The sequence below is a fragment of the Nicotiana tomentosiformis genome, chromosome 2 (assembly GCF_000390325.3).
Source record: "Nicotiana tomentosiformis chromosome 2, ASM39032v3, whole genome shotgun sequence".
Lineage (NCBI taxonomy): Eukaryota > Viridiplantae > Streptophyta > Magnoliopsida > Solanales > Solanaceae > Nicotiana > Nicotiana tomentosiformis.
In genome coordinates, this window is record NC_090813.1 from 157,937,755 (window position 1) to 158,009,843 (window position 72,089).

The window sequence follows — 72,089 nt, forward strand, 5'->3', positions numbered from 1 at the left end:
CCAAATATCTATCTTAACAACATTAGCGAGCACTTTTTAGTGATAAAGTTACAGTTCCTACAACATATTTAGCCTCAATGGTTTGTTGAGGCAGCTATTCCTATTCCTGTATAAATCACAACATCAAAAGTAACAAACTTTTGCAAAAGAGACTGCTAAATTCTACAGTGTTATACATCAAACAATGCAACATTAGTCAAATGTGAATCACGATACATACGCAGTCACACTCAATCTAGAATTCAAAGAAGTACAAAAATGGCCAGCCAATAATATGCGATTTTTCGCAAGTTTGCCCCATATATATTTTACAGATATATATGTAAAGATTATATAGATAGAAGTGTTAGCCCATATTGTTTCGTAGACATTCTTATGCTAAAATTTGGTTAAAATTTTCACATTTCATGGTTTCTACTTGGTCCTTCATTTACTTTGGATGTTTGTGCTCTTTGGAGCCAGTTGTCGATGCATTTGATTCAAGGTTATTTATAGCTATCTCATCCAATAAACTTCAGTTTAATAAAGATATTCTCTCCTGCAACATGTCATGACAGAATCTTAACCTTTGGTCAAAATATTTGTTAGTGTGGGCAGTCAGTTTATAGCCTTCTTCTAAAGTTGCTAAATTGCTCTACGCAAACAACTAAGGTACTAATGAAAAAAATACAAAATAGAAAGAAAAAGAAAAAAAAAGAGCCTCTTATCTTCACTGAAAGTGTAAAATACGTTCTGGATGACTTTTTTATAATTCATTCACAAGAAAAATGAGACATCAATTACATGATAAAGCATTTGCAATCTTAGAGATAAACACTCGCTTAATCCAACATAAATAATTTAATGCAAGAAACAAAAACCAAAATTGAAACAAGCAGAAAAGAGAAGGGACAAAGACATCGTTAATATTCTTTTCCAAGTATTAGCGTTTCTAATTCAACTTTTTATAACATTGAAGAATTTTGTCAAACACCTAAACAACAAAAGCCTTTGACATTCCTCAATAGAAATACAGATGAATCAAAGAGATGGTAGAAATGATACCCACTAAAAAATATGATCGATGGAAGAAAACACACTGCAAACTTAAGAACAACAGGAGATAGAGAGCAGATGTCTTGGAGATGGCGTTAGAGACACGGGGTGTTACTTCTCCCGCAATTGTTAGATTGAGATGAAAACCCATTGCCACACGTTAAAATTAGAATCCCACGTGTTAAGTTATATAGGGGTCGTTTGGTAGGAGGCTATAGAAAAATTAATGCAAGCATTAGCTCAATGCATTACTAATATCTTATTTGGTATATTTTTTTAACCTGTGTATAATTAATACAAGTATTAATTATACATCATACTTGATATTATACTATGTATAAGTAATGCATAGAAAACCATGGCATTAGTAATACCAAGGCTATTAATGCATGTATTAGTATGGTTAAAGATAAAATTATCCTTAAAATCCCTTAAAGCTTGAGAATATGAAGGGGGACATTTTTGTAAATAACTATTTTTTTAATAATTTTAATACTCCACACCAAACAGTAAATAAAAAATAATATCTATATAACTAATGCTTGCATTACTAACTCATGCATTACTAATTCATGTATTATTAATACATCTTATTTTGCACTATTCTTATACACCCTACTATAGATGAATCAAAGAGATATAGAAATGATATCCACTAAAAAAACATGATGGACGGAAGAAAACACATTGCAAACTTAAGAACTACAGGAGAGAGCACATGTCTTGGAGATGGCGTTAGAGACACAAGGCGTTACTTCTCCCGCAATTGTTAGATTGAGATGAAAAACCCATTGCCACACGTTAAAATTAGAATCCCACGTGTTAAGTTATATAGAGAGGTAGGGATAGACTGAATATCTTTGAAATGACAGAAATACCCTCAGATTAGTTTTTAATTCCAGGAAGCACACATGTTCTGAGGTGCCTGCTATTCCCTATTATTAGCAAGTCGTAAAGTAATTTTGCAGATAGAAATATATAAACCCTGAACCCTAAACTTTGTTCTCTCTCCTCTCCTTCTACAGAGCTGCTCTATAGCAAACTCCACCATCCATCAATGGCGGAGGTGAAAATCTCAGAGATGCGTGACCTAACCCGAATAGAACGCATAGGTGCACACTCCCACATCCGAGGTCTCGGTCTCGACTCATCACTCGAACCCCGCCTCAGTTCCGAAGGCATGGTAGGCCAAACCTCCGCTCGTAAAGCCGCCGGCGTAATAGTCAAAATGGTTCAAGAAGGTAAAATCGCGGGTCGGGCTGTCCTCCTCGCGGGTCAACCCGGTACGGGCAAAACAGCTATTGCAATGGGCATGGCGAAATCATTAGGGCAAGAAACCCCTTTCGCTATGCTAGCAGGAAGCGAACTTTACTCCCTCGAGATGTCGAAAACGGAAGCACTTATGCAGGCATTTCGTAAAGCAATTGGCGTGCGGATAAAAGAAGAGGCTGAAGTTATTGAAGGAGAAGTTGTGGAGGTGCAGATTGATAGGCCAGCTGTGGCTGGGGCGGCGTCAAAGACGGGGAAGTTGACTTTGAAGACTACGGATATGGAGACAGTTTATGACTTGGGAGGGAAAATGATTGAGGCTTTAGGGAAGGAGAAAGTTCAGAGTGGGGATGTTATTGCTATTGATAAGGCTTCTGGGAAGATTACTAAATTAGGGAGGTCGTTTTCGAGGTCCAGGGATTATGATGCTATGGGACCCCAGACTAAGTTTGTACAGTGTCCTGAAGGAGAGCTCCAGAAGAGGAAGGAGATTGTACATTGCGTTACCCTCCACGAAATTGACGTCATAAATAGCAGGTAACTTTTGTAAATTTTGCAGTACTAATTTTTCCATAAAGAAAAGATTTTGATTTGTCTGTGGTTAGGCAAGTTTTATATACTTATTTATATGTATTTGTATAATATTGGCATAAGATGAGTTAAACTAAGTAACTTGGTCAGTGAGGATTCATATAGCCGAGGTGTAGTTGTTGTTATTTGTATGGCTTCTTAATTGCTTGCAACAAGTCTGGTTTCAGGAGCTGTTATTACACTGTATTTGCTACATTATATAGTTGGTGTTGGATTTTTGTTGGACATTGTCCTAGTTTCATTCTTATGAATGCATTTTCTTAGTGTTTCTGAAAGCTGGAAGTTGATAGCAGTGTTTTAAAAGGCGTGGGCGTAAGGCGAGGCTTTTTACATATGTCTCAGCGGGGCGTAAGCCCCGAGGCGTGGGGCGTAAGCCCCGTAGGTATTTAGTTTTTAATATTTTATAAAATAATATAATGACAGTAAATATTTATAAATAGGTAAAATTGCATAAAAATTGAAGAAAACTATATATATGTGTGCTACATCCCCACAAAAAACTAATCAAAACAATCTATTATACGTTACTTACAAGCACAAGTAATTTAAGTCAAAGAATAAAGTTTTTTATATGGAGGAACAAAAAGAATGATTAACATGCAATTTGAACTTTGAATTTGCTGCTATGAAGAAGGAGGCAGGAGGTAGTTCTCTTTGTATTTGTAAAAAAAATTAAATATTCGTTGCTTTTGGGAGATATTAGCAGACTAGCGGACAAGATAAAAAATTGGGAAAACCATAAATTAAGGCTTAAATCAATAAAAAAAGGTTTTTACTTTTAAATTTAATACTTTTGAGTTCCTTTTTAAACCTTTTGAGTAATTACCAAACTGACTTTTGAGAATTTGGGTATTATATGAAGGGTTAATTCAACATATTTTGTTTTAATTTGAAAAAGTCTCTAGGGCTTACTCCTTACTAAAAAAACGTGCCCCAATCTCCCAGGCGTACGCCCCGAACGCCCGGGCGTACGCCCCAAATTGCGGGGCGTACGCCTCTTGAGACTTTCGCCCCACGCCATCGCCCCGGGGCGTTTTCGGTACGCTTCGCCCCGGGACTCGCCCCAGAAACGCCTTTTAAAACAGAGGTTGATAGAAGATATAATCTGTGAAGTATGTTTTCTAGGTTTGCCTGAGGTCAAACAAAATTAACCTTTTTTCTCTTTCTTTAGTCTTATTGATACATGATCCTGTTGTTTCCCGTCCAAGTTGGCACCAAGTTGAGTCCTAGTTTGAGCAAGACCAGGAATGTTTGTTGAGCCTTGAAGTGGCTCAAAGAGAGCTATTTTTGTTCGATTGTACAGCTATATAAATAGTTGATTATAATTCAGGCAAAAGTTTAAAAACTTTGCAGTCTTCTTCAAATTATTCAACTGATATTATAAAATTTAAATCTTGATTCTCCGGGTAGATAACCAGATTCCTTTTAATAGAGGAGCATAATGCAAAGATACAGTCTACAAGCGAAAAGGTGATTTTTCAATTTGCAATGCGATTCCAGCCATTAGTTAAAGGTTTTATCAGCTTAATTTTGCTGCGGGTGGTGGATAGCATGAAATTATTCTTCGATTTTATTACTACTGTTGTTGTTTTACTCTGGTTAGCTTTACTATTTTTTGATGTCAGTACCTTTCTGTTCTACTGTTTTTTAATCACAACTTTTACTCTTGTACTTTTCAAACCTGTTTTGAAAACGCTTTTCATGAGCCGAGGATCTACTGGTAACAACCTCTCTACACTACAAAGGTAGGGGTAAGGTCTGCGTACACCCCATCTTCCCGAGAGCCCACTTGTGGGATCACACTGGGTATGTTCTTGTTGTTGTTTTAGCTTGAGAGATGAAAACTTGCTTAAGTTCTTGTTTCCTTTTATTTTCCTCTTTATTTTTGGTAAATAAAGTCTCACAGTAGGAGGATAATATCAGAATATATCTGTAATTGTCCTTTAACTTTTCAGTGGGACATCCCAAACATGGAACAAGCTACCATGTTCCATGTTTGTAGGTGGAAAATACTCCATCATGAAAGCTTGAAAGGCCAGCTGGATTTCAGTTTCTGCTAGTGAAAAATTCTTAAGAGAACCCGCTGAAAATTTCTACAGTTATCCGTTGATTAATTGATTACAGCTTGCAGGACTTGAAACCTCACAGGTGGAAGTTGGAAAAAGTTAGTAGAAGGCTGAAACAATATCTAGTTTAAAAATAAACTGGTCAAGTTCAGTATTGGCGACTATTTGATTTTAACCTTTCTGAGGTCATCATATTGCCTAAGTTAAGGGTGTTATGTATGACATTAGCTTCGGTGTTGAGCATTTTTCTGAAAGATTATGGGCTTCTATAGCATTTTCGTAGGGAGAACAATTTTGTTTGAAATTGAGTCTTTACGGATTGTACTTTATATCTGAAAGGGTCTCCTATTCCATTTCAGCTGCTGTAGTTTGACTTTAAGCTAATATTAGCCTTGCCACTTCCATGAAGGAAGCCATGACGATTGATGTTCCAGCAAGGCTTTTGTTTGGCCTTGTTATTTTTTGTCTTTTGTTTCTTTTGGGGTGGGGGGTGGGGTGGGTATGGGAGTCGAGATGTGACGGGAGGCCTTTTCGTTGCTGTACTACCTTCTTATTTGTATATATCTGGAAATAGATAAATAGTGTTCTGTCGAAAGGTTTTAGAAGTCAAACTCAATGCTACAGCCTTAATAGTATTGTCCTATCCATCTCCTTTACGTAAATATTGCCTTTTGCTAAGTTAGCTACTTAGATTATCATAAAATACTCTGCTAGTAATGCATGGGGCTATAGTGGGTATTCATTGATAGCTTTTCCTGGTAACCATTCAACAGGAATGGTTTCAAAAACAATATTTATGTTTGTAGTAAAATTTTGCCAAAAGACTGAATGTGGGTGTTGTCTGACTAGGAATTGATATGGCTATCTTTTCCTTGCTAATCCATTCACTCTTGGTGCACTGTCTTGACCTCATAGGCGATGGACTAAATTTCATTTGAAGAACAAACTGATCTTTTTGTATGCTAAAATCATAGACTACTATTAAAAAATCATGATGTTTGTCAATAGACTTGGATTCGTATCTTCCCCCTTCATGTGCCTTTTCTCTGCATTAATTCTAATTGGTGATGCTACTTGCCATCCTCAGTTGCATGCCTTTCCTATTGAGTGTATTTGCAAAACTCATCAGTTTTACTTTCTGAGTTTAGAGTTGCCTCTGAAAACATTTGAAATATTAGAAGAATCTTCTTGTTTCCTACTTTACCAGATTAAAACAAGTTAATCAGCTCATCTCAATTGCAGAACACAGGGATTTTTAGCACTATTTACGGGTGATACTGGTGAGATTCGTGCTGAAGTGAGAGAACAAATAGATACCAAGGTTGCAGAGTGGAGGGAGGAAGGGAAGGCGGAGATTGTGCCTGGTGTCCTCTTCATTGACGAAGTCCATATGCTTGACATTGAGTGTTTCTCTTTCCTAAACCGAGCTCTGGAAAATGACATGGCACCTATATTGGTTGTTGCTACCAATAGAGGCATTACTACAATTCGGGGAACAAACTACAAATCCCCACATGGGATTCCAATTGACTTTCTTGATCGCCTGCTCATCATCTCTACACAGCCTTACAAGGAGGAAGAAATTCGTAAAATTCTGGACATCAGATGCCAAGAGGAGGATGTAGAAATGTCTGAAGATGCAAAAATTTTGTTGACCAAGATCGGGGTGAATACATCTTTGAGATATGCCATCCACCTTATTACTTCTGCAGCTCTGGCTTGCCAGAAGCGGAAAGGGAAGATTGTGGAAGTGGACGATGTTACTCGAGTCTATAATCTGTTTTATGATGTCAAGAGATCCACACAGTACTTGATGGAGTACCAGAGCCAGTACATGTTTAATGAAGTGCCAACAGGAGATGCAGAGGAAGATGATACTACTGCCATGGTCTCCTGAAAGCTTCTTGACTCGGGATTCTAGAGATTGAGATCATTCCTAAATTCAGAGTTAGCTCTGATTTTTGTACAAAACTCATCTAGTTTGCAGGTTTAACAATTATGTCTTACATATTTCTTTCAAGAACCTAGTTTGATTTTCTCATTGCTCCTCTGTGCTGTTTGATTATGATAGTGCTACTTTGTTATGAAATACTTGCCTGTATGGACCATCGTGATTGGTCAGATCTGCAGATGGCACCCCTACTAGCTTCTTTGAGTATCAATTGAAAGGGTTCTGTGAATTACTAGCGTAATTATTCTTTAGTTGTATATCAATTTTAAGCATCTGTTTCACTTCCTTCCAGGATGCTGCCAGTACCGTAAAATGTTCATGAAAAGTGATAGCTCCCGTAGAGATGCAACCCCGTTAGATTTCAGTTTTCTTTTGTTTCTATTTTCATATGGTGGCAGTTTATTTTCCTTCGTTTGGGGGTGATTGTGTTAAGTTCAATTTTCTAGTGATGAACGCTAGAAGGCGGTCTTAATTGAGGTATGATTGACAAAGTTGAAGGAGCAAAGCAAAATGTTATGAGTTATCGAAAGTAAACACAATGGACTAAGTACTTATTAGGCTCGAAAAAAGGAAATTAGTATTTATTTAGAGTATTTTTTTCTCCAACTCCAAAAAAAGTGATTTGTTCTCTTTTTGAAAACGTTGAAATGTCAAATTAAACCTTTTCACATTCCCTAGCTCATTACATGTCCTCCCTGCCTTTCTTTCTTTTTTGGGGGGTGTTTTTTTTTTTTGGGGGGGGGGGGGGGGGGGGGGGGCGGCGCGCTAGGAAACAAGCTCGGTGATTGAAATTCTCCTTTGTGGTCGTAAATGACAAAGATGCGGACTAAATAACGGCAACAACAATTAAGGTCTAGCTAGTCCAAAGTTAGTTCGGTGTTATGTTTTTGGTCATGAAAAGGGAATTATATTAAGTTGATTCTATAATACAGGGAGCTTGGTGCTCACTAGGCACCCTCCAGGGGTTCATTACAACAAAAGGTGGCAGCAGAATTTGCTGAAAGAGAAAGCTGGTATTGCCCGTGGAGGATGTACAGAGGTGGTAGTAGGTGCGTGTGCAAAAACACATGCATTAACTAGTCTACGTACAACCAGTCCCATGTAGTCAACTTGCGATATCTTAGAGATAAAAGTAGGGGGTGCGTCAAAAACTTGTAAGCTGCTGCCAGTAGGCATGGTAGTTCCATGCTTCGCTAAGCTATCAGCAACACAATTTTGCTCCCTGTATGTGTGCACCCAGCTGCTTGAGCAGTGACTTGCTCAATGAGATTACTATATAATGGATTGTGTTGCAAGTAATGTTAGTAACTCTTTGGCGTCAATTTCAGTCAGTAAAGGTGTGGGTTGATATTGTATAAGCTAATTTTAAACCTGTAAGCAACGCAGAAAGTTCTATTTGTATACTATTGGCCATTGCTATTTTAGTTGCAAAACCCAGTACCCACTGACTACTGATCTGCCTTACCCCTGAAAACGCCTCCCATCCCATTGCATTTCCATCTTGGGAGGCAGCTCCATCAGTATTCAATTTATAATGAGTTTCTTCTGGTTCTGGTGGGTGCCACTTAACATATACAGGAATATTTTGCCATTTGGTTGATGCGGCATTTGTAAGATAATAAAATTTCGTAGCTCTAGTGATGTAGTATTCAGGTCCACTGGCAGGCACTTATGTTCGAAGATGTTGTTATTGTTGGAAATAAATCTCCCAAAATAATATTCACCGTAATAAAAGCGGAATAATAACGTAGCACCGAGATACGGTAATTAACAAGAATAAAAAAGTGATAACGACACCCTTTTGAATAAGGGAAAAAATCACTGCCCCGAGACGAACAACTGATATCACTATAGCAAGGAATTTTACGCTTTGTAGGTCAGAGTAAAATACTCCAAAGACCACTACAACACTCAAAAGAAATAACCCTCTTTTGATATTCCCACCTCACTACAATATCGTGCACTCTCTATTTTTCTCACAACCTATTTTTTTATACCCTATCTGTGATGCCTCACTCTTTCTTTCTCACTTTGTTTGTGTGGTGAAATAAAGAAGCCGAAACTCTCCTTTTATAGGAGAAATAGCCTACCTCTTCAACCAATCAAAATGAAATTGGTTAAAAATTTGCAATGCAATTTTTTTTTCTTTCGCCTAATAATTTGACAATGCAAAAGAAAAGATAGCTGCAAATCAAAGGAAAGGAATCTTAATTTATGGGATGGACCCCACAAATCTCTAGTAATACATAGCTGCCATAGAGAGAAAGGAATAGAAGTTCTTATGGGAATGTTATTTGGAAGTAGTCAAAAATTTAGCGGACAACCATGGTAGGTTGTCAAGATGTTGAGAAGCAAAGTTGTTGATGAGGTTGGTAAGCTGCAGTTAGGCCTAGAACTGTTGCGCATTTGGAGGTTGGTCATGAGAGCACAGCCAAATAAACTGAGCTATTTTTGGGGGAATACACAATATTTGACTTCTAGGATAAGGAGTGAGGGAGTCGTAACTGGACTTAACTGAAAATTAACCATTATTTGTGAGTGTCCAGATGAGTCTGTCATAGTTAGTGGACAATTATGGCAGATATATGCCATGAATGTGTTGTGTGATATGATCGGGCAGACAGAAGGACAAAACTATGAAGCTGCCAGGAGGCATTTGCGCAAAAAAAAAAGAAAACAAAAGGAGATAGTCTGCTGCTCTTCATGCTCTAATAATGGCCTGTGGATGCCAGAAGTTTATATGGAAACCATTTGCAATTCTCCATTTATACCCCAAGTGACAATAGGACCAACCTTTAACAACATTTTTCCAATAAAAAGAGGCTGAAGGGGACTGGGGTTTTATACAAAAATATTTTGAGAGTAGGATATTTGCCCAGAGAGTTTTGGGGTTTGTGGAAGAGTCTCCCAGCAAGACTAGCCAATAAAGCTTGATTTTTGGTATGGAGCTTTTGGATACCTAGCCACCTTGGCCCCTTGGCAATTAACAGTGGCCCAGTTGAGTAGATGGATTTTTTTCTCTTAGAGGTGGTAGAGCACCAAAGATTTATTTTTTATTTTTTTTGATAGCGAATTCATTTGAGAAATACACATTTAGGAACAATGGTGTACGTCGAATTTTTTCATAAACGGTGTCACGATTTTAAACAGTAATCAAATAATAATTCACTGTGACAAAATATTAAATAATATAATTTGAATTATTTTTGTATAACATAACTCAAGTATATTACAAGATATGAATTTTAATTTTTTGAACTTTATTCAACATAACCTCATTACAAATAATACTAAATACTTTTTTATATATAGAACACCAAGTAATCGTACAAAAATTTATTATTTACTCAATTCTGTAAATTATTCTTAATCAATTTCAATGCTGAAGAATAAGATAAAGGGAAAAAAACCGAACAACTTATAATAAAGTCAAATAATTTATTGTTCCATAAAATATGCAAATGTGACTATTGATCCATTGATTTAGTATGATATTAATGCTTAAGAGGTCAATGGTTCAAACCTCAACATATTTTTTATTTCTAGATGAGGCACAAAATATTTAAAACAAAAATTAAGCCATAATTCGAACTTGTGACATTTCATAAAAATTAAAGCGACAGTCCAGTTGAGCTACAGAACTGCACTTGTCAAGTGGTGTCACTTTAATAAACTTATTCTAATTTTTTCTGTTGGATTTTAATTATATATACTTATTTAGTAAAATTTTTCGATCAATCCGCCCCTGTTTAAGAATACTGATGTATTGCATGACAAGATTCTGCCCGTACATATGATCAACCAATTAATCCTTAGAAAGTTCAAATGGATTGGAGTTGCGCTATGCACTGCCAGTGAGAAATGTCTAAAGCAGCACATCCAGGGTAGGAAGCACAAATTGAAGGAACAAGAAGAAAGGAAATATGAAATGACGGCAAAAAAAAGCTAAATTTGCTTCAAAGTTAGAAAAATTATTTATTTAAGAGTTTGAACCAGTTAAAATCTATGAAGGGATTTTAAGCTTGTGTAGCTTAAAGAAGGTGAATGAGAAATGGAGGGAAAATAAAATATTTGAGTTTCCCTTGGGAAAGGGACATTGTCCCATATCGGAGAAAGAAAAGGCTTTTGATGGGTATATATATAATTGCTCTTCTTCTAACTCTTAAAGAGTTAAGAAAAAGGCAAGCTTCGCGCCGTCGTCGTCGTCGCTCCCTCGGTTCGGCTTCGGCTTCGGTCAACGATTGATTGATTAATCTTTTTGGACAAAATTCCTTTCAATTATTTAATAAATTAACTAAATAATTAACGAAAAATTCAATCCGGAATAACCCATGACCCGCAACCCGGTTTAGTCACGCCCATTTTCTTTCCCGGATTATTTTCCAACGGCCATGGCTGTTTCTTAAAGGTTGCAAACCTTTTCAGAAACATTGCCAGCAACTCTATAAATAGAATTTGAATCCCAGAATCTTTCCTTACGAAATTTTCTGAGCTTCTTCTTCTTCTTCTTCTGCACAATATTTTCCAGTGTGTTTTACGACCATTGAGTGGTTCGCAGTTCATTAGAGTTTTTGGTACAAATACACTGGTGAGTTAAATCATTCTATCCTGGGAGGATATATTCCAGCACCTCGGGTACTTGAGGGGAATAATTTTCTTAAGGACACACTGTGTATTCAGTGGGCTCGATTTATTCCTATACTATTTTTTTTTGTTTTCCAGAATCTATTTCGTTAAACAAGTATTACTAATTTTCTGTTTTGTTTTTTCAGAAAGTTTAATTGTTTATTACAGCAATACAAAATAATAACAATCTTAAGAATTTTTTTTTTATATTCTGTATTTTGTTTGTGGAGATTAAAACCTGTGTGGTTTTCTACTCCTTCTGAATTTTACTATTCTGATTTGAAGATATAAAAACTTCATCAGAGTATTGAAATTCGTAAAACGATTTGAAGAACATAAAAACTTCATCGTTTTTCTGTAAAACAGTATATAAAAACTTCGGTTTTATTTATTATACATACTATTTTTTTTGTTAATAACAGTATTGTGTACTGTTCTGATTTTGCCATTAATTGAACTCTTCTGTTGTTTACAGTGAGAAATGGCAATTGATAACGGAAATTCTTCTGCGACTATTACGGCAACGACGATAGCCTCGTCAAGCCGGACTGTTGTTCCACCGGCAGAGAAATCGGAGAAATTTTTCGGAGCCAACTTCAAAGGATGGCAGCAAAGGGTGTTATTTTGGCTTACCACACTTGGTATGCAGAAATTCACTAGGGAAGAACTTCCAGTGCCTGCTGCGGACATGCCGGACAACGAGAAATTCATGATTGTTGAGGCGTGAAAGCAGACAGATTTTCTTTGCAAAGGCTATATCTTAAGCGCTTTAGAGGATGACTTGTACAATGTGTACAGTGCGATGAATACTTCAAAAGAATTATGGGACGCACTTGAGAAGAAGTACAAGACTGAAGATGCATGCTTGAAGAAGTTCGTGGTTGCCAAGTTTCTAGACTATAAAATGATAGACAATAAAACTGTTGGAACCCAAGTTCAGGAGCTTCAACTTATTTTTCATGACCTTATTGCTGAAGGTATGGTCGTGAATGAAGCATTTCAAGTGGCTGCAATAATTAAAAAATTGCCTCCTTCGTGGAGAGATTTCAAGAACTATCTTAAGCATAAGCGCAAAGAAATAAAGTTGGAAGATCTTGTGATTCGTCTCAAGATTGAGGAAGACAACAAAACAGCCGAGAAGAAGTCTCGTGGAAATTCAACGATCATGGGAGTTAATATCGTTGAGGAGACTGCTCCAAAAAGTAAGAAGAGAAAGAGGTCTTCTGGACAAACTAAGGAGCAAAACAAAAAGAAATTCAAGAGCAGCTGCTACAATTGTGGAAAAACCGGTCACAAAGCCCCTGATTGTCGTCTCCCGAAAAAGTATAAGAAGAAGGGACATGCCAACATAGTGGAGAAGAATTATGACATTGATAATCTGTGTGCAATATTTTCGGAATGCAACCTAGTTGGAAATCCGAAGGAGTGGTGGATTGACTCTGGAGCCACTCGACATGTTTGTGCTGTCAAGGAAGTATTTGCGACTTACTCTACTGCTGGTCTCGAAGAAGAGCTTTCCATGGAAAATACTGCAACAGCCAAGATTGAAGGTTATGGGAAGATATTCTTGAAGATGACTTCCGGCAAGGTGTTAACGATCAACAACATTTTTCATGTTCCTACTATTAGGAAGAATTTAGTTTCTACTTCTTTGCTTGTTAAGAACAGATTCAAATGTGTATTTGTTTCTGATAAAGTTGTTATAAGCAAGAATGAAATGTATGTTGGAAAGGGCTACCTCACAGAGGGCCTCTTCAAACTAAATATAATGGTTGTTGACAGTATGAATAAAATTACAGCTTCTTCTTATTTATTGGAGTCAAATGATTTATGGCATATTCGTTTAGGACATGTCAATTACAAAACCTTGCGGAAGTTAATTAATTTAGAAGTGTTGCCTAAATTCGAGTGTAATAAATCAAAATATCAAATATGTGTTGAGTCTAAGTTTGTAAAACATCCTTATAAGTCTATTGAAAGGAATTCAAATCCTTTAGACTTAATTCATACTGACATTTGTGATATGAAGTCGACACCATCTCGAGGTGGGAAAAAGTATTTTATTACTTTTATTGACGACTGCACTCGATATTGTTATGTTTATTTGCTTAATAGTAAGGATGAAGCAATTGAAGCATTTAAGCAATACAAGAATGAAGTGGAGAATCAATTGAATAAAAAGATCAAAATGATTAGAAGTGATAGGGGTGGAGAATATGAATTTTCATTTGCAGAAATATGTTCGGAATATGGAATTATCCATCAAACTACTGCACCTTACACACCTCAATCCAATGGAATTGCGGAAAGGAAAAATCGGACATTAAAGGAAATGATGAATTTTTTATTAATAAGTTCCGGATTACCGCAGAGTTTATGGGACGAAGCTATCCTTACAGCTAACCGAATACTCAACAGAGTACCCCACAGCAAAACACAATCTATTCCATATGAAAAATGAAAAGAAAGAAAACCCAACTTGAAATATTTCAAAGTGTGGGGGTGTCTAGCAAAGGTACAAGTTCCTTTACCTAAAAGGGTTAAAATCGGACCAAAAACTGTTGATTGCGTTTTCATTGGATATGCTACAAACAGTAAAGCATGTCGGTTTTTGGTTCATAAATCTGATAATCCCGAAATTCACGTTAATACGGTAATGAAATCAGATAATGTTGAATTCTTTGAAAGCATCTATCCGTATAAAACTGAATGTGAGCCGGGAAGAACCAAAGGAAAATACTCCAAGTATAGAAGATCCAAGGCGTAGCAAACGTCAAAGAACATCTACTTCCTTTGGACCGGATTTTGTGACATTCTTGCTTGAAAATGAGCCTCAAACTTTTAAAGCAGCTATGTCATCTTCTGATTCATCGTTTTGGAAAGAGGCAGTCAATAGTGAGATTCAATCAATTTTGGATAACCATACATGGGAATTGGTAGATCTTCCTCCAGGAAATAAGCCTTTAGGTTCGAAATGGATCTTTAAACGGAAAGTGAAAGCTGATGGCACTGTTGACAAATATAAGGCAAGACTTGTTGTCAAAGGTTATAGACATAAATAAGGCCTTGATTACTTTGACACTTACTCGCAAGTAACTAGGATAACATCAATTAGGGTGTTAGTGGCACTAGTGGCCGTGTATGGTCTTGAAATCCATCAAATGGATGTTAAAACAGCTTTCTTAAATGGAGAATTAGAGGAAGAGATTTACATGGAACAACCTGAGGGTTTTGTGGTAACTGGTAAAGAAAAGAAAGTGTGCAAACTTGTTAAGTCACTTTATGGACTTAAACAAGCATCCAAATAATGGCATGCCAAATTTGACCAAACAATGTTGGCAAGTGGGTTTAAAATCAACTAGTGCGACAAATGTGTTTACATTAAAAACACTCCAGGTCATGAAGTCATTGTTTGTTTATATGTTGATGACATATTGATAATGAGCAAAAACATGGCAGATATAAATGCTACTAAGCGCATGTTGGCTAGCAAATTCGATATGAAAGACTTAGGAGTTGCTGATATGATCTTAGGAATCAGAATTCACAAGACTCCACAAGGTCTAGCATTATCACAGTCTCACTACATTGAAAAGGTACTTGACAAGTTCAAGTATTTGGAGTTCAAAATTGCCAAGACTCCAATTGACTTGAGTTATGCACTTCAAAAGAATGAATGTGAAAGTGACTCACAATTGGATTATGCAAGAGTATTGGGAAGTTTGATGTATATCATGAATTGTACACTACCAGATATAGCATGTGCTATTAGTAAACTGAGTCGGTTTAGAAGTAATCCCAATCACATACATTGGATGGCAATGAAACGAGTTTTGGGGTATCTCAAACATACCCAAAATTACGCTTTGCATTATAACAAATATCCCTCAGTGATCGAGGGATATAGTGATGCAAATTGGATCACTGGATCATCTGAAGTTAAATCCACGAGTGGATATGTTTTCACAATTGGGGGTGGAACAGTGTCTTGGAAATCATCCAAACAAACGTGCATCGCCCGTTCTACAATGGAATCTGAATTCATAGCTTTAGATAAGGCCGGTGAAGAAGCTGAATGGCTCCGGAATTTCTTGGAAGATATTCCATTTTGGCCCAAACCTTTGGCACCTATTTGTATACATTGTGATAGTCAAGCGGCCATGACGGTAACTCTACCTAGCAGACTGGAGATCCCACGAGCTAGGTTCAAAGAGATCAAACAAAGTTATGAATGACGGTTCAACATTGTCAAATAACTCAACCCATTCTCGTGATGAAGACAATGTTCAGAAATCGAGGTAAAGCATTAAGGCTTTTTGATGAGTCAACAAAGCTTAAAGGTTTTTTAATGATTTGCTAAGTCTGGCAGGATATGACCAGATAGTGTGTCTATAGGATTACACGTTTAGAAATCACCTATGTGAGTATGAAGTGTAAGCCGCTTCAAGGGGAATGAAAGTAAAGGACCATTCTCTAAGCACTCATGAAACCAGGCGGTGTTCATGGCTGAAACGAACACAACCGTGAGAACCATAGATGGTTAAGGATTGATTGTGTGACTTATGTTGTCTAGGTATACAACAAAGCTCGACGGTTCAAAGATATCAAATCTACCGATTGACCGAGTATATCCGATATAAGTTCACTACGGAAAGTTCAAAGGAAAACCTACTTATCCAGATGCAATTAATTCTTGCATGTAAAACACACACGCATCCGTGCATTCCTTTATTTTATAGCCATTCCCCATTCATGTGGGGGATTGTTGAGATTTTAAGCTTGTGTAGCTTAAAGAAGGTGAATGAGAAATGGAGGGAAAATGAAATATTTGAGTTTCCCTTGGGAAAGGGACATTGTCCCATATCGGAGAAAGAAAAGGCTTTTGATGGGTATATATATAATTGCTCTTCTTCTAGGTCTTAAAGAGTTAAGAAAAAGGCAAGTCTCGCGCCGTCGTCGTCGTCGCTCCCTCGGCTCGGCTTCGGCTTCGGATTCAGATTCGGATTCGGATTTGGTCAAAGATCGCTTGATTGATTAATCTTTTTGGACAAAATTCCTTTCAATTATTTAATAAATTAATTAAATAATTAAATTAACGAAAAATTCAATCCGGAATAACCATGACCCGCGACCCGGTTCGGTCAGGCCCGTTTTCTTTCCCACACCCCTTTTCCAACAGCCATGGACATTGCCAGCAACTCTATAAATAGAGTTTGAATCCTAGAATCTTTCCTTACGAAATTTTCTGAGCTTCTTCTTCTTCTTCTTCTTCTGCACAATATATTTTAGTGTGTTTTACGACCATTGAGTGGTTCGCAGTTCATCAGAGTTTTTGGTTCCAATACACTGGTGAGTTAAATCGTTCTATCCTGGGAGGATATATTCCAGCACCTCGGGTACTTGAGGGGAATAATTTTCTTAAGGACACAGTGTGTATTCAGTGGGCTCGATTTATTCCTATAATGTTTTTTTTGTTTTTTAGAATCTATTTCGTTAAACAAGTATTACTAACTTTCTGTTTTGTTTTTTCAGAAAGTTTAATTGTTTAGTACAGCAATACAGAATAATAACAAAGTTTGTGGAACTAAGAGGTCTCAATTTGCCAATCAAAAGACCAATTAAATGTTGCACTTGGAAAAAGCCCCGAGTCTGAATGGATAAAGCTAAATACGGATAGATAGATCTATAAACTGAAAAAATGCTGGTCTTGGCGGTTTGATTCGCGATGATGAAGGTGTTCCTATATGTGCTTGCATCTCTAAGGTTCCATGTGATGATATCTTCTCGGTTGAGTTATACTAGCTATATGGAGAGGTCTTACATCTCTGAATATGGGGATCAAAATGATATGGGTAGAATCAGACTCAATTAGTGCGGTGAAAGCCATTAAAAAAGAGCAGCCATTTAGTCAGAAGGCTAGTAGCTGTCTCAAACACATCTGGAGAATCTTGACGAAGTTTCAGAAGTACCAAATTACTCATTTGTGGCGTGAAACAAACCGAGCAGCTGATTATTTATCAAAGATGGATATATCAGGAAGTGACATTGTTATACGGCCTACAGATTTTCCTAGTTCCCTTTGCAAATTTATTGCAGAAAATGCTCAGGGTAGCTGGTAACTTAGACGGTAAGCCCATCAAATGTGGCTGGAGAAAACCATATCTAGGACAGGATTTACAAGTACAAGGAAGCTGTTATATCAGCTGTTGTTGCTAACAGAAGACTACCACCTGGAAAGTTGCAGGCTTGTAGTATATTATAAGTTAAATGTTTTCTTTTGAAACATCGGTGGTATGAGAGCCAATTTATACGGTCCTCCACTAATCCACTAGGTATCTGCTAATTGTGCCCACTGAGGTTTAGGCACATTATAAAGTAGGTAATCTCTAACTCTGAAGTAGGGTTGGAAGGTCCCAGTTGCAAATTTGTTGTCTAATGCATCTTACTCTTGTGATGTGCTTCTTGTAAATAAGTTTCTAATCAAATTTGTCATTGATAGGCTTTGGAAATTTAAATTTAACACATGATCTGAGTTGCAGCCAAAACGAAGTGGATGTTCAAGTACACTTGGATTATGAAACCATTAAACACAAAATTTAAAACAATTCAAATCCATCTAATTTACGTAATACAATATCTATTTCGTCCATATTATTAGGAACTTAATAAGAAATCTACTACAGTACTATAAAAAACTTCCAGGAGCAATATCTCTTGCTTGTGCTCTTATTATTTTGAAAGGTTCTCTTATCCATTCCTGTCAAATCGTGTGAACAACAAAAGAAAATTGTTATTTTATGCATTACTTTAATTTGATTATCTTACCATAAAGAATAATAAGGATGAATGCAACAGCAATCTACAAGGTTACCATAAAACAGCTAAAGAAATATGGTGGCTGGATAGATAATGGATATTGTCTTTAAGCCAGAATCAGTTAATATATCTCGTTTCGACATATGATGTTATCTTCGTCACTACAAGAAAATCGTAAATTTTCGACGGAAAAAAATTATCCGAAATTTCCGACGGAATCCGTCGGAATTTTCAAAAAAATATCAATTATATATTTTTAAAATTTTTTCGATCATATTTCCGACCAAATCGATCTCAATTTTTGGCGCAAAAGCCAGTTTGACTTCAATTCCGACCGATTCGGTCGGTAGTTCTTTTTTTTTTTTTTTTTTAAAAATTAAAATTAAAATGACAATTCCGACCGAATCGGTCGGAATTATTTTTTAAAACCCTACCCGACCACCGTTCCCTAAAAACAGAAACATTTCTTTTCTTCCTCCTTCTCTCATCCTCCTCCTCTCTCTCTCTCGTCCTTCTTTACCATACTCCTCGTTATAGGTAATGTATTTTCGCTCTCTCTCGTTTCCTCCTCCCTTCTCCCTCTCCTTCCTCCTCCCTTTTTCCCTTAATTTTTTAACTTTTTTTTCCCCGTTTTCAGCAGTGGTTCCGCGGCAGCAGAGACACATTTCTTCTCCGGTATTTTTTCCGTCGAGGCAAGTACTTCGTTGACATATATATCTTGTTTTCATTGTTAAATTTGTAGTAATTTTAGTTGTTATAGGCTTATTAGATTTTTTATATATGAACATCCTAGCTAGTTGAATTAGGTATGGTTGAAATTTTAGGAATTTTAGTTTTTGAATGATATTTAATATAAAACAAAAAGAGAGAAGAATATCTGCTGTTCCTATAGAAATTTTGTTTTGCGAAATTCTTTTGTCACCATTATTATGTAAATTAGATTGCCCAATTTGTCCAAAAAATCAATGTCATAAATAGTCACTCAACTTTGGGTTAAACAAGAATATATTAAGAAATCCTAAATCTAATTTTAGCGATTGATTAACTTATGTTCGAAATAAAAAAGGTGACATGTTGGCGTAAAGTAATTGAGAAAACAACGATAGGAAAGAAAGAAAATAAAATTTCACTTTCACTTCCAACGGTAATTAAGCTAAAGGGATGGAGGACTATGATATACTGGAATAGAAGAAAGAAGATTGTTAAGAATCTGAAGAATTCAAAGACTGTAATTCAAAATCGTGGGTTATTAATCTAGAAATAAATAAAAAGTTCTACATGCCTTATTGGATTGATATATTAACTTTATAGTTTATTGATTTTAATTATATTAACTAGTTATAGTTTAAAGCTTTGGTGTAAAGCTTCCTGTACTAGGTTCATTATTGATTGTTAGTTTTATTATTAGAATGATATTAAATTTAAATTTTTTCAATTTCAACATTAAGATTAATTTGTAAATTTGAGAAATCATTAGTTAATTTGGATTATATGAACATTTAAGAAGCTATTCAAATTTAATTATTATAGTTAAAGACTTATATTATTTAGAATAGGGATTAATGTGAGATTTCGAGTGTTAAAAAATATTAATTTAAAAAATAAAATATATCAATTAAAGTGCTTTGACACAATGATACGTATATATCTAAAAGGAACCTTTGAAAGAGTATAACTTTGTAACCAGTTTAAATAAATCAAATTATTTTAAATATCTCATTTCTAGATTTTTATTTGTGTAGATGGAATTTGTGCATCGTAGATGGATGTATAATATGAATCATCGAGGGATGAATTTATTGAAAGGGGTTGCTGAATTTATTGATAAGGCTCAAACACTTGATGATTTTCTTATTGGAGGAAGGATTAGGTGCCCTTGTGTAAAATGTAAGTGTGTTAAGTTATTGAAAACAGACGAAGTTAAAGTTCATCTCTACAAGAAAGAGTTTGTAGAAAATTATTATATATGGACTGTTCACGGAGAGAATCATGCTAGTTTAGATGATGTATACTTTCATAATTCTTTTGGTGGTGAGGGTAGCCCCATTGCGGAGCATAATGTTGAAAATTCTCGATACAATAAAATGATGAGGGATGCTTCTAGGATGTTTCTTGGGATTCAATCCGAACCAAATGATGAGGCTAAGAGTTTCTATGAATAGTTAGAGGAAGCTAGTCATCCATTGTATAAAGGCTCGGTGCATTCCAAGTTGTCTGTTGCGGTTAGATTGCTAAGTATTAAATCAGATAGTTCTATTTCCCAAGCGGGCATGGATTCTATTATTGGGCTTATGAATGAACTTAATCCAAGTAACATTGACTTACCAAAAGATTTCTACACTGCTAAGAAATTGGTTTCTAAGTTGGGTCTTTCATCAGAGAGAATTAATTATTGTGAGAAAGGTTGCATGTTATTCTATAAGGATGAAGCATCTCTAGAGAACTGTAAATTTTATAATCAGCCTCGTTTTAAGGAAGTCATAAATGCCAATACAAAAAAGAAAGTTCTAGTTAAAGCGATGTATTACTTACCTGTTATACCTAGGTAAAAGAGGTTGTATGCACCAATGAGCTCTGCTCCTCATATGAGATGGCACTATGAGGTAAAAATACATGGTTCGACTGCCACTATAGATTCTTGCCAATGAATCATGAATTTAGGCAAAATACAAGTGCATTTATGAAGAACCGAACTGATTTTGAGGAACCACCGACCTGCTTGTGTTCAGAAGAAATTTGGAACATGGTAAGGGATCTTCCTAAAGTAACAGAGTCTCCACCATCTAAGATACCAGGTTATGGTGTCACACATAACTGGACTAAATAGAGCAGATTTTGGGAGTTACCTTATTGAAAGCATAATCATCTTCGGCATAATCTGGACGTCATGCATATTGAGAAGAATTATTTTGACAACTTGTTTAATACTGTTATGGATGTTACTAACAAGACCAAAGATAACTTGAAGGCCAGTATGGACTTAAAAGAATATTGTAGGCGAAGTGAGTTGTATCTGACATACTTTAACAGCAAAATTCAGAAGCCCAAAGCCAGTTACACGTTCACCTTGGATGAGAGAAGAGAGATTTGTAGTTGGGTTAACAATTTGAGGATGCCTGATGGGTACGCATCAAATTTATCTAGGTGTGTTGACATGAAAGAAGGGAAGTTGGCGTCAATGAAAAGCCACGATTGTCATATTTTCATGGAAGCGTTGATGCCTATTGCATTCAATGCATTGCCTGATCGAATATGGAAACCGATTACAGAGATAAATTACTTTTTCAAGGATTTGTGTTCTAGCACATTGAGGGTGGAGAACCTAATTTATATGGAGAGTAACATTATCTTAACTTTAAACAAGCTGGCTGATGTTGGGCATATTTCGATATGTGTTGATGTTACTTTACCCATGTTTTACCCGCTTTTTAATGCTATTTGATCTTTAAAATGCCCAACATGGTTTAATTATTGGTTTTATGACAAATTGAGTTGTGTGTGATGATTTAGGGTGTTTGGAGTGTAAAAATATGAAGAAAATGTGCTCTAGGTAGAGGAAGAGGGGTTGGATGCGTCGCATCCAATCTAGAAAAAAAATCAGATTTCATGCACCCTTAGCAGTGAAGTCGGCCCATAGCATCCGCCTTAGCATCCGCACCTGGGCAAAGCTGAGATGGAGGAACATCCACCCTAGCATGCGAAGCTGAGAAGTGGAGGACGAGGTGGATGCGATGCATCTACCCTAGCATCAATCCCTGAAGCTGATTTGGATTAGAAATAGGAGAACTTTGGCCCACGACTTTGGTACACAATATATAAGCCAAAAACGCCTCTTTTAGGTCATCTAACATATTGGGAAGGGGGAAAAAGCCACGACAAAGCTGGGGAACCACGGGATTCATCTTGAGTTCTTATTTTTCCTTCTTTTATTGATTCTTATGCACTCTTGTGAATTATTTGTTGATTGCATGAACATGAGTGGCTAAGAACCCTATTATTCTAGGGTCATGGGCGATACATGAATGTTGATGTTTGAAGTTTAATTTGACAAAATTGATTTTATCATATTGGGTTATTTATCTAATTCTGTTTTTAATTAATTTGCTGAGTAGCTAATAGTGAATTACTATCTACGAATCTAGAGTTGAACTCGAAAGTGGGAATTCTAGATTGCATATAGAATTAAATAGAGCAAGTTCTTGAACCTGGACATCGGGGAACGAATTCGCAATTAGGATAGAAATATACCTAATTGTCTTGCTCGGTTGAGCTACATGAAGTGTAAATGTATTCTTGTTAATCTTAATTCCATAGACATATAGGCATTAAGTTAGCTTGAATAGGCGAGTAAGAACTCGGCAGATTCTTATGAGTAATATCAATCCTGTCAATCAACAATCCAGATAAATCAATTAGTTATTTTAAGCTAAGAATGCAACATGATTGCTAGATAACCCGTGACCCTAGAATATTATCTCCTATTGATTGTTATTCGAAATCATTTAAGTGTTGTGGTTGTTCTTTAGTATTCCATTACTTGATAGTTTTTAGGTAGTAAATTAGAAAATTATCTATTTTGTGAGAAATTGCTTGAATGGATAAGTTATTTGAGTTTGAGTTAGTCAAAAGTTAATCATAAGTCTTCGTGGGAACGATACTCTACTCATTACTATATTACTTGACGACCACGTATACTTGCGTGAGTGTGTTTGATCGCAACAAGTTTTTGGCGCCGTTGCCGGGGACCTAGAAATTAGCTACTTTACTGAGTTAAGCTTTTATTACTTATTTGTTCAAGTTTTAATTTTCAGTTTGCCTTGTTTGTGTTAACGAAGGATCTTCTCTTGAATGCGGAGGAGTAGAAGTGCAAACAACCTCCTTCCTTTTGATCCAGCAATTGAACGAACACTTCATAGCATGAGGAGGGAAGTCAAAGCTAGAACGAGAATAGAAAGAGAGTTGGACATCGTAGTTCAACCGCAGCCAATAGAGATGGCAGGTAATGAGGAGCGTCCGGTGATAGAAGCCGCAAGGCCCAATCTTGCTAATATGACTCAGGCTATCGTGAAGCCTGATATCACGGGGCATTTTGAACTCAAAAAGTACATGGTACAACTGATTCAGTCCACAGGGCAATATGTGGGTCTATCTCATGAAGACCCGCAGAGGCACATTCAGAACTTCTTGGAAATTACGGACACTTACAATTATCCGAACGTTTCTAAGGACTATGTCAGGCTAACACTATTTCCCTTTTCATTGTTGGGGGAAGCTAAGGAATGGTTGCAAAAGGATCCCGCGAACTCAATCCACACTTGGGATGATTTAGCAAGGAAATTCCTAATCAAGTTTTTCCCTACTAAGAAGACAAAATCTCCGAGGAGCCAAATTCTTGGGTTCCAACAAAGGGATGGCGAGACACTTCGTCAAGTTTGGGAAAGATACAAGAAGCTACTCAGAGACTGCCCGTATCATTGTCAGACTGATGAGGTATTGGGTCACACTTTTGTTGATGGGCTAGACGAGGCATCAAAGATGAATCTTGATTCAGCTTGTGGGGGTAGTTGCATGGCGAGGCCGTATAGTGAAATACAACTCTTGCTAAATAACTTCACTGCTAATGACCATAATTGGCAAGGAGATGGGGACACAAAAAGAGCAATTAAACAGAAGGCAGCCGGGGTGATTGAGCTTGATGACTTCTCAGCCATGAGAGCAGATATTGCAAAGCTAGCAAATTAGATGAACAGAATGACAATGCAACAAACACAACATATGCAACATATACAACAAATGTCTATTTGCTGCGAACTATGTGGTGACAGTCATATGAGTGACATGTGCCCCACGAATCCTGAATCTATATACTATGTGGGGCAACAAAACAGAGGTCCGATGAATCAGCATGCACAATATGGGAACACTTCCAATCCAAATTGGAGAAATCATCCTAACTTCTCATGGGGCGGAAATCAACAGAATCAGAATCAGTATAGGCCTCAAGGAAATTTCAATCAGCCTCAGAAGCCACCCCAACAAACAGAAGAGAGTACGAATGACTTGCTAAAAAAGTTGTTACTTGACAATCAACAGTTCAGGACCGATTTCAAAAATCTTGAGAGGCAAATGGGGCAGTTAGCAGCAAATCAAAATACTAGACCTACAGGCTCTCTTCCCAGTGATATAGAGAAGAACCCTCAAGTTAATGCAGTTACACTCAGAAACGGGAGGGAACTAGAGAAAGTGCCAAAGAAGAGAAAGGACAAGCCTATACCTGAGGGGGAGCTGACCCCTAAGGCAATACACGAGTCAAAGAAAAATGATGCAAGTTCAGAGCCAGTGGAGGCTGCAAGGCCACCACTACCTTTCCCCCCATAGATTGCAGAAAAAGAATGACGATCGCATGTTTAACAAATTTCTCTCTATGTTGAGTCAGGTTCAATTAAATATTCCATTGGTGGATGTACTTTGTGAAATTCCAAAGTATGCTAAGTACATAAAAGATATAGTGGCTCACAAGAGGAAATTGACTGAGTTCGAGACAGTTGCACTTGCTGAGGAGTGCACTTCAAGGGTCCAAAACAAGCTTCCTCAAAAGCTTAAGGATCCTGGCAGTTTCACCATTCCGGTGCGAATCGGTAATATTGATGTGGGTCATGCTCTTTGTGATTTGAGGGCGAGCATAAATCTGATGCCATTATCCTTGTTTAAGAAATTGGGTTTGGGATCTCCAAGACCAACCACTGTGATGTTGCAATTAGCTGATAGGTCCATAGCCTACCCTGAAGGAGTGATTGAAGATGTGCTGCTGCAAATTGGGAAATTTATCTTACCAGCTGACTTCATTATTCTAGATTTTGAGGCTGATGAACAGATTCCAATCATATTAGGACGACCTCTCTTGGCTACTGGTGATGCAATAATTAAAGTGAGAGAGGGGAAATGATTATGAGGGTGGACAACGAGGAAGCAGTCTTTAATGTCTACAAAGCAATACAACTTTCCCGCCAATATGAGGAGCTCTTTATGATATCTGTTGTGGAGGTGGATGAGCAACTTCTTGACATGAGTGTATATCTAGACGACTCTCTAGAAAAAGCACTCATGTTGTTTGATAGCTTGATGATTGATGATGAGGTTGAGGAGATGATGCATATCCTAGATGCATCATGTGCTTACATGCAAGGAATACACCCGTTTGAGCCCCTGAATAGGCCAAGTGGTCCCCCTCCAAAGCCGTCAATTAAAGAAGCTCCAAAATTGGAGCTTAAACCCCTACCTCCTCACCTTCAATATGCTTATTTGGGTAGTTCTGACACTTTACCTGTTATTGTTTCTTCTCACTTGTCTAAATTGCAGGAAGAAAAGCTATTGAGGGTGCTATGTGAGCACAAGCGAGCAATTGGGTGGACAATGTCTGACATTAAAGGCATTAGTCCAGCTTTCTGCATGCACAAAATTCTCATGGAGGACGGACACAAGCCAAGTGTAGAGCAACAACGCCGACTAAATCCAATCATGAAAGAGGTGGTAAGAAAAGAAGTGATTAAGTGGCTTGATGCAGGTATTGTATTTCCAATCTCTGATAGCAAATGGGTAAGCCCCGTTCAATGTGTAACGAAGAAAGGGGGGATGACTGTAGTAGTTAATGAAAATAATGACTTAATTCCCATAAGAACTGTCACTGGATGGATAATTTGCATAGATTATAGAAAATTGAACAATGCCACCCGGAAAGACCACTTTCCCCTCCCCTTTATTGACCAAATGCTTGATAGGTTAGCTGGCCAGGAATACTACTGTTTCTTGGACGGTTATTCGGGGTATAATCAGATTGCTATAGCCCGAGAGGACCAAGAGAAAACTACATTTACGTGTCCTTATGGCACGTATACATTCAAGAGAATGACCTTTGGTCTTTGTAATGCACCTGCGACTTTTCAAAGGTGTATGATGGCTATTTTTACTGACATGGTTGAAAGATTTGTAGAAGTATTCATGGATGATTTTTTTGTGTTTGGATGTTCTTTTGATAATTGTTTAATGAACCTTGATAAAGTGCTTGCTAGGTGTAAGAGACGAACTTGGTGCTAAACTGGGAAAAGTGCCATTTCGTGGTACGTGAAGGTATAGTTTTGGGGCACAAGGTGTCCAAAAGTGGCTTGCAGGTGGACAAAGCGAAGGTGGAGGCGATTGAAAAATTGCCACCACCGACATCCGTCAAAGGCATTCGCAGTTTCTTGGGCCATGCAGGTTTTTATCGTCGTTTCATTAAATATTTTTCGAAAATTTCTTCTCTTTTGTGCAGGCTTCTTGAGAAAGATGTGCCCTTCAAGTTTTATGATGCATGTATGAAAGCATTTGAGGAGCTGAAGGGAAGGTTGGTGACTGCACCAATTATCATTGGCCCAGATTGGGCGCAATCATTTGAGTTGATATACGATGCAAGTGACATAGCAATCGGAGCTGTTTTGGGGCAAAGGAGGGATAAAATCTTTCACTCCATTTATTATGCGAGCAAAACTATGAATCCAGCTCAGATGAATTATACAGTTACTGAAAAGGAGTTGCTTGCAGTGGTGTGGGCGTTTGACAAGTTCAGATCCTATCTAGTAGGAACCAAAGTCATCGCTTACACAGATCATTCAGCTATCAGATACTTGTTTGAAAAGAAAGACGCCAAGCCGAGGATGATTCGTTGGGTCCTCCTCTTGCAAGAATTTGACTTAGAGATCCAAGATCGAAAAGGGACAGAAAATCAAGTGGCTGATCACTTGTCCAGATTAGAAAGTCGGAACCATGTAGCTGAAGGAGGGTCAATCAAAGAAACATTCCCTGATGAGCAGTTATTAGCAGTCATCTCAGGTGAAGCCCCATGGTATGCGGATTATGTGAATTTTATTACAAGTGGGGTGACGCCATTAGAATTGACACCTGATAATAGAAGAAGATTCTTACATGATGTGAGGCTCTACATGTGGGATGAGCCATTCTTATATAGGCAGTGCACAGATCAGTTGGTGCGAAGGTGTGTTCCTGAGGAAGAGATGAATGCTATATTGCATGACTGCCATGCTTCGCCATATGGAGGTCATCACGGCGGGGATATAACCGCCCAAAAAGTGCTATAATCAGGTTTCTATTGGCCAAAATTGTTAAAGGATGCACATGCCTTTGTTAAAAATTGTGACAGATGCCAAAGAACCGGAACTATCACAAGGAAGCACGAGATGCCCTTGCAAAATATTCTGGCAGTAGAGCTTTTTGATGTTTGGGGGATTGATTTCATGGGACCGTTCCCATATTCTAATGGGCACAGGTACATTTTGGTGGCGGTCGACTATGTTTCTAAGTGGGTGGAGGCCATTTCTCTTCCTACTAATGACGCAAAGGTATGGTAAGCTTTGTAAAGAAGCACATCTTCACACGTTTTGGGACTCCAAGAGTGTTGATAAGCGTCGGGGGAACTCATTTTTGTAACAAATTGCTGAATAATGTTCTTGCAAAGTATGGAGTTAAGCATAAGGTTTCCACTGCCTATCATCCCCAAACGAGTGGTCAAGTAGAAGTTTCCAATAGAGAGGTAAAGCAGATTTTGGAGAAAACAGTAAGTGGGAATAGAAAGGACTGGGCCGGGAAGCTGGATGATACATTATGGGCATATCGCACTGCATACAAGACGCCCATAGGTACTTCTCCGTACAGGTTGGTTTATGGGAAGGCATGCCACTTGCCTGTTGAGCTTGAACACAAAGCCTATTGGGCGATTAAAAAGCTAAATATGGAGATAGACTTGGCCGGTGAGAAGAGATTGCTACAACTCAACGAGCTTGATGAATTTCGATTGCATGCGTATGAAAATGCCAAATTGTATAAAGAAAAGACAAAGAGGTGGCATGATAAGCATATACAACATCGTGAGTTTGAGCCAGGTCAAGAAGTTCTCTTGTTTAATTCGAGGCTAAAGCTTTTTCCCGGAAAGCTTAAATCTTGATGGTCAGGTCCGTTTGAAGTGGTTAGTGTGAAACCTCATGGGGCTGTGGAATTACGTGATACGAGTTCCAATGCGACATTCTTGGTAAATGGCCAGAGAGTAAAACACTATTGGGGTGGTGACATTGCACGTCACAAGACCTCGATGGATTTGGTGGAGGCATGAAGAACGTATTGCGTCGTGCCGCGACGTTAAATCAGGCGCTTGTTGGGAGGCAACCCAGCTTTACTGCTTTCTTTTATATTTGTTTATTTTTTATTTTATTTTATTTTTATTATTTTATAGTATTTATTTTTGTTTTGTAGGATTATGAGCATAGGAAGAAAAGCCATTAGAAGAGTGCAAAAGCGAGTTAGATGGTGAGGACTAAGTGTGGGGTTCCCACACAAAGAACGATGCCTGGGGGAAGTCTGAGTACCTCGTGAGCTGCTATTGCTTCGGTCTTTGGCCTACCAGGGAGTCTCGTTTACCCTCTTATTATTTATAGTGTGCATTGAGGACATTGCAAAATTTTAAGTGTGGTGTGAGGAGATCGTTTGGATGAGTTTCTGTGCTATTTTAGCTTAGTTGTAGTACTCATTCTTAAGTGTAGTAGCTTTTAGTGAAAAAAAATGAAAAAAGTAGAAAAATTGGACTTTTCCCGACGATTGATCTCCTAGACAGTTTTCTTGAGGGATTAAAGTCTAAACAAAAATTCAAAAATATTTCTTTTAGCTTTCTTTAGGTAGTAATAATCCCCTGTGGTTTTTCTTTGTGCCTCGGTTCTTTTCCATAGGATGTAGTTTGAACCGGGTAGCTTTTTTCTTTCCGAGTAGATTAGGAATTTAGGAAATAAAAGGAGGAAGAATGATGAACCTAAGTGCCCTTGACTTGTTTGATAGTAGCATATTTATGCTTTGGCATGTGTAGTATCTTCTGTATGATTTGAAATTATTGATGATGCCTTGTTAAATTGGATAGCATGTTTTGTGGCGCCTATGTTTCGTTTACATGACTTATGTTCACCTTGTGCTTAATGCTTAATATCTCGTTGCTCCGTGAATACTTACATTGTTTGAGAGTCGGAATGTGATCGTCCTTAGTAAGTCATGTGCCATGTGTGGTGAGGTTTTTGTGTAGTCCATGTATTGTACTTGTGTCTAGAACTTGCCCGGTATGTGAGTTGAAGCAAAATTTGAGGTGATGCTCGGTTTGAAAAATAATTTTAGGCTTTCTTTGATCTTTTTGAGCTTATTTCTTATCACAAATAAAATTTATCCCTAGTTAACCATTTTGAGCCTATTGACTTTTATTTGGTACCCACATTACAAGCCTATACCCTTTTTATTCTTAATTGACATTGTTTTGATCCTTTTACCTCTTAAAGCACTTTAATTGTTAGATGAGCGCTAAAAGAAGTAAGAAGGGACTAAGTGTGGGGTGACTTTTGAGTGAAACCAATGAAAGGAAGAAAGATGCACTTGTTTTGTAAAATATTACACCACTAGCGAAAATTGAAAAAAGAAAAAAAAAGAAAAAATAGAAATGAATAAATTGTTGTCTTGTTCTTGCTAGTGGGTATGAACTAAAGTAGTGCTTAAAGAAAACGGGATTGTTTTGGGGGTGATATTGTTTGTGAAATTGAAGTGGTGTTGAAGAAAATACGCTTAAATTAATTTTGTGATGTATTAAAGTGCTTAGGAGGGTGAGTCACTATTCCTTAAATATAGCCTACCCGTCCCTTAGCCCACATTACAACCATGAAAAAGTCCTAATTGATTTTAGATCGAGCGAGCTTACATTAGTAGAGATTTACATTAAGGGCAAGCCTATGGTACCAATTGCATGCATGTGACTTCTTTGTGAGAGTGAGCGATTTTCTTTGATATATGTGAGTCATTAAAATATATTTGATCATGAGATTCGAATGTGTGGATTGAACTCGCTCTCTTGTTCTTGTTGTGAGGTCACATGGTTTCACGAGGAATAGGTAATGTTATTAGACTTCTCTATGATGTTGGGTGTACAAGCCATGAGTGCATTGTGACATTGAGTCAGTTTTTGAGGTTAGGATTGTTGTGAGCATGTTGTCTTTGTTTGAATATTTTTAAAGAATGGCATAAGTAAAGGGAAGTGTATGTGATGCATATTCTAGAGCCTAATTATTGCAAATAACCATGGTCATATGTGTAGTGTGCTTTGAATGATAAGAGCTTAATTTTGTTTCGTCTACTATATTGATGGTTTGTTCGAGGACGAACAAAGGTTTAAGTGTGGGGTGGTGATGTTGGGCATATTTCGATATGTGTTGATATTACTTTACCCATGTTTTAACCGGCTTTTGATGCTATTTGATCTTTAAAATGCCCAACATAGTTTAATTATTGGTTTTATGATTAATTGAGTTGTGTGTGATGATTTAGGGTGTTTGGAGTGCAAAAATATGAAGAAAATGTGCTCTAGATAGAGGAAGAGGGGTTGGATGCGTCGCATCCAATCTAGAAAAAAATCAAATTTCGTGCACCCTTAGCAGTGAAGTCGGCCCATAGCATCTGCCTTAGCATCCGCACCTGGGCAAAGCTGAGATGGAGGAACAAAGGGTGGATGCGAAGCATCCACCCTAGCATGCGAAGCTGAGAAGTGGAGAATGAGGTGGATGCGACGCATCCACCCTAGCATCAATTCCTGAAGCTGATTTGGATTAGAAATGGGAGAACTTTGGCCCACGACTTTGGTATGCAATATATAAGCCAAAAACACCTCTTTTAGGTCATCTAACATATTGGGAAGGGGGAAAAAGCCACGACAAAGCTGGGGAACCACGGAATTCATCTTGAGTTCTTATTTTTCCTTCTTTTATTGATTCTTATGCACTCTTGTGAATTATTTGATGATTGCATGAACATGAGTGGCTAAGAACCCTATTATTCTAGGGTCATGGGCGGTACATGAATGTTGATGTTTAAAGTTTAATTTGACAAAGTTGATTTTATCATATTGGGTTATTTATTTAATTCTGTTTTTATTTAATTTGCTGAGTATCTAATAGTGAATTACTATCTATGAATCTAGAGTTGAACTTGAAAGTAAAAATTCTAGATTGCATATAGAATTAAATAGAGCAAGTTCTTGAACCCAGACATCGGGGAACAAATTCGCAATTAGGATAGAAATATACCTAATTCTCTTGCTCGGTTGAGATACAGGAAGTGTAAATGCATTCTTGTTAATCTTAATTCCATAGACATATAGGCATTAAGTTAGCTTGAATAGGCGAGTAAGAACTCGACATATTCTTATGAGTAATATCAATCCTGTCAATCAATAATCCAGATAAATCAATTAGTTATTTTAAATTAAGAATGCAACATGATTGTTAGATAACCCGTGACCCTGGAATATTATCTCCTATTGATTGTTATTCGAAATCATTTAAGTGTTGTGGTTGATCTTTAGTATTTCATTACTTGATAGTTTTTAGTTAGTAAATTAGAAAATTATCTATTTTGTGAGAAATCGCTTGAATCGATAAGTTATTTGAGTTTGAGTTAGTCAAAAGTTAATCATAAGTCTTCGTGGGAACGATACTCTACTCATTACTATATTACTTGACGACCACGTATACTTGCGTGAGTGTGTTTGGTCGCAACACTGGCAAAAATTTTCCATCTTGATTTTTTTGATATAATGGAACATCTTCCAATTCACCTTGCACAAGAGGCACGACTTGGAGGGCCAGTTCAATGTAGATGAATGTATCCCTTCGAGAGGTAACACCATTTAATCATTTACCTTTTGCATTTGCTTTAAAGATTGTTTCGTCTAAAAATAACACTATTCAGGACTATTGGCAAATGTAACTGGACCGTAAAAAATAGATCAAGAATTGAGGGTTCAATATGCGAGGCATATGTGGCTAAAGAAACATCTTATTTTTGTTCATACTATTTTGAACATGATGTGCCATGTTTGAGAAATAGACCGAATTAGTATGATGATGGAGGCAAAATCGATCCTTTGGCACCAACCTCGCAATTGCGAAAGGGATATGGGGTGGTCAGATGTCGCAATTGCGACTTCCCCCTTCGCATTTGTGAAGTCAGCAGGCTTGGGCTTGGGTCGCAATAGTGCCCACTTGGTCGCTTTTGCGATAGTAGTCAGCTTTGTAATTGCGACTTCTGTTGAGGCTGTCAGGGTTCACAAATGTGATCCGTGATTTGCAATTGTGAGGGTTTGCAAATGTGAACCCTGTGTCGCAAATGCAACATCTGCAGCTGGACAAAAGGGATGGGAGTCGAGATTTTTTAACATATTCTCTCATTTGAGAACCCTATATCTCATGATTATATCCTAGATTTAACATCAAATTTATGTGAATCAAAATTTAGGGATTTTTGTCAAAGTTTTAAAAAATGAAGATTTGAGTTTTGAGAGTCGATTTGGACTCGAATTTGAAAACTAATCACATATATGGACTCGTGGGGTTATGGGTAGTCAAAATCTATCCTTGGACCCAGGTTTTGACTGGGCGAGCGCGGGATTGACCTTTTGGAAATTTTGTAAAGATCAAAGCTTTATCTATTACAATTGTTTTCCTTTGCATTGTTTGATAATATTAAGTCACTTTTGGTTAGATTTGAGCCGTGTGGAGGCACATTTTATGGGAAAATCTTTTTTCGAGGGTTGAATTCGCCTAGTTTAGGTAAGTATCTTGCCTAACTTTATGTGGAGATACTACCCCTTAGGATTTTGGTTGATTATGCTATTTGTGTTACATGGAAGACGTGTACGTGAGGTGACAAGTGCGTACACGAGCTATGTGTGATATTTTACCGGTTTAGGTTAGTTAGACTCTTTCTATGCCTTTAATTGAATTGTCATAACATATTATAGTTCTCATTGTTAATCTGCTCTTACATGTGTTAGTCTACTGTTACATGTTTTATTTGACATTGTTAATACTTGTTCTACCTCTTACTTGTTATTTCGCTCTTATATGCTTTAGTTGAAATTATTGCCTTCCTTATTGCCTTGTTACATCTTTAATTGTTGAATTACTTTACTTGAAGTTGTTATTTCGTGGAATATCTTCTTGTTGAGTAATTGGTATTGGAGTTGTGGAAATCGTTATCACATTGAGGTGAAGTTTTTAATTGTTGGGATATCTTTCTTGTTGAGAAAGTTACATTCATTTTGTTATTATTGAAATTATTATGCACATTGTGGTTGAGCCATGGGCTTTTTGTTGTGGAAATATTGGTATTGTTGACTTTGTGGCAAGTTGTGGCATATGGACACTTGTGATACGAGTTGTGATTGTGTTGTGATATGGATACACATGCAGTGTTATAAGGCTAGGGGTTGAAATGCATGTGGTAAGATATGGTAGGCTTGATACATTGCTAGTAGGGGAGCTACTTGAAGCCACGCGGTGTGATAAGGTGCACTAAAATGCGTCTAGCTAATTCGGGAAAATAATTTTCAAAACTAAATGTAAAGGCTCACGTGGTGATATAAGGAAAGATTGTGATTGAAATTGTGAAATGTGAATACGAGGCAGTACCTCGATTGTGATCTTTGTTGTGCATTTTATATTGAAAATAGTTATTGGTTGAATAGTTCTTGTTGCTTTTATTCTTCCTTGTCTTGCCAGTTTCGTCCATATTTTATTACTTGTGGTTCTCAATATTTGTTTTCTTCTTGCTATCGTTTTGCTTAAAATACTGTCATTAGTTACGTACTAAGCTGCTTTGTTATCATTCATTTTCTACGCTTTCCATTACTTCTCGTTATTACATTTTTTTCTGTATATCATATCCTAGTAGGTGTTTTGACCTGTCCTCGTCACTACTCTACCGAGGTTAGGCTTGATACTTACTGGATATCATTGTGGTCTACTCATACTATGCTTCTGCACATCTTTTGTGCAGATCCAGGTACGTCTGATCGTGCTGGACGCTAGTGGTTGAGTGATTAGCTGCCTTTGGAGACTTCAAGGTACACCTGCTCGGCGTTCACAAGCCTGGAAGTCACCTTCTGATTTTAGATATTCTACTGTTCATTTCTTGTTCCAAAAAATATTGTATTCCGAGGCTATTAGCACATTCTTGTAGAGGTTATGACTCTGTTCCACCAGGTTTTGGGGAGTTGTTGACAACTGTACTGTTGAGTTCTATTATGATAGTGTAAATGGTTTAATTTGAACTTTTATTATTATTTCTATTATTCTAAAATGCATGTTAGGCTTACCTAGTCTTAGAGATTATGTGACATCACGACATCCTAAGGTGGGAAATTAGGATCGTGACCTAGAGGTATCAGAGCTCTAGGTTCATAGGTGTTACGAGTCATAAGCAGGTTTAGTAGAGTCTTATGGATCAGTACAAAGACGTCTGTACTTATCTTCGAGAGGCTACAAAACTGTTAGGAAAACTCCACTTCTTTGATTCTTATCATACGATTTTTTGACTTTGAAATTTGAATCTGTCTTTCTATTCTCTCACAGACGGTGAGGACACGCACTGAAAGACAAATGGCTGATTCCACTTGAACTAGCCACATCTTAGGCTAGGGGAAGAGCTTAGACTTCCATGGCTCGTACTCCAGAGCAACGAGTTTAACTTGATCAGGTCCCGAAGGTTATGCCAGTGCATCTTGTTATTTCGGTTTAGCCCGAGGTTAGGGCAATGGCATCTGAGAAGGAGCAACTTGTACTTGAGAGAGGTTCAAGAAGTATTATCCTCCTTCTTATAGCGGCCTAGCTACCGAGGATGCGCATGGTTTTCTACAGAAGTGCCATCGTATTCTCCGCACCATGGAGATTGTGGAGATGAGGGGAGTTTCTTTTACTACATTCCAGTTATCAGGAGCATCGTATCAATGGTGGCGGGCTTATGAGGAGGGTAGCCCAGCCGATACATCTTCACTTACATGAATTCAGTTTTCAGAGATGTTCTTGAGAGAGTTTGTACCCCAAATCCTTCGTGATGCATGGCACGCAGAGTTTAAGCAACTATACCAAGGTACTATGACAGTGTGAGAGTATTCCATCAGATTAGTGAGTTGTCCAGACATGCACCTGCCTTGGTTTCTATAGTCAGGGAGCGAGTCCGCCGATTCATCGAGGGGCTCAACTATGGTATTATATTCAATATGGCTCGAGAGTTGGAGACTAATACCTCGTATTAGCAGGTGGTAGAGATTGTGCCGAGGTTGGAGGGTATGCGGGGCCGTGAGAGGGAGGATAGGGAGGCCAAGAGGCCTCGAGATTCTAGAGGATATAGTGGTCCCCGCACCCCAGGAGTAGCCTTTTATAGTAGAGGCTATGTGAGCCATCCAGCTCATTCAGCACTTCCAGCTTCTAGTGGTGCTCGGCTATTCCGAGGTCTCAGGTTGCCCATTTTTCTCAGCCACTATCTAGTGTACCTTCTGCACGGGGTGCCTTCAGCAGTCAGTCCAACAGACAAGGCCTAAGTCAGCTTCAACATTCACACCGATCGAGATCTTATTTTGAGTATGGCGATACCAGACATATGGTGAGGGACTGCCCTAGACTCAGGAGGGGTGTACCTCCACAGACTACTTAGGCTCCCCGGATTCCACCTGGTCCACAGACTTCACAGGCCATGATTGCTGCTCTAGTTGCCACTCCACCTGCACAACCAGCTAGGGGTGGAAGTTAGGCATGTAGAGATCGCCCTAGAGGGGGATGCCATGCCAGATTATGCTTTTTCGGGCAGGACAGAGGCATTCGCATCAGACGCGATCATCACAGGTATGGTTCTGATTTGTCATAGGGATGCATCAGTCTTATTTGATCTGAGATCAACTTATTCATATGTGTCATCTTACTTTGCTCCGTATTTGTATATATCTCGTGATTGTTTGAGCTCTCCTGTGTATGTTTCCATGCCTGTAGGAGATTCTCTTGTTGTGGACCGTGTGTATCAGTAGTGTTTAGTTGTTATTGGTGGTTTTGAGACCAGAGTTGATCTATCGCTATTCAATATATTGGACTTTGATGTGATCTTGGGCATGGACTGTTATTGCCCCATCATGCTATTCTGGATTATCAAGCCAAGACTATGACACTAGCTATGGCAGGTTTGCCGCGATTAGAGTGGAGGGGTGTACCAGACTATATTCATAGCAGGGTTGTATCCTTTCTAAAGGCTCAGCGGATGGTTGAGAAGGGGTGTGATGCATATCCTGCCTTTGTGAGAGGCGCTAGTGCTGATACTCCAATCATGTAGTCTATTCTGGTAGTGAGAGACTTCCTAGGTGTATTTTCAGCAGATCTTCCAGGCATGCCACTCGATAGGGATATCGATTTTAGTATTGACTTGTTGCCGGGCACTCAGCCCATTTCCATTCCAACGTATCGTATGGCACCAGCGGAGTTGAAGGAGCGGTTGCAAGATTTGCTTGATAAGGGTTTCATCCGGCCTAGTGCTTCACCGTGGGGTGCTCCAGTTCTGTTTGTGAAGAAGAAAGATGGTTCTACGCATATGTGTATTGATTATCGGCAGTTGAACATGGATACAGTGAAGAATATGTATCCATTACCGCACATTGATGACTTATTTGACCAGCTACATGGTGCTAGAGTGTTCTCAAAGATTGATTTGAGGGCGGGGTATCATCAGCTAAAGATTTGGGATTCGGATATTCCAAAGACTACTTTCAAGACTCGGTATGGTAACTATGAGTTTCTTGTGATGTCATTTGGGTTGACCAACGCACCCACAATATTTATGCACCTGATGAAAAGTATATTCCAGTCGTATCTTGACTCATTCATTATTGTGTTTATTGACAATATCTTGGTGTACTCCTGCAGTCGGGAGGATCATGAGCAGCATCTGAGGATCGTGATCCAGACCTTGAGGGAGAAGAAGTTGTATGCAAAATTCTCAAAGTGTGAGTTCTGGCTCGATTCAGTGGCTTTTTTTGGTCATGTGGTGTCGAGTAAGGGGATCAAGGTAGATTCGAAGAAGATTCAAGCAGTTCAGAGTTGGCCCAGACCATCTTCAGCTACTGAGATTTGGAGTTTCCTAGGTTTGGCCGGGTATTATCATTGTTTCGTAGAGGGTTTCTCATCCATTGCTTGACCTATGACTAGATTGACCCAGAAGGACGCTCCTTTCAGATGGTCCGAGGAGTGTGAGGCGAGCTTTCAAAAGCTCAAGACTGCTTTTACTACAACCCCAATGTTGGTGTTGCTTACGGGTTTGGGGTCTTACACTGTATATTATGATGTGTGATGTATTGGGATCGGTGCGGTGTTGATATAAGATGGTAGCATGATTGCCTATGCATCTCGACAATTGAAGGTCCATGAGAAGAATTATATGGTCCATGACTTGAAATTGGCAGCTATTGTTCATGCATTAAAGATTTGGAGGCATTATCTGTATAGTGTTCCATGTGAGGTCTATACCGACCACCGGAGTCTCCAACATCTGTTCAAGAAGAAAGATCTTAATTTGAGGCAGAAGAGATGGTTAGCGTTGCTTAAAGACTATGATATCACTATTCTGTATTATCCCAGGAAGGCGAATATGGTGGCCGATGCCTTGAGTCGAAAGGTGGAGAGTATGGGTAGTTTGGCATATCTACTAGCAACAGAGAGGCCACTAGCCATAGATGTTCAGGACTTGGCCAATCAGTTTGTCAGATTGGATGTTTCGGAGCCCAGTCGAGTTCTTGCTTGCGTGGTTTCTCGGTCTTCCTTATATGAGCGCATCAGAGAGCGTCGGTATGACGACCCCCATTTGCTTGTCCTTGAGGGCACGGTACAAAATGTAGATACCAAGGAGGTTTCTATCAGAGATGATGGTGTGTTTCAGATGCAGGGCCGGTTATATGTGCCCAATGTAGATGGGTTACGTGAGTTGACCCTTAAGGAGGCCCACAGTTTGCGGTACTCATTTCATCCGGGTGCCGCTAAGATGTATCAGGATTTGAGGAAACACTAGTGGTGGAGGAGAATGAATAAAGATATAGTGGAGTATGTGGCTCAGTGCCTAAATTATCAGCAAGTGAAGTATGAGCATTAGAGGCTGGGCGGTTTGCTTCAGAGACTTGATATTTATGAGTGGAAATGGGAGCGTGTTACCATGGACTTCGTTGTTAGGCTCCCACAGACTTCAAATAAATTTAATGCAGTATGGGTGATTGTGGACAGGATGACCAAGTTGACCCATTTCATTCCGGTGGTGACTATCTATTCTTCAGAGCAGTTCGCTCAGATCTTTATCCGTGAGATTGTTCGTCTCTATGGTGTATTGGTATCTATTTTCTCCTATCGAGGCACGCAGTTCACATCGCATTTCTAGAGAGCTGTACAGCATGAGTTAGGCACAAGGGTTCAGTTGAGTACATTATTTCAACCCCAGACGGACGGGCAGTACGAGCGCACCATTAAGATCTTTGTGGATATGCTTCGTGCTTATGTTATGGATTTCGGGGGTTCTTGGTATAAGTTTTTGCCACTTGCAGAGTTTGCCTACAACAACAACTACCAATCGAGTATTCAAATGGCTCCTTATGAGGCCCTCTATGGGAGACAGTGCCATTCTCCAGGAGGATAGATTGTTGGGCACATATTTGGTTCAATATGCCTTGGAGAAAGTCAAGTTGATCTAGGATCGGCTTTGTACAACTCAATCTAGGCAAAAGAGTTATGCCAATCGGAGAGTTCGCGATGTTGCATTTATGGTTGGAGAGAGGAATTTGCTTCGAGTTTCACCCATGAAGGGTGTAATAAGGTTCGGGAAGAAAGGCAAATTGAGCCCTAGGTATATCGGTCCTTTTGAGATCCTTGAGAGAGTGGGGGAGGTGGCCTACAAGCTTGCATTTCCACCCAGCCTATTGGCGGTTCACCCGGTGTTCCATGTTTCTATGCTCCGGAAGTATTATGGTGATCCATCCCATGTATTAGACTTCAGCTCAGTCCAATTAAACAAGAATTTGACTTATATTGAGGAGCCGGTGGCTAACTTGGACAGACATGTCTAGAAGTTGAGATCAAAGAACAGTGCTTCAGTGAAGGTTCAATGGAGGGGTCATCCGGTCGAGGAGGTTACTTGGGAGACCGAGCATGACATGGAGAGTCGTTATCCTCACCTTTTCGTCACCTCAGGTATGTCTCTATGCACATTCGAGGATGAACATTGTTTTAAGAGGGGGAGAATGTAACAACCCGATCAGTCGTTTTGTGTATTTGTATCCTGTTTCCCCTTTTTATGCTTCACACTTTTGTAATTTTGGTTTTATAACTTACTGTGTTAATTGGTTCCGTTCCGGGAAGGTTTCAGGTTGATTTAGACCTTTTGGTTCTTGGCTTAGAAGCTTAAGTTATAAATATTAACCAAACTTTGACTTTTGTGAAAATGACACCGGAACGGTGTTTTGATTGCTCCAATAGCTTCGTATCATGATTTTTAACTTAGGCATATGCCCGTAATCGAATTCGGAGGTTGGTAGGCTAATTTGTGTTGTTTTGCCGAAAATTGGCAATTTGAGAATTAGAAGTTTGGCCGTAGGTTGACTTTTGGCTATCGAGTTCTGATTTTGGTTTTGGGACTTGGAATAGGTCTGTGATGCTATTTATAACTTTTTTGCAAAATTTGGTATTATTTGGAGTTGACTTGATAGGATTCGGATGCCTAATTGCAATTTTAGAATTTCTTGAACTTTAATTTGAAATTCATGCGTTTTGGTGTCCGATTCGTAGTTCTAGATATTAGTTTTGTGCTTTGATTGCGCGATCAAGTTCGTATGATGTTTTTATATTTGTGTGGATGTTTGGTTTGGAGCCCCGAGGGCTCGGATGAGTTTCGGACGTGATTCAGAATGGTTTGGACTGAAAATGGAATTGCTGGTATGCTGGTGCTCTGTTGTCGCAATGGCGAGCCCTAGCCTCGCAATTGCGAAGGGGACAGGGTGTGGTCAGATGTCGCAATTACGTCTTCCCCCTTCGCATGTGCGAATTCAGCAGGCTTGGGCTTGGGTCGCATTTGCAACCACTTGGTCGCTTTTGCAATGGTAGTCAGCTTCATAATTGCAAAGCCTTTGTCGCAATGACGACTTCTGTTGAGGATGTCAGGGTTTGCAAATGCAATCCCTGATTCGCAATTGTGAGGGTTCACAAATACGAACCCTGTGTCGCAAATGCGACATCTGCAGCTGGACAAAAGGGTCGGGAGTCGAGCTTTTTCATCATATTCTCTCATTTTAGAATCCTAGACTCAGTAGGAGGCGATTTGGAGAGGGGATTTTCATCTACAAACATTGGGTAAGTGATTCTAATCAATTTTCAATTATATTTCATGATTATATCTTAGATTTAACATTAAATTTGTGTGAATTAAAGATGAAATTTAGGGATTTTTGTCAAAGTTTTGAAAAATGAAGATTTGAGTTTTGATAGTCGATTTGGACTCGAATTTGAAAACTAATCACATAAATGGACTCGTGGGTTTTTGGGCAGTCAGAATCTGCCCTTGGACCCGAGTTTTGACCATGTTAGCCCGGGATTGACTTTTGTTGAATATTGGAGACTTTTTTAAATATCAGAGCTTTATCTATTGCAATTGTTTTCCTTGCATTGTTTAATGATATTAAGTTACTTTTGGTTAGATTTGAGCAGTGTGGAGGCGAATTTTAGGGGAAAAGCTAGTTTCTAGGGTTGAATTGACCTAGTTGAGGTAAGTATCTTGCCTAACTTTGTGGGAGAGGGGAACTACCCCTTAGAATTTGGGTTGATTGTGCTATTTGTGTTATCTGGAAGACGTGTACGCGAGGTGACGAGTACGTACACGGGCTATACGTGGTATTTGACCGGTTTAGGTTATTTAGACTCTTTCCATGACTTTAATTAAATTGTCATAACATGTTATACTTCTTATTGTTAATCTGCACTTAGATGTATTAGTCTACCCTTACATGCTTTATTTGACTTTGTTAACACTTGTTCTACCTCTTACTTGTTATTTCGCTCTTATATGCTTAAGTTGAAGGTATTGCTTTCCTTATTGCCTTGTTACATCTTTTATTGTTGAATTATTCTAAAGTTGTTATTTCGTGGAATATCTTCTTGTTGTGTTATTGGTGTTGAAGTTGAGGAAACCGTTATCACATTGAGGTAAAGTTGTTAATTGTTGGGATATCTTTCTTGTTGAGAAATTTACATTCATTTTGTTATTATTGAAATTCTTGTACACATTTTGATTGTGCCATGGGATTTTTGTTGTGAAACATTGGTATTGTTGATTTTGTGGCCAATTGTGGCATTTGGGCACTTGCGGTATGAGTTGTGATTGTGTTGTGATATGGATACGCATGCGGTGGTATACAACTAGGGGTTGAAATGCATGCAGTGAGATATGGTGGGCTTGATATACGTGTTGCTAGTAGGGGAACTACTTGAATCCACACAGTGTGATAAGGTGCGCTAAAACGCGTGTAACTATTTCGGAAAAAATAATTTTCAAATCAAATGTAAAGGATCATGCGGTGATATAAGGAATAATTGTGATTGAAAATGTGAAATGTGACTATGAGGCGGTACCTCAGTTGTGATTCTTGTTGTGCATTTCGTATTGAAAAGTGTTATTGGTTGAACAGTTCTTGTTGCTTTTATTCTTCCTTGTCTTACCAGTTTTGTCCATATTTGATACTTGTGGTTCTTAATATTTGTTTCCTTCTTGTTATCTTTTGGTTTAAAATCTTGTCATTAGTTTACATACTAAGTTGCTCTGTTATCATTCATTTTCTCCGCTTTTCATTACTTCTCGTTATTACATTTTTGTTTTTGTTTATCGTGTCCTAGTAAGTGTCTTGACTTGTTCTCGTCTCTACTCTACCGAGGTTAGGCTTGATACTTGTTGGGTACCATTGTGGTGTACTCATACTATGCTTCTGAACATCTTTTGTGTAGATCCAGGTAGGTCTGCCCATACTGGATGCTAGTGGTTGATTGATTAACTGCCTTTGGAGACTTCAAGGTACGCCTGCTTGGCACTCGCAGGCCTCTAAGTCACCTTCTGATTTTAGATATTCTACTATTTATTTCATGTTCCAAAATAATATTGTATTCCGAGGCTATTGGAACATTCTTGTAGAGGTTATGACTTTGTTCCACCAGGTTTTGGGGAGTTGTTGACAACTGTACTGTTGAGTTCTATTATGATAGTGTAAATGGTTTAATTTAAAGTTCTATTATTATTTCTATTGTTCTCAAATGCAATTTAGGCTTACCTAGTCTTAGAGACTAGATTCCATCACGACATCCTAAGGTGGAAAATTGGGGTCGTGACCTAGAGGTAGTCTTATGGTCGACTGTTCTTCTTGCGAGCTTGGTGGTGCAACCATTTTGGATTCTCTTAAGGTGTTATCCTTACTTCAAAAGAACCTGCTTTGATGCTAATTATTATTGTAAGGTGCACCTAGACATAAGAGGGGGGAGGGTGAATTGTGCTTTGCCTGAGTTTCACCTATTGAAGAACTTGGTTCTTCGATCTGTTTATCCGGAACAAAATAGAAAGTAATGTGTAGAAATTAAAAAGCACAAGAAATTTTATATAACAACCTCCTTGCTCAAGGTAGGAAAAATTACGTCCTACTTGTATATGATTTTCCTCAAACTTCACTAAAAAAACAATAGTGATTTTAGGTAAACTCTACTACCTTAACTCTTACAATCAGCTCAATTTTAGGTTGCAAAACCTATAGCCAAAAGAACTAAACTCTAGTACCTTAATCCCTACAATCAACTCGATTGTAGCTAAACTTCCAAGACCATAAACTTTAGCATAGAAAGTAACACCAATTCCCAAGAATTATTTACCTACAGAAATACTTCTCAATAGCAAAATAGGTTACAATTTAAGAATAATGAATAAAGACTCAATAACTTAAGAACTTAACCACATCATCTTCAAGATCAGTTCTTCAGTTGTGCGACTTGAATCCTTGGAAGCACCTTATTGTTGTGATTGTTATTTGTCGTGAATGATTCTTTGTAATTGCATGAAATAGCACAAATGTCAACAACCACTATAAGACTCTCTATACATGCGTGAAGATGGGCCGAAATATTCCTCCAATTTTTATTCCAAAACCAAGAATAATTCGACTTTAGCACATAAGGAAATCAATCCTATAAGGACTTGGCTTCTTTCCTTAAATATATCCACTTCACATGCCTTTACTTTTATGCAAATATTCCCATAAATTGAATCCTTGTTGATTGCGAATTCTTCCAACTGGTACAATTTTTTGTAGCACATAAAATGAAAGTTCCATTGATGACATTACCAAAGAATCTTTCTTGCATTACGAATGTGTTTTCAGTTACTGATCAAAGATCACATAGACGGACTTGATTCTTCGATATCTACTTGACAATTCATCATGATAATTTATTAGTACAAAAGATATCTTCAAGGGACCTGGTTCATCAACAACTGTTTGTTAATCATCAAAACTAATTTTAGCTCAGCTCAACAATAAAAAAAATGAAGCGTAACTTGTCTAGTCGTAGGGAAAGTATCACAATGAGCTGACATAAAGCTACATTTATTCTTAAAAGCGTGAATCTTTCTTAAGACTGCATAGGGGCGTGTCCCACTTTCGTATGCCATATGTTTAAGCCTGCCACTTCTCTCACAACTAGGGATCTATTTTGTTCCTTAACTGCATTATTCTGTTGTGACTATAGTAAGTAAAACCCATCATATTACTTACCAATAACCTTCACTCTCCCTAATGGAGAGTCTTAAATGGTACAAAATTTAGGATAGAAGAAAGCACAGTCGAGTTCTTGTATGTATTGTTTCCCGGTCTTCACTATTTGAGCGGATCAAGGCCCGCCAGTTTGATGACCCACACGTGTTGGTTCTTCGGGAGACGATACTATGAGGTGGTTCCAAGGAGGTTACTATCGGGGATGATGGCGTTCTGCGACTCCAGGGTCGCCTATGTGTTCCTAATGTTGATGGCTTGAGGGAAAAGAACCTCGAGGAGGCACACAGTTCTCGGTATTCTATTCATCCGGGTGCTATGAAGATGTATCGCGATCTGAGGTAGCATTATTGGTGGCGGCGGATGAAGAAGGACATAGTTGAGTATGTAGCTAGGTGCCTAAATTGCCAGTAAGTTAAGTATGAGCACCAGAGGCCAGGTGGTCTACTTCAGCAGATAACTATACCGTAGTGGAAATGGGAGCGCATTACTATGGACTTCGTAGTTGGGTTGCTGTGGACCTTGCAGAAGTTTGATGCTGTTTGGGTCATTGTCGACAGGTTGACCAAGTTGGCACACTTCATTCCGGTTGTGACTATGTATACTTCAGAGAGGTTGGCTCAGATTTATATTCAGGAGATAGTTTGGTTGCATGGTGTGCCAATTTGTATCATATCAGATAGAGGCCCTCAGTTTACTTCACATTTCTGGAGAGCAGCACAGAGTGAATTAGGAACCCGTGTAGAGCTCAGCACAGCCTTTCATCCGCAGACCAGCGGGCAGTCAGAGCGGACAGTTCAGATCTTGGAGGATATGCTCAGGGCATGTGTGATTGACTTCGAAGGTCAGTGGGATCGTTTCTTGCCTTTGGCCGAGTTTGCTTATAACAATAGTTACCAATCCAGCATCGAGATAGCTCCATTTGAGGCTTTATATAGTCGGCGATGTCGTTCGCCCATCAGATGGTTTCATCCCGGCGAGGCTAAGTTATATGGTACTAATTTGGTGAAGGATGCCTTGGACAAGGTAAAGTTGATTCATGAGCAACTTCGTACAGCACAGTCCAGACAGAAGAGTTACACATATCAGAAAGCGCGTGATTTATCATTTATGGTGGGCGAGAAAGTTCTCTTGAAGGTTTCGCCGATGAAGGGAATCATGAGGTTCGGGGAGAAGGGTAAGTTGAGCCCAAGGTTTACAGGCCCATTTGAGGTGTTGAGATAAGTTGGGAAGGATGCTTACGAGCTTGCCTTGCCTCCCAGTCTATCATGACTTCATCCGTTTTTCCATGTATCTATGCTCCAGAGGTATCATGCCAACCTGTCATATGTGTTAGACTTCAGCACATTTCAGCTAGATGAGAGCTTGGGTTATGAAGAAGAACCAGTTGCCATTGTTAATAGGCAGGTTTGCCAGTTGAGGTCTAAGACGAATTCTACGGTAAAAGTTCAGTGGAGAGGCCAACCAGTCGGGGAAGCGACCTGGGAGGCCGAGAAGGACAGGCGGAGCAAGTATCCACACTTATTCAGCACTCTAGGTATGATTCTAAACCCGTTCGAGGACGAACGTTTGTTTAAGAGGTGGAGAATGTAATGACCCAACCGGTCACTTTGCCTTCTAGAACCTCGTTCACCTAAATAAAACTCCCCGTTTGTGCGTTTACTATTTGTTGACTTGCGGGGATGGTTAGTTCAGGAATTGGAAGGGTTCGGGTTGAAATCGGAACACTTGGTTCCTTAGTTTGGCTTTAAAAAGTTAAGTTTAACTTCAGTCAACGTTTTGAGTAAACGACCTCGGAATCGGGATTTGACATTCCAATAGGTTTATATGATGGTTTTGGACTTGGACGTATGTTCAGATCGGGTTTTGGACAACCCGAGAGCGTTTCGACGCTTAACAGTGAAAGCTGACTATTTGAAGGTTTTAAAGTTATTTAAATTTGGTTTGGAGTAGGTTTTGGAATAATTTGAGGTACGTTTAGAATTTCGGGCCTAGGAATAGTTTCGTATGGTGATTTAAGACTTGCACGCAAAATTTGGTGTCATTCCGAGTAGTTTAAGTATGTTTCGGCGTGTTTGGAGTAAATTGGAAGAATTTGAAATTTCTAAGTTGAATCAATTTGGTTTGAGGTATGATTCTTAGTTTTGATGTTGTTTTACGCATTCTGAGGGTTCTAGCGAGTCCATTTTATGATTTCAAACTTGTTGGTATGTTCGGGTAGGGCCTCAGGTGTTAACCGGACAAGGCTCGGACCAAGTTGTAACTTGGAAGCAACAGCTGAAGCTCCCAGCTTCTAGTGTAACCGCACTTGCGCAATGACAGCCGCAGGTGCAAGCTCGCAGAACTGAGCCACAAGGTGCAGAAGCTGCCAAGAGGTGTGCTGCCAGTGACCGCAGAAGAGGGGAAATGGACCGCACCTGCGAAGGCGCATGTGCGAGAAAGGCTGCGCAGGAGCGGACGGAGGTCGCAGGTGCGACGCACGCACCACAGAAGCGAGCCGCTGGTCGTAGAAGCGAAGGAGCCAGCTAGGGCAAGAACCGCATCTGCGAGGCCCTATCCACAGATGCAGTTGTTGACCCGCAGATGCAAAAATAGCAGAAGGCAGAACCTTCGTTTAAGTCGGGGCTCAGCCATTTATTTAGCCCATTTTCTCCATTCTTGGGCGATTTTAGAGCTTCTTCAGAGGGATTTTCACCTAGCAATTTAGAGGTAAGTTAATTCTACCTATTGTGAGTTAAATATATAGATTATGGGTAGATTATAACATGTAAATTGTGTAAATCAAGGGTTTAGATGAAAATCCTACGTTTTGATAAAAATGAGATTTTAACCACGAAAATGGTTATGGAATGGGATGAAAATTATATATTTGCGTTCTTGAGGTTATGGGCGACGATTTCCTCCAAATATTTTCTGAATTCGGGTACGAGGGCCCGGGATGAATTTTAGGAATTTTACCAAATTGGGTTGGGTAATTACACTAACAGATAAATTATGAATTTTTGATTATGTATTGATTAAATTGTATAACATTTGGCTAGTTTCGGATTTTTCGGCACCAAATTGAGGCTTTAACACGAAATTGTGACCGGGAAGTTAGCTTTGAGACGAGGTAAATCTCTTGTCTAACTTTTTAAGAGGGAATTTACCCCATAGGTGAATTAAATAAATATTTTATTCCTAATTGTGGGGGCTACGTACGTAGGAGGTGACGAGAGTCCGTGCGTGTAACACCCCGAAAACTTTCGAAGTACTTAAGTGTAAACCCGATAAAGTTTGCAAAGAAAATAATGTTTCGTGATGCTAGACTAGGCTTACGTGTTTAAGGATTGTAGAAATTCTTCGCGGCGAGCTTGCTCGCCGCGACTCGAACCTTTTGGATTGAACAATGCACCGAAAAGTAAAGAAATTTTTTTTGCGGAAAAGTGCATTTCGGCGGTCCATTATGCGACCGTAGAACCACTCTGTGGACCGCATAATAGCCGCAGAGTGAGGCAGTTAATTGGGTCAATTGGAAGCAACTATGCGGTCGACTATGCGACCACATAACTGTTATGTGGTGCATTATGCGACCGCATAACAATTATGCAGACCGCATAGTGATCGCATACACAGGCAGTTCTTTTGGCTATTTTGTAACCAATTATGCGATCGATATGCGGTCTACATATTGGTTATGCGATCGCATACCTTGTTCTGGAGCTCCATTTTTGGGTTTTTAAAACCCGACCCTATTTCATTAAATACACTCTTTGGGTCATTTTTGAGACATAATCTGATATTCTAGAGTGAGAGAGAGTGCCCTAGAGTGAGAAGGTATTCTTCAATAATTTTTCTTTAATTCTTGCTCAAGTTTTGGAAGATTAAGAAGGGAAGCTCACTAGGTCTTCATCCTAGAGGTAAGATTCTACACCCTAAACCCTAATTTCGAAATTTTCAGAAAATGGGTAACTAGCAAGATAATTTTTGGGCATGATAGTTGTTTATTTTACATGCATGTGTTATCAAAGGGTGTAGGAAGATTGTTGAGCTAAAAATGGTAAAGCTTGGGTTGTGGGATTATGGAATTCTCCATAAAAGGACCTTGGAACCTTAATGCACACTTAGTGTTTTATAAAATGCTCAAATGGGCTCGAACCATGATCTTCTTCCTAATTTTGATTCAATTTGTTATATTTCTACAATAGATTGAAGTTGCTAAGAATTTCGGAACATTTAGAGCGTAAGGAAGCTCAAGTGAGGTATGTTGGCTAAACTTTTCTCTTAGAATTGAATCCCACGATATTCATGTAAATTATGTAAGTCCCGAGTGATTTATTATGAGACTGGCCATTCCGAGTAAGATTGGGTTGAAAGATATATATTCAACAAGCATTCTAAATGCTTTATTCATGTTATGTTATCAATTGAGGATGTGTTAAAATACGGGTTGTGCATTAATAATGTTTCGACTTTAAGTCAAGTTCAAATGAAGGCTATTATGCCAAATTTTATGAAATATCTCTATGTGCCTTAGACTCTAAATTGCTCACATGTGTACTACACACCTTGATTTGAGTTGTATTTGTTGTTGATGATGATAATGATATTTGAAATTGATAAGGTGAGCATGAAATACTGAATATGGCCAATGTGCCAAGAATGACCTTATAATTATGGCCATTAGTTCCAATGAAATGAAAAGAAGTGAAAGTAATATGAAATGCGATGATTGATATAAAAATGTTGATGTCTCAAATAAGATAGCCTAGCCGGTCAGGTCGTGATCGAACACCATGTCGCACACATGGTGGTGATTGTGCTGGAAATTATAATTGAAATTGTGATTATGGTCGATGACCCTAATGGATAGCCTAGCCAATCGGGTCGTGATCAGACTCCGTGTTAAAGACGGTGGTATTGATATTGAGAGAAATTGTGGTTGATGTCTCTACTGAGATAGCCTAGCCGATCGGGTCATGATCGGACTCCGTGCTAAGAGTACGGTGGTACTGGTTTTGTGAGTAATGGTATTGTGAATAGCGGTATTGGTATGGTGAATAATGGTACTGGTATTGTGGACAATGTATATCGATACTAAAAATCTCCCAATATGAGATATGGAAATTAATTTGAACACTGTATTGATCCTAAATTGAGGTTTGATGTTGATTAAGGCTTTCATTGACATTATGATAATCTTGTTTGTATTATTTGTCATTCTATTGAGAGGATGTTTAGTTATACATACTAGTGCTATTCGACGGTACTAACGTCCTTTTTGCCGGGGGCGCTGCATCTTTCAATGGATGCAGGTGGTGCCACAGCAGGAGATATTGATCAATGATAGCAGTGCACTTTCTTCCCAGCTGACTTGCTGAACCCCACTTCATCCCGGGGTCATGTATCTTTTGTACTTTATGTATTCGGTTTGAGGTATAGCCAGGGCCTTGTTGCCGGCATTATCATTACTCTTCTTTATCTATAGAGGCTCTGTAGACATAATGTGGGTTGTGTATTGGTGCTAGGGAAAGACAAACTATGTTATGTTGTGGATATATTACTTGTCCATTTGAGACTTTATAAATGATGAAACTATTGGAAATGAATTGGTATTGTAGACATGAACACATTTTCATCTAATTAATGATAATATGTAATATCTCTATTCATGGATGAGTTTGGGTAGAAAGAAATCTAACAGGCTTGCTCAGTCGGGTTCACTCGGTTGAACGCCAGTCGCGCTCCTCAGTTTTGGGGCGTGACAAACTTGGTATTAGAGCCTAAGGTTTTAAAGTGTCCTAGGATGTCTCGGAGCCGTGTCTAGTAGAGTCCTTATTATCGGTGTGTTATCGACCACATCTATAATTAGGATGCTACATGGGAATTTAGGAATAATACCCTTCTTTTATGTTCTTAATCGTGCGATGAAGCTTGTTGTAAGATTGTTCCTCCTTTAACTCCTGAGTTGCTCTAATTTTTAGTACATGGCGCCTAAGAAGAAGGCAAGAACTGGCCAAAGAGCCAATGTCACCCCAGGAGTGACAGTTGATCGTATAATTGATGATGCGGGTGAGCACCCGAGGAGTGAGAATATTCCTCCAGTTACTACACTGTCTGACTCTACTACAGCTGATCAGACCGCACCTATCCCTACACCTTCTGAAGGTGCAACAGTTCCTCCAACGGATATACCAGTTCCACCTCCAGTTCCAACTTCTGATTCTGGTGATTCTGATGTTGATCTTAGGGGAGCCATACAGATGTTGGCTCAAATAGTGGCTTCCCAGACCCAGAGGTCAAATGTTGCACCCATTTCTTCTAGTCAGCCAGGGGATTCTACTGGTTCCAGGGTGAACAGGTTTCTCCAGTTGGATCCTCCAGTGTTCACGGGTACTAACCCAGAGGAAGATCCCCAGGATTTCATTGATGAAATGCACAAGACTCTCAGAGTTATGCGTGCTACTGAAATAGGAGGGTGGAATTGGCCTCCTACCGCCTGAAAGAGGTGGCATATTCTTGGTTTGAACTATGGGAGGAGTCTCGTGAAGAAGGGAGCTCTCCGGCGAGGTGGAGTGAGTTTGCCGATGCCTTCATTGATCATTTCTTGCCTGACGAGACTAAGGCAGCCCGTGCTGCTGAGTTTGAGAACTTGAGGCAAGGTAGCCTGAGTGTGTGGGATTACCATATGAGATTCACGTACCTGTCTAAATATGCTATTTACATGCTGCCCACTATGGAGGCTAGAGTTCGCCGATTTGTACAGGGCCTTAGTACCTTGGTAATTAATGAGGCCGCTGCAGCAGCCTTGAATTCTTATATGAATTATGGAAAGATGGTGGCATTCGCTCAAGCCACAGAGACCCTCAAATTAAGGAACAGAATAGAGCGAGAGGGTAGTAATAAGGCCCGGTCTACGGGCAACTTTGGTGGTTATTCAGGTGGTGGCAAGTCAACATTCAGAGGAGGGTCGTCAGGGCCATCACAGTCTTTTGCTCAGTCTTCAGCTAGTGCACCGCCATCAGGGCCTAGTCAGCAGCAGCAGTGGAGCCGTTCAGTCAGGGCAACAGGGGATCCAATCAGTAGGGTCGTCATGGTTGTATATTCCAGCAGCAGAGGAAGCCCCCATGCCCTAGGTGTGGAAAGATGCACCTAGAAATATGCTACATGGACTTACCCATATGCTACGGATGTGGATTGAGGGGTCACATTCAGAGGGATTGTCGTTCTTCACGCCAGGGTACGGGCAGGGGCATGGCACAGCCAGCCAGTTCTGCAGCTACTACATCCGCAGCACCTCCTCCTGTTCGAGGCACTCCAACACCCGCAGGGCGTGGTGCAGTTAGGGGTAGAGCATAGAGTTCGGGAGGATCCAGCCGTTTCTATGCTATGAGGGGTCGCCAGAATTCAGAGGCTTCTCCAGATGTTATCACAGGTATATTGATTGTCCAATCTCATGAAATATATGCTCTTATTGATCCCGGTTCCACTTTGTCATATGTCACACCTTATGTTGCTATGGAATTTGGGATAGAACCAGAACAACTTTATGAGCCATTCTTTATATCTGCTCTGGTTGGTGAGTCTATTTTAGCCACGTGGGTTTATAGGGATTGTGTTGTTACGCTGCATGGTCGGGACACCGTGGCCGATCTTATTGAATTGAGAATGGTCGATTTTGATGTGATAATGGGGATGGATTGGCTTTATTCTTGTTTTTCCAAGCTTGATTGCCGAACCAGAACTGTTAGGTTCGAATTTCCAAATGAGCCAGTTATTGAATAGAAGGGTGATGATGTAGTGCCAAAGGGTAAGTTTATTTCTTACCTAAAGGCCACGAAAATGATCAACAAGGGATGTATTTACCATTTGGTCCGGGTTATGGACATTGATGCTGAGGCACCTACACTTGAGTCTGTGCCTGTTGTGAATGAATTTTCGGGAGTCTTTCCGGATGAATTCCCTGGGATCCCACCAGACAGGGAGATTGATTTTGGGATTGATGTGATGCCAGACACGCATCCTATATCTATTCCACCCTACAGAATGGCACCGACAGAATTGAAAGAGCTAAAGGAATAATTCAGAGATTTGATAGAAAAGGGTTTTATCCGGCCAAGTGTGTCGCCTTGGGGCGCACATGTCCTTTTTGTAAGAAAGAAAGATGGGTCAATGAGAATGTGTATTGACTATCGACAGCTTAATAAGGTAACAGTCAAAAATAAGTACCCACTGCCAAGGATAGATGACTTGTTTGATCAATTGCAAGGTGCCAGGTATTTCTCCAAAATCGATTTATGATTTGGGTATCACCAATTAAAGTTCAGGGAGCGGGATATTTTGAAAACAGCTTTTAGAACCCGGTATGGGCATTTTGAGTTTCTAGTAATGTCTTTTGGGCTAACAAATGCTCCAGCAGCCTTCATGGATCTTATGAATCGCGTTTTTAAGCCATTCCTCGACTCATTTGTGATAGTGTTTATTGACGATATTCTTGTATATTCACGAAGTCAAGAGGACCATGCTGACCATCTCAGGGTAGTTCTGCAAACCCTGCATCAGCACAAATTATATGCAAAGTTTTCAAAATGTGAATTTTGGCTTGAGTCGGTCATATTCTTGGGTCATGTTGTCTCTAATGAAGGAATTAAGGTTGATCCTCAGAAAATTGCGGCTTGTGAAGAATTGTCCAAGACCTATAACTCCAACAGAAATTTGCAGTTTCTTAGGCTTAGCTGGATATTACAGAAAGTTTGTGGCGGGGTTTTCTTCTCTTGCCTCTCCATTGACTAAATTGACGCAGAAGGCAATTAAGTTCCAATGGTCAGATGCTTGTGAAAAGAGTTTCCAGGTATTGAAAGCAAGATTGACTACAACACCGGTGTTGACTCTACCAGAGGGTATAGATGGATTTGTGGTATATTGTGATGCTTCAAGAATCGGGATTGGGTGTGTATTAATACAACATGGGAAGGTGATAGCATATGCTTCTAGGCAACTCAAGAATCATGAAAAGAACTATCCAACACATGATTTAGAACTTGCAGCAGTGGTATTTGCATTGAAAATTTGGCGTCATTATTTATATGGGGTCCATGTGGATATATTCACGGACCATAAGAGCCTTCAATATATTTTCAAACAGAAGGACTTGAATCTTAGGCAGAGAAGATGGCTTGAATTACTCAAGGATTATGATATTGATATTTTATACCATCCGGGGAAGGCTAATGTTGTGGCGGATGCTCTTAGCCGAAAATCTATGGGTAGCTTAGCACACTTAGAGGCATATCAAATGCCATTGGCCAAAGAAGTTCACCGATTGGCTAGTTTGGGAGTTCGTCTTGCGGACTCTAGTAAAGGAGGGGTAATTGTGCAAAATAGGGCCGAATCATCGCTTTTGTGGAAGTCAAAGAGAAACAATACAACGATCCATTGTTGGCAAAATTGAAAGAGAGGATTCATAAACATAAGACCATGGCCTTTTCTCTTGGCATGGATGATGGTACACTAAGGTACCAAGGGCGACTATGTGTTCCAAATGTGGATGGTCTCCGTGAAAGAATTTTGACTGAAGCTCACACCTCTAGGTATTCTGTGCACCCAGGTTCTACAAAAATGTATCATGATCTTAAGGAAGTCTATTGGTGGAATGATATGAAGAGGAATGTGGCGGACTTTGTGGAAATATTTCCTAATTGTCAGCAAGTGAAGGCCGAACACCAAAGGCCTGGTGGGTTGGCACAAAACATAGAAATTCCAATATGGAAGTGGGAAATGATTAATATGGGCTTTGTGGTAGGATTACCGCGCACTTCGCGCAAGTTTGACTCAATTTGGGTGATTGTGGATCGACTCACGAATTCATCACACTTTTTGTCGATTAAGTCTACTGACACAGCGGAGCAGTATGCTCAGCTGTATATCAAAAAAAATAGTCAGGTTGCATGGCACCCCAGTTTCCATCATTTCTGATCGGGGGGCACAATTCACTGCTAATTTTTGGAAGAAATTTCAGCAAGGTTTGGGTACTCAGGTGAATCTTAGTACAACCTTTCACCCGTAGACTGACAGGCAGGAAGAGCGGACTATTCAGACGCTTGAGGATATGTTGTGTGCTTGCGTTCTAGACTTTAAAGGTAGTTGGGATGATCATTTACCACTCATAGAATTTGCCTACAATAATAGCTATCATGCTAGCATTCAAATGGCACCGTTCAAGGCTTTATATGGTAGGAGATGTAGATCTCCCATTGGGTGGTTCGAAATTGGGGAAGCAGATTTGATAGGGCCAAACCTTGTGCATCAGGCTATGGAAAAAGTTAAAATCATTAAGGAGCGGTTGAAAACTGCTCAGAGTCGTCAGAAATCCTATTCGGATGTTCGTCGTAGGGATTTGGAGTTCAAAGAAGATGATTGGGTATTCTTGAAAATTTCCCCCATGAAGGGTGTAATGCGATTTGGTAAGAAAGGGAAATTGAGTCCGAGGTATGTCGGACCGTACAAAATCATTCAGAGGATCGGTGAGGTGGCGTACAAGCTTGAGTTACCACCTGAAATGTCATTAGTACACCCGGTGTTTCATGTGTCTATGTTGAAGAAAGTAGTTGGAGATTCGACACTCATTGTTCCGGTTGAGACTATTGAGGTAAATGAGAAATTGACTTACGAAGAGATTCCGATTTCTATTATTGATCGGCAAGTCCAAAAATTGAGAAATAAAGAAATTGCCTCCGTGAAAGTGTTATGGAGAAACCAACAGGTTGAAGAGGCTACTTGGTATCCTTATTTGTTTTAATGACCATGTATTTAAAGTTGTGATCTAGGAAAAAAAGATTATAAGACTTATTTTTTATGAATTTTGTATCATATGAACAATTGGCATTAAGGGTGTTTCTTTCTGGATATATATTGCTTATGAGACCACATTTGATGTTGTTTTGTATTATGTTACGTCGTTGGAATACGAATATGTTGTTAAGATGTGTTTCTGGGGCTCTCTCACAGGTGGATAGGCCTAGTTACAAGGGAAACTCTGGCAAAATATTTGGAAATTTTGGGAGTTAGACAAATTTGGGGCTGCTCGAAAGTGGTATGAAACAAACTGAGTTGCATAAGATGCTAATGATGGATTTTTACCCTCATTCGAGGACGAATGATCCTAAGAGGGGGAGAATGTAACACCCCGGAAAATTTTGAAGTACTTAAGTGTAAAGCCCGATAAAGTTTGCAAAGAAAATAATGTTTCATGGTGTCGGACTAGGCTCGGACTTTTTGGGTTGAACAATACACCGGAAAGTAAAGGAAACTTTTTGGCTGAAAAGTGCATTTTTACGGTCTATTATGCGACCGCAAAACCACTCTGCGGACCGCATAATGGCCGCAGAGTGAGGCAGTTAATTTGGTCAGTTGGAAGCAACTATGCAGTCGAATATGTGACCGCATAACTGTTATGCGGTGCATTATGCGACCGCATAATAGTTATGTGGACCGCATACACAGGCAATTATTTTGGCTATTTTGTAACTAATTATGCGAGCGATATGCGGTCCGCATATCGGTTATACGATCGCATACCTTGTTCTGGAGCTCCATTTTTGGGTTTTTAAAACCCGACCCTATTTCATTAAATACAATCTTTGGGCCATTTTTGAGACATAATCTAATATTCTAGAGTGAGAGAGAGTGCCCTAGAGTGAGAAGGTGTTCTTCAATAAATTTTCTTTAATTCTTGCTCAAGTTTTGGAAGATTAAGAAGGGAAGCTCACTAGGTCTTCATCCTAGAGGTAAGATTCTACACCCTAAACCCTAATTTCGAAATTTTCTGAAAATGGGTAACTAGCAAGATAATTTTTGGGCATGATAGTTGTTTATTTTACATGCATGTGTTATCAAAGGGTGTAGGAAGATTGTTGAGCTAAAAATAGTAAAGGTTGGGTTGTGGGGTGATGGAATTCTCCATAAAAGGACCTTGGAACCTTAATGCACACTTAGTGTTTTATAAAATGCTCAAATGAGATCGAACCATAATCATTTTCCTAATTTTGATTCAATTTGTTATATTTCTACAATAGATTGAAGTTGCTAAGAATTTTGAAATAAAGTGATTAGTTACTTTAGAGACTGAAAATAAGTTAAATTTAAAGGCGGGTACTTACAAAACAACTTTAATTATATCACCTCCAGCTAAGTGACAATAACTCATTCCCTCTGGCGCACATCGACCAAATGGTCGATGTCACGATAGGATACGAACTACTTTGTCCATGGATGCCTTTCGGGGGTAAAATCAAATACTAATACACAGGGATGACAAAGACAACATTCATCACAAAATAGGGCATTTACTGTTATGAAGTCATGCCCTTCTGTCTTAAGAACGTGAAAGCCACCTATTAGAGACTTGTAAATAAGATTTTTGCCAGTCACCTAGGGAAAATTTTGAAAGTATGTATAGACGACATGCTTATTAAATCCCTAAAGGACGAACATCACCTAGATCACTTAGAACAAGTCTTCAATATTTTGTAGTAATATAACATGAAATTAAACCCAAAAATATGTGCCTTCACGTCTCCTCAAGAAAGTTCATCGGGTACATTGTTACCAAAAGTAGAACATAAGCCGACCCAATCAAATCAGGACTAAAAACAAATCTTGTCACCCTTGTCCGCAATGATGTGCAAACACTGAATGGAAGAATAATGGGCCTAAGTTGATTCATTTTATATTTTTATGAAAAATGTCATACATTATTGGGTATTTTGAAAAAGAACGGGGACTTCTAGCGGTCAGACATATGTGAGAAAAACTTGCATCAACTAAAGCAGTACCTATCCAGTCTGCCTTTACTCACAAAGCCAAAAGATGGTGAGGATTTTATGTATACTTACCGTATCAGAAAGAGCCATAAGTGCAGTTCTAGTCTGAGAAGAACAGGGTACGCAATACTCTATCTACTATGTAAGTAGATCATTGGTAGATGCTAAGATGAGGTATCCACAACTTAAAAAACTAGCCATGGCACTCGTGATTGTGGCCCAGAAGCTATGCTTGTACTTGTAATGCCACCCTATCACCCTAATAACCACATTCCTGTGGCTAACTACATTGCATAAGCCCGAACCTTTGTGTAGGGCAGACAAATTGGCCATAAAACTTAGCAAATATGATATTACTTTTCAACCTAGGAAGGCAATAAAATCTCAGATCTTAGCCTATTCTTTAGTTGACTTTAACATTGATATTTAGATCGAATCTGAACAAAACTGCTTAGCATAATTGGAAAGACTCATCAAGGAATCTTGACCTTACAAGTAGATATATCGGCTAACGTTAGGGTATCCAGACTTGGTATAGTCCTGCGGTCTCTTATTGCAGGATTAAACCTCGCTCGCAGCACGTGAATCCAACGACTATTAGTTCATAGGGATTTCTAAATGGTCGTACGATAGATTGAAAGATCTTAGCTGGTACAAGACATGGAAAAAACTCTTCCAAGAAGTAAAGTTCAAACAGGTAGCTTGAGAAAACAACCAGGAGGCCAATTCCCTCGCCAACCTGGGATCATTTATGCAGATTGATGACTTCAAAGTAATTCCAATCGTGCATTTTGATCATCTTGGCATCAACATCTAGGTTAGTAATACTAATAATACAAGCTTGACATAGGATTGGAGAAAACCCATCTTTAGTTATTTGAGCGAAGTAACACTCTCCAAAAATAAGAAAGAGGCCTAGAGCCTCAAAACGAAAGGAGCCAGGATCGACATTTTGGAAAATACGCTATAGAGATGATCTTTTGTCAGTTCAATGCTCAGATGCATCAAAACACAACACACAACGTATGTCATGGTAAAAAAAAAGTACAAGCTTGGAGCGTGTCCCAGACCGGTCTAAATGTCACACCCTGAACCTGGCCTTGACGTAACACGGCACCCGGTGCCTGAGTACATATGACCGAGCGAACTAACTGGCTGACTGAATCAACATGTGATATCATAACATACTGCATACGAAAGATAAACTAACACATTCTGATATATTAAAAGTCTGAATTATATAAACCAATGTGCGAAAACACTAACATAAGTTTGAAATATATTTGTAGCTAACATTACTTAGCATGAAAAGCATGTGACTCTATCTAACTGTTACTCTAGTATATGAAGTATCTAATGAAATACTAAAAACATTAACTGTCTGTAAATACTGGAAGACTGTAAAGTAATGATAATGCCCCGAAAGAACTGGGGCTCACCAAATAGCAGGTACGAGAATCGTAGCACTCTGAATCGTCAACCTGAAAATCATTACCTGCATCGTGAGATGCAGGCCCCAGGCGAAAGAGATGTCAGTACATTTGAATTGCACGGGTATGTAAAGCAACTGGAAGAAAGAACTGTAAATGCTGAAACTGAAACTGAGATGATAACTAAAACTGAACAAAGGAAGTACGAATATGAATACTCCCTCTTCTGAATGATGAACCACCTGTTTATCTGAATAAACTACGGCCTGGAGCCCAATATATATGTGCACAATCTACGACTTCAGACCCAAGTATATGTATAAATAACTACGGCCTCGGGCCCAAAAATGCATAAATCATAAACAACGGCCTCAGGCCCAAACATGCATAAAGCATAAACTACGGCCTCATGGCCAAACATGCATAAAGCATAAACTACGGCCTCAGACCCAAATACAGGTGTTCAACATTCAAGGATTTAAAATCAGGAACTGAGAATCATATTGCAATACATGATACTAAAAAACTGAATCATATTGAGTTACATGATACTGAAATGCCGAATAGAACTAGACTGAGACATGTATTCATGAACTGATTATGAAAACTAAAACTTCAACTGTTTATGACATGTTGAGTAATCTAGACTGAGACTCATGGGCATCAAACCCAAGTATATATTGATTACGCACTGAGCTCACAAGGTTCAGAATGAAAGTCATGAACGAGTTACGAAGCTAGAGAATAGAAGTTCTGCAACTATTCAAGGACTTAAGCTTAACTATATTTCTGAGGCAACTAGTAACATCATAAAAGAAACGTAGTGTAGGGAGAATCATTAACATTCCCAAACATAGAGAGTTAGCCTCACATACCTTGACGCTGGCTCTTTTAAGCGTATCATAATGTACGTCGCCTCTTTCAATGATAATCTATGGAATATATATCAAGAGGAACTAATATTAGCACTACGACTCACGTTTTGGTAACTTAGCAATTTTAACAAACACCTTATGGGCGTAAAGCCTCATAGCCCTCATTAATAGTGTTTCTTCACCCAATTATCATTTTACTACTTCTAGGTAATTTTACAATCCCAAATGGATCTAACTAACACCATTTCTTATCACCCAAATGATTATATCAATCTTAAGTCAACAACCCAAAACCCTAGCATAGTTCATATGGTTCCCTTTATCAAACCCATCTACTATTCTCCCAAAAACTCATCAATTCATAGTTATAAATGATTAGAAAGTAGAAACATTACCTTTATGAATTTTAATCCTCTTGAATTCAAGTTCTAGGGTTTCTTTTCTCAATAATGGTGTCTTTATCGAATATCTAATGATTTGAAGGGTTTACCCATGTTAATAAGGTATTGGAGAATTGAAATTAACTTAGAATCATCATTAGAACTTACCTTGGATGATAGAGGGACCTTGGGGGAGCTAGGTTCTTGAGATCTTTCCTTTCTAGAGTAAGTTTTCGTGTTTTGGGGTGCAGGGGACGAGGTTGGGCATTTTAATAAGTATACACGTCCCAAAAATTGAGGAGGAAACAAAAGTAGCTCGGATAAACATCGTCAGCGCGGGGTATCATCAGAGCCGCCAAAATAACAGTGCAAGGCGCCTTCAGAGGCGCCAAAACTACATGGCCTTGCACTGTCAGGGGCACTAAAGTTAATGCCCTGGACTATGCCTTGCATTGTCAGGGGCGCTAAGGTTAATGCCTTGGACAGTGCCTTGCATTGTCTAAGGCTGTGAGTTTTCACGGCCTTGCACTGTCTAAGGCTGTGAGTTTTCATGGCCTTGCACTGTCTAAGGCTATAAGACGGACCTCCCATAAACTTAGTCAATTCTATCCAATTTTAAGCACCTCACTCTCCGTCTTGATTCCAAACTAACTATTTCCACCCATACTCATCCCTATAGGAATTCACATGCCTAAAAGGTCACAGTAATACTCATTTAACGCATCCATACTTAATTCGAATTTACAGAGTATTACATTATCTCCCCCTAGAGATCGTTCATTCTCGAATGATTGTCCTGATTGTAACTAAGACAAACTCTGGACCTTAAACGGGACTGATGGAAACATTTGAACACTGAACTGTGATGAACACATGTATACTAAATTGACTGAATACCCGATTACTAAACTACTGAGATACTGAACTGAATAGGTACTGAACTGAATAACTATTGAACTGACTGAATACTGAGCTGACTGAATAATGAGTTGACTGAATACTGAAAGACATGGAGATTATAATATAAGGTCTGAATGAGAAGATTAGTTACCATCAATATTTCTCCAAAACACCTGCCAGGTAATAAAGTTTAAAAAAGCCTCACAGGGCATTATAGTACGCATAACATGAAACATATACGTGAATACTATTCTGCCATGGATACGTGAATACTGGACTGTCACGAATATTTGAGTACTGAACTGACATGAATATCTGAGCACTAAACTGACATCAATATCTGAGTACTAAACTGGCATGACTATCTGAGTACTGGACTGATATGAATGTTATAACATGATATCTGAATACTGCAAATATAAATGTCGTGACATGAGATCTAAATACTTGAATGTTATCACATGACACGTGAAATACTAGGTGTACAACCACCAATTCTGGTGGCAACTTTAGCCCATAATCTACTTGTTCGATCCTTCGTAAGATCCTATACGGCCCGATGTATCAGGTACTGAGCTTCCCATTCTTCCCAAATCTTAAAACACTTTTCTTAGGCGAAAGTTTCATAAATACCCAATCATCAGCTTGAAACTCAAGGTATCTTCGCTACATGTCTGACTAGGCCTTTTGGCAACTCTGAGCCATCTTCAAACGGTCTTAAATCAACTTGACCTTATCCATAGCCTAATATACCAAATCTATTTCTAACAACTGTACTTTGCCAACTTCGAACCAACCGATTGGCGATCTATACCTTCACCCATAAAGAGCTTCGTATGGTGCCTTCTTGATAATAGAATGGTATCTGTTATTATAAGCAAACTTAATGAGGGGTAGATGGTCATCCCAATTAGCTTTAACATCGATAACACATGCCCTCAACATATCCTCAAGAGTCTTAATAATGCGCTCTGCCTGGCCATCTTTCTGAGGATGAAAGATTGTGTTGAGGTTTACTTTTGTGCCTAATACTTTTTGAAAGGACTTCTAAGAGTTCATTGTAAACTGAGCACCACGATCGAATATGATGGAAAAGGAAGTCCCGTGCAATTAGACAATCTCCTAAATGTACAACTTGGCTTAATTTTCTGCTGAATTTGTGGTCTTTACTAGTAAGAAGTGCGCTGACTTGGTAAGTCGATCTACAATTACCCAATAAAACTTTGAAATGAGCGAGATAATCCTGTTATAAAGTCCATATTTATATGAACTTTCTGCTGTATTCTATGATAAAACACTGGACTTTCTGCTGCTCGACTTTCGCTTGCTGACAGTTTCGACACTTGCTAAGATGTCTGCGACGTTCTTTTTCATGTCGTTCCACCAATAATTCTCCTTGAGAATGATACATATTTGGGGAACGTAGGTGGATAGAATGCCTAGAATTATAAGCTTCTAACATGATCCTCCCTCTCTAAGTCCATCTATGTCTGGAACACACAATTTGTCTTGGTACCTCAAAGTACCATCATCTCCCCCTTGTTCAAAAGCCCCCGTCATATGCTTTTGAATCCCCTCTTCGATCTGCAACAAGTAGGGATCAACAAAGTGTTTATCCTTCACTTCGGCTACTAAGGAGGAACAACTCTTGTTTTGGATAACTACTCCATTTTTGAGGTCCGAAAGTCGAACTCTTAGCTTGGCTAAGCGGTGAACTTCTTTCACCATAGTTCACTTGTCTGCCTCAATCTTGAGTTATACTTCCCATAATTGATTATCCTTTTAAGGTACTTCCTGAAAATACTTATAGTATTGTTGTGAACTAAGTCTTTGACCAGTACTCCAAAGATTAGAGTCTCGTGCAATGGCACTACCCTCGTGACATATAACTGGGCATGATTTTATAGTTTTTCTGTGACCAATTTATCAACAATAACTAAGCTCAATGATTGTTCTACTCACTTCGTGTTTCTTACACACGCTAGACATGTTTCTGGTGGTAATTATATCATTCTTCTCTCATTACTAAGTTGAGTTTTTTTCCGTATCCCATGCTAACTATTCAGGTTTCAAATTTCCAACTAGACTTACTAACGATTTTCACATCTCCCCCTTAGACCAAAGGTTAAGGTCTTGTACTTTCGGATCCTACTATTTTGTTGGGATCTGGATAACTTTTCTTATCTTCTACAATTGTTTGCACTTTACGTCAATGATGACTCATTTTCCGACATACTTTTGAGAAATCTTTCTTACTAGGAAAAACTAAGTTACTTACATAAATGGAAAGCTAATATATTCACAACTATAATACACAATCTTAATGATTTTAACTCTGCTCACACAGTCAATCTTGGGGAAACCCCATTTCAATAACTCTTAAAGGCTACTCTTCTGTAGTTTGCTCTCTTACTGCCTAGCTAATATTTTTTCTTCCACTGTAACTGTACTTTGGCTTTAGCTTAAACTCTTTGGGTTCTAACACGCGTTCGGTATTTCAAACTGTTACCTACTCACAAGTGTTAGCCTAGCCAAGTAAATCAAATCATACCTCTACTAGCTCTGTTGAAATTGCTAATTCACTGTATCTACTCAAAACTCACTTACTATTGTTCTACTAACCACCTGCTAGCATCATATTTTCTTGTTCTGCTTTGAATAAATAAAGTGAAGCACAAGGTTATTCCTAACTTCCCTCATCATCCGACCCTAATCTACGACCGCACACTATCCTTTTTTTAACTACGTACATGGATCACACTTGGGAAAATTTTATATGTCTTAAACGAAATTGGAATATCTAACCCTAAATGTTCAATACAGTTCAAAATCATATTAGACTATAGACATCCAGGGTAAACACTTAGTCACATAACCTAAGGGTAACTCTCATATCTTTTATCTCACAATAATAACTACTTCTTATAGTAACTTACTAACGTGGTACTTTCTAGTTCTGATTTGAATAAATTGAAGAACATAAAATCATTTCCTGAAATTCAATATCGGCTGCTCTTGGTTCTCATTTCATACATCATATCTTCTTAGTCATATGCATGAGTTGTACGAAAAACACATCCTTGGTAATATCAAACATTTCTGACTCCTAGGTATTTTGCCCTTAGGCTCTTTTATGTCCAAAACTACGGTGATCAATTCTGTGCCCATTGCGGTTAAATTCTTAACCTGTAATACCGTGGGGTCTGGCATCTGAACTATCATCATCCAACCTGTGGCTCTATTTTCAAGAATTAAAATGAAATTGTTCTATGAGGTAAAACACATACAAATACACTACCATTCAAAAACTTGTCCTTTAGAGTGTGCCGATGATATGATAAATCACTTTATGCACCATCTGGCGAGTCTTAGTTCTCAATCTGGACCTAAAGCATGTGAAGATTTTGCTATAATCTCTGTTACTTACATTTTCTTTTAGCACCCATAGGCATCACTATGTACTCACAAGTCATCAGAATTTGGATACACTGAAAATTGGAGATATGGTAACTGAGTAATTGAATACTGGTCTACTAAATAACCATAAACCTGCTAACTGAAAGACTACAACTGGTAACTAAGGTAACCTGATAACCATAAAATATGATAACTGATTTTGTACTTTCTGATAAGGTTATGCTCTAATCTATACTACTATCTATTCGATCCCACTTTCAACATCCTCTCAAGTCTCATTTATTACCAACATCCACTCCATAATTATACCCCAATGGTAAATCATCATCTCTAGGACCTTAGGTTTTCCTGCCTGTTGCTTGGGCATTTGATATGTCTGGAATTTGATAGGTAGAGAAGGTTATCTAAGCTCTAAGCTTCATGGCACGATCTAAAGTAGAAAGAACTGAGACAATCCTGAATGTCTTGGCAGTTAAACGTTTATATGCATGGCCGGCACATACATATAAAGGAAACTCCACTAGACACAGCTTCATAAACTCCCTAGGACACTTGAACCTCGGGCTCTGATACCAAGCTTTATCATGCCCCAAACCTGGGCCTGGACGTAACACATCACCCGATGCCTGACTACATGTGACCGAGCGAACTAACTGGCTGACTGAATATACATGTGATATCATAACATTCTGAATGCGGAAGATAAACTAACACATTCTGATATACTAAAAGTCTGAATGATATAAATCAATATGCGAAAACACTAACATAAGTCTGAAATATATATGTAGCCAACATTACTAGCATGAAAAGCATGCGACTCTATCTGACTGTTACTCTAGTCTATGGAGCCTCTAATGAAATACTAAAAACACCAACTGTCTGTAAATACTGGAAGACTGTAAAGTAATGATAATGCCTTGAAAGAATTGGGGCTCACCAAATAGCTGGTACGAGAATCCTAGTACTCTAAATCGTCAACCTGAAAATCATTACCTGCATCATGAGATGCAGGCCCCGGGTGAAAGGGACGTCAGTACATTTGAATTGCACTGGAATGTAAAGTAACCGGAAGAAAGAACTGTAAATGCTGAAACTGAAACTGAGCTAATAGCTAAGAACTGATAACTGATAACAGAAATGATAACTGCCAAAACTGAAACTGAAATGATAACTGATAACTGAAACTGAACAAAGGAAGTAAGTATATGAATGCTCCCTCTTCTGAATGATGAACCATCGGTTTATCTGAATAAACTATGGCATCAGGCCCAATATATATGTGCACAAGCTACGGCCTCGGGCCCAAGTGTACGTATACATAACTACAGCCTCAGGCCCAAAAATGCATAAAGCATAAACTATGGCCTAAGGCCCAAACATGCATAAAGCATAAACTATGGCCTCAGAGCCAAACATGCATAAAGCATAACCTACGGCCTCAGGCCCAAATACAAGTGTTCATCATTCAGGGATTCAAAATCAGGAACTGAGAATCATACTACAATATATGATACTAAAATATTGAATCATATTGAGTTACATGATACTGAAATGCTGAATTAAACTAGTCTGAGACATGTATTCATGAACTGATTATGAAAACTGAAACTTCAACTATTTATGACATGTTGAGTAATCTAGACTGAGACTCATGGGCATCAACCCCAAGTCTATATTGATTACACATTGAGCTCATAATGTTCAGAATGAAAGTCATGAACGAGTTATGAAGCTAGAGAATAGAAGTTCTGCAACTATTCAAGGACTTAGGCTTAACTATATTTCTGAGGCAATTAGTAACGTCGTAAAAGAAATGTAGTGTAGGGAGAATCATTAACATCCCCAAAAATAGATAGTTAGCCTCACATACATTGACACTGGTCCTTTTAAGCGTATCACAATATTCATCGCCTCTTTCAACGATAATCTATGGCAATATATATCAAGAGGAACCAATATTAGCACTGCGGCTCATGGTTTGGTAACTTAGGAATTTTATGAAACACCTTATGGGCGTAAAGCCTCATAGCCCTCATTAATGGTGTTTTCTTTACCCAATTATCATTCTACTACTTCTAGGTGATTTTACAATCCCAAATAGATCTAACTAACACCATTTCTCATCACCCAAATGATTATAACAATCTTAAGTCAACAACTCAAAACCTTAGCATAGTTCATATGGTTCCCTTTATCAAACCCATCTACTATTATCCCCAAAACTCATAAATTCATAGTTATAAATGATTAGGGAGTAGAAGCATTACCTTTTTAAAGTTCAATCCTCTTAAATTCAAGTTCTAGGGTTTCTTCTCTCAGCAATGATGTCTCGATCAAATATCTAATATTTTAAGGGTTTACCTATGTTATTAAGGTGTTGGAGAATTAAAATTAACTTAGAATCATCATTAAAAATTACCTTGGATGATGGAGGGACCTTGGGGGAGTTAGGTTCTTGAGAGCTTCCCTTTCTAGAGTAAGTTTTCGTGTTTTGGGGTGTGGGGGATGAGGTAGGGCTTTTTAATAAGTATACACGCCCCAAAAATTGAGGAGGAAACAAAAGTAGCTCGGATAAACATCGTCGGCACAGGGCATCATCAGAGGTGCCAAAATAACAATGCAAGGCACCATCAGAGGCACCAAAACTACACGACCTTGAACTGTGAGGGGCGCTAAGGTTAATACCCTGGATAGTGCCTTGCATTCGCAGGGGCACTAAGGTTAATGCCCTGGACAGTTCTTTACACTGTCTAAGGCTGTGAGTTTTCATGGCCTTGTACTGTCTAAGGCTGTGAGTTTTCATGGCCTTGCACTATCTAAGGCTGTAAGACGGACCTCCTATAAACTTAGTCAATTCTATCCAACTTTAGGCACCTCATTCTTCGTCTTGATTCCAAAATATCTATTTCCACCCATACTCATCTCGATAGGACTTCACATGCCAAAAAGGTCACACTAATACTCATTTGACGCATACATACTTAATTCAAATTTACGGAGTGTTACACTAAATACCTACTTCGTTATTTGGCCTTAGTGCCCTACACGAATGGCCTATGAAAAAATGCCTAGAGCCGATAACACTGTGTAATGACCCGACCTGTCATTTTGCATATTATAGCCTCGTTCCCCTGTTTATTGCTTCTTCTATGTTCATTTATGGTTATGTGATTTGCCGGGTTGGTTGGATTGGTTTTGAGAAGGTTTAGGAGTAATTGGGACACTTAGTCCCAAGGTTGAAAGCTTAAGTTTAAAGAGTTGACTGGAGTTTGATTTTTGTGTAGTTGACTCCATAATGGTATTTTGATATTTTTAATAGCTTTATATGGTGATTTTTTACTTAGGAGTATGCCCGGATTTGGATTTGGAGGTCCGTAGGTTGGTTTGGTGCTTTTTGGCGAAAGTTGGAGAGTTGAAGGTTTGGAAAGTTGATAGGTTTGATCGAAAGTTGACTTTATTGATATCAGGTTTTGATTTTTGTTTCGGGAGTTGAAATAGGTCCGTTGTGTCATTTGGGACTTGCATACAAAATTTGAGGTCATTCAGATTTGATTTGATATGGTTCGGCATGCATTTTGGAAGTTGAAAGTTCATTAGTTCATTAGGCTTGAATTGGGGTGCAATTTATGGTTTTGATGTTGTCTTGTGTGATTTGAGGCCTCAAGTGAGTGCGCATTATGTTTTGGGATTGGTTGGTGTGATTGGACGAGGCCCAAATCGGGTGTGTTTCGGATGTATTTCAGACCATTTTCAATATGTTTGGATTACTTATCTGATGTCTAGTGTGTTCTTCATTGCGATCGCGACAGTGTGGTCACATTCACGGAGGCTTCTTGGTTGGTAGGCAAAGTGCTCTTTGCGTTCACAAGTCTGGGAATCCGTTTGTGATGCTTTGGAGGGCAGTGGCCCTAACGCGAGAGGGATGACATGTTCGCGTAGAAGGAAGGCCGTCTGGCATCAAGCCTTAAGCCCTCGCGTTCGTCAGTGAGGTTATGCGTTCACGTAGGCATGAGTTCATTTGGTCATCGCATTCTCTACTAGGATGTCGCATTTGTGAATGAGGTTTAAGCAGCTGGTGAATTTTGTTTTTCGCGATCGTGAAGGCATTTTCACAATCGTGAAGGGTATGCCTGGGCAAACTATATAGTATTCTATTTCGAGGGTTTGAATTATTATAACACATTTTGAGTTAGAGAGCTCAATTTTCGGCGATTTCGGAGGAGAGTTCCATGATTTGGATCGGGGTAAGTGTTTTTGACTCGGATTTGTTATTATTTAATAAAAACGCTCCCTCTCCTCTCTACGCTTTCTCTCTCTCTCTCTTTCCCTCCTTGATTTCACACAGGTAAAGGTCAACTCCGACTGGAGAAAATATCCTGCACCAGCGCCGGTGACCATCATTGGCCAGGTAAGCCCCCTCTCCTCTCTCTCTATTTTCTCTTTTCTCCCTACCCTCCTCTTTGTTCCCCCTTTTCTTCTCATCCTCAAAACCGTAGCAGTAGCATTTCCAACGATTGTGCCACCTATGACCCCCCCCTTTTCCTTCTATTTTTCTAGTCTCAACCCCCTCTCTCTATGCTCTCTTCTCTCCCCGCCCTTCTTTTCTTCTCCCCCTTTTTCTTCCATTTTTCTAGTTTTAGCCCCCTCCTTTTTGCGTTTTCATCTTTCTGTCTGGCAACATCAGTCAGTTCCGACGCTGCCAATTTAGACCACCCTAGATTCCCTGTGTCACAGTAGTACGGTGACAGCCCTGTCACCCCTATTCTTGTTGGCCCCGTGGTGTTTATGTATTTTTTTAGGTTGTAATTTGCGGCACCTGGAGATGGGCGGTAGACGCACGCGCAAACGTAGCTGAGCAGGTCGGTGAGCTCTAGCAAGGGACATAGGGAAGTTAGAAGGGAGTACGACAAGCTCCGTTGACTCGGGTGTACATCAAGTCGTAACTCCAGGTTCTATTCTCGGGAGTTGGTACCTCCCACCCTCTATTTCTCTTCCTCTTGTGTTTGTTATACTGTTGCGGTAGTAGTTTGAATTCCCATGTTGGGGTTCACTATGTTTATCTTGCACGATCTGTTGATTTGTCTGTAACCTCTTATCTAGCCATAACTAGACTCTTCCTGAATCCACTACTAACTGCTCGTTGGTCCATTTTCATATCTGTATTCTGCGCAATCCCTCTTGGGTTATTCCCTTTGTCTTAACTTACGTCTTGCACTGACTCCTTATTTATCAATAATATCTCAGGTAGGAACCCTTACTTCCTTTCCTTGATGTCGTGTTTGCATAATGTTCTAGAATTGTAGCCTATCTATAGACTTTGAATAAGTGCAATCTCATCCCTTTTTCACTTTTGTCGCATTCTTCCTTTACCATTCCATAATTACTAGAATCACTTAATTCTGATTTAATGCCACATCACACCATATTCCCCCTTTAGGGGAGCACTAAGATATAGTGCTACGATGATCTACGTATAGATATTTTACCCTCTCATCTTTGGCATATTTTCACATCATTGATGATCCTTACTCGCCTCACGGTAATCCTTCAGTACCAAGGATAACGAAATTCCTCACTCGCGAGGGTGACACTTAGTCTAACTGGCACATCCAGTCCCTTAAGCCTAACTTTACTCACCTTGCTTGCTTTAGGGAAGTGTCTTCCTGAATGACCATTCTTTGAATTTCTCATGAATCTTCTTCTGTTGTCCACTCTATTATCGCCAGAACAAAATCTGAAATTCTCATGATGCTGATAATTATCCAATCACTCAGTCCCTAATTCATGTTTAGTCTATCTTGTTCAACAACCCATACTGATTTCTATTACTCTGGGGTCTAACTTTTCCTTCCGGTAATTGCGTTGGAGTCACGAACTTATTTTTCGAAGTGAGGATATGACTTTATGGCCTATACTCTTTTGTTGTCTCAAGGCCTGTCACCTCTCGTCTTTTCTATCAATTGACTATAGACTTTGTAATACTGTCATCTTTTGATTCACCATTGTCATCCATGTATCATATCTTACTCATGATGCTTCATTAACTCTTTTCTTGTTTCCCGCTAATATTTATGTCTATCACTTTATTCTGAAAACTCAAACAAGACATTCTTTTGCTTTTAGCTCCCCTTGCTCCATCCAGTGGCTCTTGGGGTTGCTTAATGTTCTCGCTCTACTAGGGACGTGAGCCACACTAAGGTAATATTTATCCCTTCTAGGCTTCCAGTGCTTATCTTTGTAGTACTCATATCTAGCTATACTATTTTAGGGTGCACCATCAAGATGTCTCACAAGGAGATCTATTACCACGTTTGCACCATCCTTCAGAAATTATCAACTACCTCTACCAATCTATCCACTATTTTGGGTTACTCTATCCCCAGCCAGATCCTGATAACCCGTCCTTCTCTTAAATTATGTTTGTTAGCTCCCATAGGGCATAACTGAGATCGGTGTGGCCAATTGCACATACATCTTTCACTGTTGAAGGTAACTCAAAATGCTTATATCTCCCTTCTTGAATAATGATAATCTTTATTAACTGGGTACCTCGTATCCTTATTCATCTTGAAACTTATTCAAACTGATGGGCCGCGATGGGCACCCGGTACCTTACTCAACCGAGTACTAACGTAACGTATCTTTCTTATTACTTCATCATATACACATGACATACATGCCTAATAGGCCAACATGATCATTTATAAACTCAAAACATAGGCCGACAAGGTCGTACAATCTTTCACGTACACGACATATGTCTACAAGCCTCTAAGAGTACGTAATTGTCATAAAGGTCGGGACAGAATCCCGCCATACCAAACCATACACATCTAAATCATACTGACCAAACAAGCAACTCCGGAGCAAATGGAATGCACCTATATCTTCTGCTGAGCTGATCGCCTACTTGGAGGACTCTCGACCTGTCTATCGAGACCTGCGGGCATGAAACGCAGCATCCCCAGGCAAAAGGGACGTCAGTACAAATAATGTACCGAGTATGTAAGGCATGAAAATCAGTAAATAATAGACATGAGAGAAACATAAAGTAAAAGACTCGACATGTACGTCTGCATAGCTCTGTGAATCATTTTATTTTTTAATGTCATGCATATGCGTATAAATGTCATACCATGCATTGGTATATGCGTTCATAATATCATCAAGCCTCTAAGGGCACCCCATCCTATCATTTCAGCCACTGTGGGCAAATCATCAACGTATACCAGCTGAGCAGGTGGTGGTGCGTATATAACGCCGTAACCTTTTTTCATATCCCATATACATATATAGACATATATATGCGTATATAATGTCATCTGGTCATGGGTCAATGTATATGTATAAATGCATGAAATGCATAAGAAAAACGTTAATAATATTTTCTCGGAATGTCATAAAAATAATATGCTTAAGAAATACGTTAATAAGATTTTCTCGGAATGTCATAAAAATAATATGCCTTAAGAAATACTTTAATAAGATTTTCTCAGAATGTCATAAAAATAATATGCCTGTCGGATATATTTTATCAAATACATATTTTTCTGAGACCCATGAACAGAAGATATAATAATAAGAATTCACATGGGGAATCAAGAATATAGACACCCCTAATATTTCTATAAATAGAGACATTTATGGAAATTGTGCATTTGCTCTTTTCGTTTGTATCGTATTGATGATGCCAAAAAGAAAGAAAGGATAGCCTTAACATGCCTGGAGTAGGGAAAAATTCGTATAATATTCTTGGAAAAGATTGCACCGTACTCCTTTAGAACAGCAAAATTTTACGTTGTTACGGTTCTAACAATTCTCGATGGAATTGTTTGGTTGCAAGAATTTCATTGAAACCTTGTAGGAGAATTTGGTTGCAAGAATTTCGTTGGAAGCTTTGTTTTGGATGGAGTTTAGCGTCTGTTAGTGTCTTGAATTGTAACTGGAATTGTTTGGTTTTATGTAGGAACTTGAATTGTAGGAAGTGCTAACGTTCTTTTATTGTAAGAATGTCTAATGTTTTGATTGTAGTGATTGTATACAAAGCATAAAAAAATGAGGTGTCTTGAAATTATTGTGGTATGTTGCCACCTAACCACAAATGACCAAGAGTCATTTGTTTGTTTAGGTGCTTTGCTGCCATGTGGGGGTTCGGGGAAATATTTAATCTTTATCCAACTTATTAGTTAATTAGGTAATGTCCCGTTACC

At 38.9% G+C, this 72,089-nt stretch overlaps 2 protein-coding genes across 2 annotated transcripts; both read left to right on the forward strand.

Moving 5' to 3' along the window:
- The first annotated feature begins 1,998 nt into the window (after positions 1-1,998).
- Positions 1,999-7,141, forward strand: LOC104108088 (uncharacterized). Its single transcript, XM_009617065.4, has 2 exons — positions 1,999-2,841; positions 6,204-7,141. The coding sequence occupies exons 1-2, from the start codon at positions 2,093-2,095 to the stop codon at positions 6,856-6,858; spliced, it is 1,404 nt and encodes a 467-aa protein (XP_009615360.1). The 5' UTR covers positions 1,999-2,092; the 3' UTR covers positions 6,859-7,141.
- An 18,239-nt stretch (positions 7,142-25,380) lies between these two features.
- Positions 25,381-53,330, forward strand: LOC138905928 (uncharacterized; the record flags this gene model as incomplete). Its single annotated transcript, XM_070194441.1, has 7 exons — positions 25,381-25,425; positions 25,714-25,769; positions 26,663-26,802; positions 50,186-50,358; positions 51,947-52,017; positions 52,450-52,549; positions 52,953-53,330. Coding segments are annotated over exons 1-7 (963 nt in total), but the record flags the coding sequence as incomplete, so codon positions are not given.
- Positions 53,331-72,089: the final 18,759 nt, after the last annotated feature.

Bases quoted from the DNA above. Each gene is read 5' to 3' on its own strand.
- LOC104108088 (XM_009617065.4), top strand. From the start codon at position 2,093: ATGGCGGAGGTGAAAATCTCAGAGATGCGTGACCTAACCCGAATAGAA. The intron at 2,842-6,203 runs GTAACTTTTGTA...TCTCAATTGCAG, and splicing joins ATTGACGTCATAAATAGCAG to AACACAGGGATTTTTAGCAC.